This window comes from Numenius arquata, chromosome 19, assembly GCF_964106895.1.
Source record: "Numenius arquata chromosome 19, bNumArq3.hap1.1, whole genome shotgun sequence".
Classification (NCBI taxonomy): Eukaryota; Metazoa; Chordata; class Aves; order Charadriiformes; family Scolopacidae; genus Numenius; species Numenius arquata.
In genome coordinates, this window is record NC_133594.1 from 1,756,160 (window position 1) to 1,817,107 (window position 60,948).

General features: G+C 48.1%; 1 protein-coding gene across 1 annotated transcript; it reads left to right on the forward strand.

Moving 5' to 3' along the window:
- Positions 1–27,366: 27,366 nt before the first annotated feature.
- On the forward strand, positions 27,367–60,556 carry LOC141473551 (discoidin domain-containing receptor 2-like). Its single transcript, XM_074161105.1, has 16 exons — positions 27,367–27,430; positions 31,723–31,825; positions 34,027–34,255; positions 37,510–37,657; positions 37,867–37,972; positions 40,654–40,840; positions 44,904–45,150; positions 46,158–46,250; positions 46,779–46,936; positions 47,176–47,371; positions 48,673–48,917; positions 51,508–51,629; positions 51,999–52,196; positions 54,972–55,206; positions 56,607–56,756; positions 57,965–60,556. The coding sequence occupies exons 1-16, from the start codon at positions 27,367–27,369 to the stop codon at positions 58,103–58,105; spliced, it is 2,622 nt and encodes an 873-aa protein (XP_074017206.1). The 3' UTR covers positions 58,106–60,556.
- Positions 60,557–60,948: the final 392 nt, after the last annotated feature.

Consider the following 60,948-nt stretch of genomic DNA (forward strand, 5'->3'; position numbering starts at 1 on the left):
GTCCAAAAGCTGGGGAGTTATCTTGGCTGGAGTCCAAAGCTGAAATGGCAGCAGAACTCTGGGTGGCTTTTCTTCAGATGTAATACTTGCTGTTGAAGTTCTCCACCATCTGATGTAGTTGCTGGTTGCTGTTCTTCTCCTGAAGATGTCCTAGAGTGGCTTCTAAATGGTTGAAATACTCAAGAACTGGTTCCTTGGAATGCTCTGCTTTTTCTGGGTTTCATGCCCTTCCCTTTGAGGTGGCTGTTTCCTGGGGAGCGTGGCTGCAGTGGGGGGTCTGTGCTCTGGAGGGACAGTCCCTTGAGAAGGCTTTTGGGTAACAGAGCAATGTTTTAGAACTCTGGCTGATGGGAGACCAGAGCAGAGAGCAGGTTGCCCACCTAGGTGATGTATCTGGGGAATGGTGCATCTGTGCTCTGAATCTCCCAGGGCCAAGCTGGGTGCACTGGGATGCTCTGGGCTGGGCTGAGACAGCGTGGGGTGGTTTGGGGCACGGGAGAGGCCTGGGCATCCAGAGGGGAGAGAGGAATTTGGGAGAGAGACAGATCTATCAGGGAGCAAACGCTCACCGCAGTGGTAAACTGCACAGAATAGCTGCTTCTGCCCAGCACGCCCTGGCTGGATCAACTTTAGGCAGTTTCTCTATGAGCCCGTGGGTGAAATTCACTGTTTCATTCCCCAAACGTCCTGCCGTCCCCTAGGGCTGCTTGTATCTGCTGGGGTTTGCCAGATGTTCCCTGAGTTGCTCTTAAAGTGCAGCTGTTTTTGCAGGTTCCCAGTTACTGCACAGTTGTTCTTATGTGTTTATTTTAGTGGTTATAAACTGATTTTTAAAAAGGAGTTGGAACTTGAGCCGGAAAGTCTCCTTTTTCTTCTTCCCCTTCACGATTTGGTTGAGAAGCTGCACCATAGGAGGTAACAGCTGAGCCCTTCAATATTGTCCCCCCTTTAGGGGGGGGACTGAATTTTCTGAGATGTGGTTTTCCAGGGACTCAGGGGCGGTTGTCCTGTACCTTGAATTTAGTAGCTGACATATGTTTGGGGGGGGCGTCTGCTCTTAATCTTGTAAAATTAGGAACTTGGCTAGGGAGTAAAAAGCTTGAAGGAGGCTCTTTTCTCATAACATTTTGTTTAGCCTGAATGCTTGCAGTCAGAGCTATGTGTTTCTTGTGTTAAAGACACAGAGAGCAAAATGCTTCTTTAGGGCGCTATTTCCAGTTGCTGTGAGGTTCGGAGTGGCATTTGGAGCTAGAAGGTGCCACCGTCGACCAAAACAGTTTCAACATGACTCTGTCATTCTGCATTGTACAGGGCATAGTCCCTCATGGTGATTCTCACAGTGGTTTCAAGTACAGAGGGTTGAGGTGGAGGTGACGTTTTTAGAAAGTAGTAAGTAGCTTTAGTAAAGAGGCAAACGGAGGGAGAACCCATTGCGGTTAACTTGATCTCTGCTCTCCTGGTAATAAATGTGTGTTGCCTTTCCACTCTGATCTCTGCTTCCCTCTGTTTGTTTCCTAAGAGTTACTTTGGAAGTTGAACTGAAAATAGGTGTTGGAAGTGGTGAATAATCACTTCGCTGGGAATAATCTGTGGCTGGGAAGAGCCAAGGGGTCAGTCCTCCTGATCTCTTTTCTTAGAGACAGACTAGCTTTTTTTTTTTCTTTTCTTTTTTTTTTTCCCTCCCTGCTCTACGCTGTACTGAACAGCCATTTCTATGCAAGAATTTTAAGCAGAGTCTTTCAAAGTACTTGAATGACCAACTTGGGGCAGCGAAGAAAGGGTTGCCAGGGTGATGCTGCTGAGAGCAGCTGAGGCATGGTGTGACAGCATTCATGGGAGACAGTGGAGGAAGGTAGGATTGGGGTCTGATCTTCCCCTCCTCCCCTTTGGGGTGCCAGAGTGGTGGTCCTTCTGACACCTCAGGGGAGGCAGATGTGACGGAATTTGTGGGGACAAGAATCACGCTGCTTGTTCTACTCGCCACACTGCTCCTTCTAAAGGAAGACTTTGTGGCCCTGCAAAGACAAACTGAGAGTGTGGTCTGGGAATCAAACACTGCTTTTCATTTCCTACACTCTCTGCAGTGCTCGTGCTTCCCCAAGGTTTTCACTGGGAAGGAAAAGATGGTGTCTCGTGGGGATGTAGTGCAGGGAGGAGCGCAGGGCTTCTGGATACTCCTGCGGCATTGTCAGGAATTTGGAGAAAATTCTGTTACATCACTTTAAGCAATGTCAGGATAAAGCTGGCTTTCCAGGGAGCTTATTGTCTGTTCCTTACTCCTCTTCAGAGCTCCCACTGTACTGGTTATTCCGCTCTTTGGGTGCCTGTCTATAGCCCAGGTGATAATTGTGGGGAAAAGCTGACATACGTATCCAGAAATGAAGAAATCTGTCTTATGCGTTCAGGTCACCACCGTTGCGTGTTTAATGGATTGCTTCTCCGGATGCATCCAGGTCACCACCGTTGCATGTTTAATGGATTGCTTTTCCGGATGCTACTCAACTTGCAGCTCTGAGTTTATTCTTGCGCTTTTCCAGCGCCTGCTTAAAATGAGTTTGCGTGAAAATGTGAGTGCTTTCAGGCTGTGGAGAATGAAAATGGGATGCTCCAGTTAGGTGTTGGCAAACTGTCCTGCTGTCTGGAATTGTGTAGGAGGAGAATTGGTTTCTTGGTTGTGTGACCCCAATGGGGAGAAGAGCAGCTGGGGTTTAACAGACTGGTTAAAATCATATAGGCCCCCAAATTCTCCAGAGACATCTCTCCTTTCCTCGAAGCTTCCTCTAACAAGCTGATTTCTCAGGCTGATTGCTTGCAGATGAGATCATGCAGTGTGTTTTGCAGGGAAAGAATCTGAACTTAGGCCGGTGAGCCAGAAAGTTTTAACACACAAGTCACATGCCCAGTGTCCTCATGGCACATACAAAACACAAGAGACTGGAAAGCATCCGTCTTTGGAGCAGCTTTGTGCTCCAGCAAGAGCTTTCTGAATATAAAGAATGCCAAGGGATGCTCTCAAGTGCTGGGTCCTGTTGCTTGGACAGCAACAGGAGATAGCAAGGAAGTATTTCATCTTTCCTTAGCTCTGTTTCTCTCTTTAGTGTGTGTGGTGTTGGGATAAGCCCAAGCGAGGGAAGGCTCTCATCTGCCTTAATTCCACAGACGTTTTTCTGCTGGCTTCAGCGAAGGAATTTATGTAGAATTGATGATATTTTTGCTGTTAATGCATGAGAACATTCTGAGCAGGGAAGACTTGATGCTAATGTTCTGCTGCAGAGGAAAGATCCCGGTCTCTAGTAGCTCTCAGAAGGGATGCTGTTCTCCATGTCCCTTGATGGCAGATGGGTTAAGGTGTCCTTAATAGAAAGGCCTCTTCTTCCAAAATAATCACAGCTGTCATTTAAAAATGCTGAAATTAAGCAAAGCTGTTCTAAGGTGAGATTGGGTGGTGTTCCCAGTGTGGGGGAGCAAGCTAAATGGTTTTGTTGCCAGTAGCTTTAAAGTACAATCCGTTCTCATGGACAAGGTGGAAATTCGCCTTCCGGGTGCCAGGGCCTCTCTGTGCCTAAAATTACATCTTCCAAATCAAGAAGGCATTAGTTATGCAAAAAGAGATTGGGGAGGGGGAGTTTTGCTAATATTGATTATGGAAATAGGAGCCACTTGTTCCCAGTCTCTCTTTAAAAACAATAAGAATTGGAGTCAGGCAGGGCAGGGAGAATTTCAAATCCCAAACCTGAGATCTGCCAACATTTTATGCAACTTGAAGACAGGAATGTATAAAGCAAGATGTGTTAAAATCTCCTATCGCTCCACATCGATGTTCTATCTGTAGGGGTGTCTCGTTCTATGGGTTGCTCCTGTGACCTTGGTGGTATTTTTTTTTTTCCTGTCACTACCCTGGCTGTGACTTACACACGTCTGCTCCATGGGATTTCATCAGGAGCTCTTCACAATGCATAACTTCACACAGGTATTTTATAGAGGTGGAAAGTCAACCTCACAGAAGGGGAAAACACCTATATGGAGGCTCGTCAAACTTCGTTTGGCATCCTTGTGAGTCTGTAGCACAACACCAGTTAAAATATCTTTCTATGTTGTATTATGTTATTCCCTAAATAAAATAGTTGTAAACATAAGTTGCTTTGTTTCCACGTCCTTACTCACTGGCTGATAAACCCAGGGTCCTCCTTTTAATGGAAAGGACTGGTAAGACACTTGTTGCTCTGACTGATTGCACTGAGGTTCTATATTTTTTTTGTAGCAGCTGTAGCAGCTCAACTGTTTTAATTCTTCATGCTGCTTCTGGATGGGATCCTACTGGGTCTGCTCATGGGCTGTCTCTCCGCCTGGAGACTGGCTGATGGTCGTCCTGGGGCCACCACACATGGGAGGTGATGATCTGTACCCTGAAGAGTGCTGCTTAAACCTTGTTTTGTCCGTGAAGCTTCGACTATGGAGCTGTTAAAACCCCAGCCCACTCGGAACTAATGCTTGCAGAATGCATGAGCAAGGAATTAAACTGGGTGGAGTTGTTCCAAAATTTGGATTTGGGGCCTGTCTGCTCCGAAGGCAGCAGCTCTCTGGGTGTTTGCTTGGAAGGGCTCCCAGCGTGGATGATGCTCTCCTGACCTGATTTGACTTTCCTTTCTTGATGCTTGATGCTTGGGTACTGTGCCCAAATCTGTCTGCAAAGCCCTGCCGTGCAGAGCCCTGGTGCCTGATGAACCTGAAACAAGTCAGCTCCTGTCGGGAGGTGGCAGGGAGATGATCGGCTCCCCTGTGCCGTGGGGGATGGAGGAGAGGGCCAGAACAGGGCCAGACAAACAAAGTAAACAGTTGTGTTTCTTCCCTGGGACTGTCGTAGGTCCTGAGTCTGCCAGCTGCAATTTGGAGGCCAGAAGAATAGGGTGGAGTATTTTCTTCCAACCAGATGAATTTATGCAGTGAAAATGAGAAGTTGGTTCAGTTTCTCTGGGAATAGCATTTAAGGTGTAAAAAAGTCCCACCCATCAATAACGAAGAGCTGCTGAAGGACGAGCAAATACAGAGACAGAGCCTGCAGAGCTCGCTGCGTTTGCAGCTCTTCTTGCTTGGAGGATGGGAATGTAGGCATGTTTTTGTTGCATGTAGCATTCGTTAGCTGTATCAGGCATTCATGTTGCCTTCTTACAGAGAGCTAAATTAGCCAAGCATCAGGTTTTGTTGTCCATCTGTATTACTGCTGTGTTATTTCACTTGTGCTCGTTTGTTTCTGCCTGTCAAAAAGAAAAAACAACAAAACCCCAACCCACCAAACCTGTAGCAGAAATAGCTGGAGTACTAGCGTTCTCCAGTATGAAAATGTCAGCCTTTAACGAGTGCTTTTCGCTAAGCTCAGGGCTGTTTCTCCTGTTCTTGACAAGCTGTCACATCTTCGTGCTGGGTAATGTGATCTTCCAGGAATGTTTATCTTTCATTTCTGCATTTACAGTGGAGCTGAGCTGGGGGTGCCAGTAAGAACATGTGCAGCAGAGCCTCCTGTGCCATGGTGTTGTTTGGGATGAGGTGTTGGCCATGTGCACTATGATTCAGCTGCTGAAGAGAACAGATCAGCCTAGCAGAGCTGGCCATGCAGTGAGCTCCCTCGCTGTTTCCCTGGACAAGGGTCCCAACGCTGTAAATTCATCTCCTGAACTTTGTTTTTAAGTGCACGTGTTTTGCATTTGTCTGGATTGTGATGGGTGTTACTCAAATAACCCAGCTTCTCAAAGTGTCCTTCCTCTTTGCATCAGTTTGATGTCATCTGTCTATATGCTTATCTAGCAGCAATCTTACATTTTTCTTTCATGTTTTGGGACAACCTGGATGGGGCTTTACCCTGAGAAGATGAGCTTTGCTGGCCAGTGCCGTGTGGAGATTCCATGGCACAATCCTGGCAGCACCATGGACACACAGCTGGGAAGAACAGCACCGATGGCAGTCTCTCTGGTGGCCAGTGACCCTGTTTCACCTCAGAGCCTGCTGCTGCTTCCCCATCCCACTGGAGGCAGAGCACCTCCTGTGGACATGCTGCCTTCTTCCCGAGGACTGAACCCACCAGTGATTAGATGTGGTTCACTCTCTGTACGGCATTTTTTGGCCTCATCCCAGCACTGGAAGGACACCAAATAGCAGCAGTGCTTCTGAGACCTCCCTAGAGTAAAGACTTACAGTGGGAAATGATTTTTCTAGTTGCTTCTAATGTCTTGAGAGCTATTGGCTGTCTTGCCTTTAACCTGTATTCTTGGAATTATTGCAAGCTCTTGTGTTTGAACACATAGCTGAAGTGAAATGCTAAAAAGAAATCTCTCATGGCAGGTGTTAATTTGTGCAAGGACAGTCTGACTCAGTGTACTGACCCCGTTTCAGACCCGTACAATACATCAAGGCACGGATACTGGTACTCCAGTATCCCTGCCAGTACAGAATTAGCCCTGACTGTGTCAGTGCCGACATCTTCATTAGCCAAGCTTTTAATATAATCTAGAAAGATCTCTTCAGAGAAACTCAATGCGAGTCTTTCGTAAAACTGTTGGCAATAATTACTCTGCCTCTTCTCATTCGCTATCAGAGAAGTACTGGTTGGAAAGGACATCTGGAGGTCTTCAGCCTGACCTCCTGCCTGAAGCGAGACTGTCTCCAGCGTGTGATCGCCTCAGCCGTGGCTTTGTCTGGCCAAGTCTTGGAAACATCCAGGGATGGAGCAGTGTACCACGTTGGATCAGCTTTTGTTTGCTTTTGCTTGAGAGCTGTACCTAGTGAACCACCTTATAGTGTGGGTTATGCATTTAGGTTTGAATTACCTCATCCTGCAGGTTTAAAAACATTTAAGTGTACTGTTAGGAAATGTCCCAGTAGGGCTAATAATGTAATGTGTAATATAGCTGAATCCTTCTGTCTTTTCCGTGCTAGTATGGGAAATATGAGCAGCCCCTAGTGCTGTTTCTGCAGGAAAGGGCAGGGATCCTGTTAAAGTGGTTTTCTCATGTTTGCACGGGGTGTTACAGGTGAAGCAGCGCTTGTAGGACGTGTACCGTTGTTGGAATGAGCACATGGGTGTTTTCTCCTTGGTGTTAGCCATGGAGTTTGCCCAGATAGGAGCTGGGCTTGTCGGGAGGCGCAGGAAGAGCACTGCGAGCATCCCTCGCCCTGGGGCTGTGTGTGGGATGGGTGCCGGCCAGCTGTGTGCCAGGCTGAGCCCACACATACACAAGGCATGCAATTGCCTTTTATCTACCCTCCTCAGCCCCTCGTGATGGGAGGAGAGGGTTTTCCCCAGAGCCTGCTGCAATTCGTTCAGAAAAAAAATACCAGGTCATCAGATGAGTGTGCCTCTTGGAGCACACATCTAAGCTGCCTGCCATGGTCCTGAGCGCTAATGGGAGCGGAACAGCTCTCTACATCTGAGAAGTAAACTCGCCTTCAGAAATGCCACCAGCTTCTGGACGCGGTGGGTGTCCGCGAATGGCACGTAGTCGGGCCAGACCAGAGGCCTGCTGCTGCGTCTGGGCTGGGCTGGATTTCTTCAGACAAAGCTGCCGATTGCAACACCCTTCTGCTTCCTTAGGCCAGGAGGCCTTGCTTGGAAGGGAAATGGCTGAGATGCGAGGAGCTGCTGAGGAGGTGGAAGTGTCCCTAGCCAAGGAAGCTGCTAGGCTCAAATCTGGTCACATCCCTGGACTCGGCATCCCCTCGTGTAACAGGGAGATTCAGGAATGGTGTGAGTGCTTCACTGGCACTAAAGATGAGAGCTCCCACGGGCTGGTCATGATCTTGCTTGGTGTTGCCTTCTGCTGTGGAGATCTGTGTTGTGTTCCTGTTGCAGTGCAAACCAGCCCTTGGGGCAGATGAACCTGGTGGCCTGGAACGAGCAGCAGTGTCCTTGGGTGGGTTAGGAGTTCTCACTCACGATGTGAGAGGGGTCCTTTGGTGTCCCACCCGAGAGCACCCTCCTGCCGTTTGTTTCCATACCAGAGCCAGCGAAAAGGGCTGGGAGCCTGGGCTTCTGCAGTCTTTGGGCTATTTGAAGGCGATAGTCCTTGCTGAGGAATGGCAGAAATGTGGTGACTACCGTTGTCAGCTGCTCCCTGCCTGCTGGGGTGGGCCAAAAGTGCAGAGGTCAGGTTTTGGGGTTGTGTGGCCAGAGGGTCCTGGAGCAGCAGCTGTATGGGGCTTCAGGGCTGTCAGTGAGGGGCTGGCTCAGGCTCACAAATCCTGTTTTCCCACCAGTTCTTCCATGCACCACTTATTTTTCGTAGGGGTCTGTGTTTGTGCATCACAGAACTGTAATGACATCGCTGCCACGAGCTGAGCTCTGCCTGTTGGGTGTCCCTTGCTGGGGAAGCAAAAGGCTGGTGCCGAGTCTCTCCATTCCCACGTGCTGCTCCTCCTTGCTGAAGCTTAGAGCCAGTGCTCGTGGCTTGCTTTGGCTTTCTGCTCATATTCTGCATGTCTCTGGAAAAAAATCTCCTGTGGATGAAGCTGATTAGCTTCTGTCTGAGCTGGATTTGGAATGAATACTCAGACATTGGTCTTCTCAGATCCTCACAGCTTGTAGTTCCTGAGGTGAAACATGCTCAACACAGATTCACCTGGGAAACTTCTGGGAGAGAGGATCAGGCTTGGAGATGTATCACCACAGGTGAGATAGCAGTGCTTGTCCCCAGCAATCCGGGGACCTGGGCAGCTCTGCTTGTCAGAGCTCTCCTCATGCCGTCTCCAGACTCCATCGTTACAGGGATGGAGGGCAGGAAGAGCTGCCCTGCTGCGGTGGTGGGGGATGAACACGGACAACGTTCGGAACATTAGATACTGTCTAGTGCTTCAAGAAGAAAGGTCAGCTTTGAAAGAGGCCTTGTGCCTGCTGAATATGTCAACTGCTTCTAGGGAGTAGATGTCAGAAGCTCAGAGCAGGGGCTGGTGGGAGTTGAGCCCTTCCTTGGGGTGGATTCTCATCTGCAGCGCTTGCTGTTGCAGGACACCAACGGGTACTTGGCTCATCATGCAGACGAGAGCAAGGCAGGGAGGCTGGAGAGGTCCTGCTTGGGCTGGTCCCAGTGTCCAGGGACAGGGAGGGATGTCTGTTTGCAGATAATGCTTTTCTCTGCCTCTTTCTCACAGTTGCGTCAGCAAGGATGGCCAGGGAGAGTGTTTACAAGCATGTCCTTGCTGAGCACTGTTCTATGCCGGGAGTTCACTCCTCTTCTGGGTGACGTGTTCACTGGGGCTTTGTCATTACCACAACTAAAGGTAAATTGATTTTGTTCCACTTGTTCTGGCCCGGGAGTAAAAGTACTGCTTTCTCTACTCTCATCCCCATCTTTGAGGCGGCCCACGATGTGGCAGCTGGGGACCGTGGTGGTGAAAAGATGGGGCAAATGGGAGGCCACTGCTGTTTGGATCTTTCCTGGTAGTATTAAAGCTCCGAGTGAGATTTTAGGGGCTGGGGAGGAGTCGTTGTTCCTCTGTTGGAGCCTTCCAAGCCATTCTCATCCCTGGGTGAGGGAGCTGTAGTGGCAAGGTGGTGCCGAGGCCACCTCTGCTCCCATGTCCCAGCATGGGACTTCACTGAGCGGCTGCCTGGGTGCCCAGAAACAAGCAGCTTAGCTCAACTGCAGAACTTTATCTGTTGGGGGCACGAGGATGTCTCTGTCCCATGGCTGGAGCAGAGGCTGTGCTTGTTTTGGTGATTGAAGAAGTCACTGAGGGGCAGAGGAGACAATGTACTGCTGTGATGTTTGTCCTCTTGGGGACTTTCCATCTCTCTTCAGAGCAGAAAAGACTTCCTCGGGATGGGGTGGGAGGTGTGTGGTGGAGGGTGAGTGCTCCCCTTGTGCCTTACACTGCTTGGGGAGGGTCTGTCCCACAGCAGGTGTCCGTATGTGTCACCATATCCCCTGTTGTGTCACCTCTGAGCCTTCTGTTATCCTGCACTACAGCTCTAGTCAACACTTTGTATGTAAGGGTCAGTATTTCTCGAAGGATGTCACACAGGCATCCCAGCCTTGCCTTCCCCGCCATACCAAGCTCTGCCCTGCTTCCCTCTTTTCCCAGATTTATGCCTGGAAGTGGATTTCCTCGCAGCAGAAGGAGGATACCTGTAGAGCTAGGCTGAGTGGAGGTTTCAGCTGGGGTAGGGTGGGAGTGAAGGTGCTCTCACACTATGGGTAAGGACAGAAGAGGGCTGTGGGGTGTAAACAAAGCACTTTCACAGCAGGCTTCTGTGTTGCATCAGAAGTTGCTGGAAGGGTGAATGGTGGGAGCTGGCGTTCACAGCCTCGCTGGAAGAATAAAAAAGTCTGAACGTGTTCAGGTCCAGCCTCCTTAGTGGGACTGCCCCATGCTCTTCACCTCCTTTGTCCCTGTTTTGCTGCAGACTCCCCAGGTGAGGTCCTGGTCCTGTCTGAGGCACTGGCGCTTACTGGGGTCACTGGGCCCTGCTGTGGCCTTCTCGGATAAAGGCACAGAGGTCCTGAGCTGGGCTAGGTGGGTGACTGGGAGGGAAGGAGTATAAGGACCATGAGCAGAGCTGCTGTGGATGGCGGTCTGGCAATATCACTGGAGCAGCCTGTTGGGATGCTGCTCCAGGAGGGGCCTGTCAGAAAAAGCTTTTAGGTGGTGTCCTGATTAGTGTTTTCCTCCTCCTTACTCGGATATATATTCCTGTATTGCTGTTGGTGACACTGGCAGCTCCGTGGCCACAAGTCCCAGGTCTGGTCCATGTCTACCTTGACATTCATTTCTACAATGTGATTATGTAGCTTGTCTGCGGCAAGAAATTTGTGCTCAGGGCAGAGGAGGGATCTGCTCAGAAGTTCAAGGCCGTCAGTCTGTCTTTAGCTGTTTGTGTGGTTATCTTCACCTTAGCATCAACGTGCTCATCAGCGTGCGTTCATTTATTTCTCCCAGTGGCACCTGATCACGCAGAGGCTCTGGGACAGCAAAAGGCAACTTCCTGATCTCAATGCAAACAGCTCACCAGTTCATCACTCACAAATTTCAACTTGTGCTCTGCCGCTCAGCATAGCAGGTTATTTTTAAGCACTGGAAGAAGAAACCCCTGCTTTTAAGCCTGTTGAAACACTTCCAAGGTGTTGTTTTCTATTTTGTGAGACCACCTCTTATATCTCTTTAGAATGCTTTTGAAATACTTCTAAGATTCATGATACCATATAGACACCTTAGAAACAGTCCTGCGTCAGGATAAACAAGCTTTTGTGTCTAAATTTATATATGAAATTTAGTATCTGCTAATGGGTCTTCATCTTCATGTTAATTGGACTGATTTTTTCCGAAGCCGAACACAATCTGTGGGAGAAACGATAAAAATGCCAGCCCTGGCCTGAGCGGGTTCTGCTCCCTCGCCGTTTGGAAACCTGCTCGTGCTGCAGAAAGCTGTTCTGTGCAAAACCAAAACAGGGTCTGTTGATGTTATTTCTAGTCCTTTGAGAAGATGACTTACTGGTCACATGTGCTGCTATGAGGTCATTAGGAAGTCTCTCAAATACACAATTTGAGAAGCGATGATGCGATTGCAGAAGTATGCTCCCTCTGCGATGTGAGATGCAAAACTCTCTGAAGTACTTGAGTTTGTAATAGTTCTGAGTGGGATCTGTTATTGTGCATATTTGGGCTCATTCCAGCAAAAAAAAAAGGCCTGTTTTCTGCTTTGCTTTATCCCTAGATTGATTAGTGAATGTATACCGCGGGCTCAAGTTACATTTCAGAGGGCATCCAGCAGAGACCCTGTTTCTGCGTCGAAGTGCTGAAGGCAACAGTGAGTCTAACTGCAAGATCAGCAGTTTTCTAGCAGAGATTTTTGCATCCATGGCACTGTCCTTCCCCGGGGAAAGGAGCTCCTCAAAGCTGTTTGCGAGTTGGGCCCTTGCTCTTCCCGGTGCTGCAGGTGGAGTGGGGAGCTTTCTCTAGACCCTTGACGTTGCTTCTCTGATGTGCACCTGCTTTGATGCTATTATTGATGTCCTTCCTGGACTCCCTGTTCGTGGATGTCCGGAGCTACTTTCTGCCACAGACTGCCCTGTGTCCTCCAGAGAGAATTGGTTTGGTCCCAGATTACCCTAGGGGCCTGTATCCAGCTTGGTCCCTGTGCTATGTTGATCCTTATTTTGGCAGGAGAGTACGTGTGTTGTCTGAATCAGTAACCATGTGTGAGCCTTAGGTATTGTCCCATCCCTCTGAGCTGATGTACACACTCAAACATGGAAAAATTCCCCAAAGGCGGAGAAAAAAGTAAATAGTTTTCTGTTCTTGGTAAAGAGGAGGGTTGCGTGGCTGAGATGGGGTAAGGAGATAGGGAGGAAGATGGGAGCAAGGTGGCATCTGACTCCATATATGACCATGTCTTACAGCTCACACCTGTATTTTCCAGTTGGGCATAGTGTAGTTCATGTCTGCTTTGTTTTTCTTCCTTTGAATACCCAAAATACCTGCTTCTTCTGGTGATGCTTTGCTGTGATTCCTGCTTGAGGCTGGTGTGGCATATGGGAGTCTTTGAATGGGCTGAATGGCTGCTGTCCCCACTTCTCAGCCTTTGGCTGTAGAGTCTCCATGGGTGTCACTCCTGTACAACACCAGCATCCACTTCCCACCCCTGGAATGTGGTGTCTGAACGGGACGTGGCAGCACATCTCTTGCCAAGCAGCTTCCTTGCAAGTGGCAGGCCAGAATCTGCATTTTCCAACAGGCAAGTCAACAAAGTTCTTCTGCTCTTCAGTCTCCTCCTGCTGTTGTGGTCCTTGCTGCTGGTCACCTAATTGAAACCTAATGGCCCCTGTGGGTGCCCACAGCCTGCTGGCCCCTGTGGCCACGTCAGTGCCTCCTATGGCTCCATCTGCTGTGGTCCTGCTCGTCCTGCCACTATGGACCCTTAGCAATGTCACCTGCCTTGGGGTTCCCACTGTCACCCTTGGTAACTGTCTCCCCCCCAAGTGCCACGTTCTGCTATTGAGTTTTGTATTTTCCCTCTATTTCTGTATTTTTAAGTGAAAAGGAAAAGGACGTAATGTCGCGCAGCTGTCTGCCAGCTGCATTGGTGATCTTCACTCCCGGGGGACCCCAACCTGAGGAAAGCAATAGGGGTGACCCGTTGTGATGGTGTCACTGTTGGGCTCTCCCTCTTACAGGAAAAGCAAAAGTCCAAATGTCTGAGAAGTGCCCCCGCCCTGCTCTGTGCTTGCAATAATCCTGTTGCCTGGACTTGCTTAATAAATTACTAGTTCTGTCTTTGCTTTTTACCTTTCCCCCATGGATGACAGGGGCGGGTGAAGGATGAATGTGAGGAGCACGGCATGGCGATGCCTTTCCCGGGATTTCTCCTGCCAGCGCAGGCAGCCGTGATGAAGAAGAAGGTGGAAGCGGGCTCTGTGGTGCCGTGCCGGGGCCTGGCTTGCCCCTGGGACTACACGGGCCCTGCTTCCTGAGCAGGAGAGCTGCTTTATGTTGTGGTTTTACTAAATGAATTCAAAGCTTGGCCTTCCTCCAGGCGAAGTCTGGGCCAAGTGCCAGCGGAGCAGCCCCTGGGGAGAGCACTGGAGCAAGGAGGGGCCAACAGCAGGGAAGAGCGGAGGAATCCAAGAAGGCAGATTTGCCTAGAAAACAGCTCTGTTTCCATCTGCTGGGTCAGGAGTTGCTATAGGAACTGGGATGATAGAGGCAGGGCCATCTCCTGGGCCTGTCTGTGTGTGCGGAGGGAGGGAGGAGTTACTCAAGTTTGAACATATCATGTGTGCTGGTGGAAAGTTGCAAGGAATGTCGAAACTACAGCCTGGCTCAACCTATGGAGTTCAAAAGAGACATGGCAGTTGTTCCCCGTGCTCAGCAGGCCCTGGGCAAGGCAGGTAGGGTCCTTCTTTCCAGCTTAACTCGGCTCTCGGCTTCCGATCAGCTCTCTCCCCCCTGCGCGTTTCTGTCATTGGCTAAAGCACAGACGCCTCTGGAGACTTGCTGGCAATGGAGGGGGGTTTGGAGAGGTGGCAGCGCTGGGAGGTGAAGGTTTTCCTCCCTGGGCTGGTAGGGAAATGGTGGCTCTTTGCACCCTGTTTTTCCTCCCGCAGGGTTCACGGATCAGAGGTGTTCCCACGGCGTTACATGCCCAGGGCCCTCTGGGACCCGCGGGATCTTTTGTTGGGTAGGAATGGGAGGCTGGATGGTGGTTTCTGGGGCTGTGGCTCTCCGGGAAAGCCCGTGGTGTTTGAGCTCTCAGACATGCTCGCCTGAAATGTTTCAGGGCTGGGGCTGAGTCAGATATGCAGAAATTGGGGCTGGCAGCGAGTCGCTTGTGGATGGTGGGAAAGTGGGGGGTGGGGGGACACACACACACGCTCTGGGCCTCTGAGCCCCTATGGCTCCTGCCCCGTGTGAATTTTGTGGCTGTGTCTTGCCTGTGTTCGCTCGTCTCTTCTCCCAAGGGAGATGCAGACCTCCCAGTCACCTCCTGATGCACCTACTGCGATTTTTGTCACTGTCAAACTTTCTCAGAGCCACATTTTAGCCTAAAACAGAGGAGTGTGAATATGTAGGAAGCTGCTCCTGAGAATCTTTGCTGTTAGGGTTAACCATGGGGCTCTCTAGTAGCAGTCCTTCTAGATAAAATCTTATTATTTCCCCAGTAAACCCATTTTTTCAGGTGCTGAGAACTTTCCAAAATAGCCATGTTTCCACCAGAGCCTTCCAGGGTCGCTCACTGCTCCGCAGATATTTATTTAATAGGTTTGGCTGAAATTTCATCTGCCCTTTTTGTGTCACAGAGGATAATCCCTGCTAAAAAAAAATAAATAAATGAAGGTGGGTAGTGTTGTTTCTCTTTTTGAGAAACTGCACAATAAGCTGCTGAAAACTGAAATCTGATCTCTATCCACAGACCCGAGCTTGCCAAACTGGATTAGATCACAGCCCACCTACTCAAGCACCCTCTTATCTCGGGCAGCGGCTGCTGGGCACGTTGCGCTTGAAAACCCAGGAGCCTGAATGCAGACAAATGCAGAATAACCTGCCTGAGCAGGAGATAACTTTCTGGTTACATTAATTACTGGTTTGCTTATGCCAGGGTGGATGAAAATTTATATCCAGTGTACTCGTTCTTTTACACTGCTAATGGAATCGCAGATGTTCTTATTATGTAGATCCACTTCCAATATTTTATTGAATTACTCCCACATTGCTCTGTGGCAATATTTCCCAGAGGCTTAATGCTCATGGTATGCTGTGGAATTTCATTTCCTCAGTTTTAATTTGTTGTTTTTTAATTTCAGTTCATTTTCAGTATGGAAAAAGAGGTAAATGGGATGCTTTTTTTTTGGTCTAGGCATCATTATTTTACATACTTCTTTTTTTCCCTCCTCATCTCTCCTGTTTCTCTTGTATTTGCCTCAAACAATCCCAGGTTTTTCTGCAGCTACCTGCCTTCTGTGTAAGTGCTAAATGTTAGTACTTCTCTGTGGACTCCTGTTTTCTGGTCTGCCTTGAGAAAATTTGATCAGAATTGGCCACTCTGGCTTTCCATAGCTGTGAAATGCTGCTGGAGCTTTTCCTTTTGTTTATAAGCAAAACATTTGGTTTGATTGAAACCCATCGTGGTAAGCAAAGATCCACTTTGAACTGCCTATAGTCCTGCTAAGTATTTTGCCGGAACGTTTAGTTAATTGAAATTTCATCTCTCTACACGAGAAGTTAAATTTTATCTTGTAGAGTTGGACTAGGAAATACTGAACAAGGTTAGACCTGCCTGGAAAGTCCTCACTGGAGTCTCCAGGCTTGATGCAGCAATTTCAGCTGATCCCTAAGTGTTGCCACTCACTGCTCCCATCTTTGCCAGGCACTTCATAAATTAAACTTTAAAACCACTCTGTGTAGTAAACAAAGTTTGCTGCAGCAGAACGTAGCAGCTGTGTGTACCCAGACGTGGCTTTCTTGGTCGGGTGCTCTGGTGTGTGCTCTGCCCGGGCTCTGAAGAAGTGGTACCCACTGAGGGGACAACCTGCCTTGTCCCCTCGCCTTCAGGCCCGTGCGCTATGGGAGGGCACTAACGCTTTCCACTTGCTGCATCTTGGTAGTTGGAGTTATTTTAATCTGTGGAATGTGGTGAGTGGTGATGATGATTTTTGCTTCTTTCTAATACTGGAAAAGCTTCTTCAAGTTTGGTAGCTTTTTGGAGATGCATGGCGTGGCTTTCCACATTTATAAACATTTTATTGGTAAGACTCCAGCAGAGCCAGTGGTGCTCCTCAAGGAAAGGGCAAGGTCTGTGTGCTGGGGACAGGTGCACTGAATTTTTGCTTTATCGACACGAAGAAACATTGTACGAAACTCATAAAACGTAGCTTTTGGTAGTATCAGCATTTCTGTGGTGGTTTGATGGAAACTCGATGGCCAGCTAAATTAGTAGATGTTCCAAAATAGTGTTTCTGGTTTGATTTTTCACTGAACCATCTCTTTGAGTTTGGCTTCCACCCTCGCAAAAAACAGCAGCTTCTCAGCTTGGTGCTGGGTACTATGGGCTGCCGTAAGCGACTTTGTTTGCTTCACTTCAGGTTTTGCACAGTCTGCCCCAGTAATCGTGTTTTATCTTTTAAAAAGAACCCACTAGGAGCAATTTGGGGGAAAAAAAAAAAAAAGTTGTAGATAAGTAGCTGCTACTGTAAAGTAGGTATTTTGGAAGGTAGGCAATTAATAAGGAAAGCTCAAGATAACTGAAAAAAAAAGCATAGCAAATGTATCTCGGGGCAGTGAGAAATTTTTAGTATCAGTAAAACAAAATAAATTTCATCAATGGTGTTTATATTGTTGGGAAAGGTTAAAAAAACCAACTGATTGCTAATAACAATAGTGAGAAGTAAAACGTTTCCTGTGTTTGGGGAGAAGCTGGATGATGTGCTCTCCTTTACGAGAATATGGAAATACCTTCCGTTGCACTGGTAATGAGGGAGGGTGCTAAACACAAGATAACATTTTAAAGTCTTTGAAACTCGAGCAAGATTGGAACCTGTTTGTTTAAAACAAATTGGCAGAGCAGCTTTCTGAATCCTGGCTGCCCATGTGTAATAAATCTGGGAAGACCGAAGGAGTTCCAGAAGTTTGGGAAAACATAAATGTTGTAGCAGTGTTTTAAAATAGAGTGGGAGCAGGTAACCAAGAGGTGGTTGAGACGAACCCCCATCCAGAGTGAGAGCTGGGGAAGCTGGTGCGTTTGTGTAACAATGTCCAATTAAAGAAAGAACATGCTCAGTGATCCGTGTGCTCTGATGGAAAGCAGATCACGTCCGAAAAGTCTTCAGATTGTGGTTTTTAATGAGATTCCTGTACCGGTTGCCAAAAGTAACTGTGTTGACATCACATACCTGGATCCTGACTGGGTTCCCTGCTGTTGACCAAATGCTGCTGCTCCTGGGAGGCAGAAGAGGCTCAGCTTTGGGAGCAGGACCGTGTTGGGTCCCCATGGCTGCTCCTGGGCAGAGCGGTGATGGCAGGTCCCCCTCGTCCTGGGCAGGGTCACATCTCTGGCATATCCTTCATGTTCTACTTGGGTGTCTCACCATTGGGAGCTGGTGGGCTCTGGGCTGAGAAACACACTCCTGAGTTGTTGTCACAGAATCACAGAATTGTAGGGGTTGGAAGGGACCTCTGGAGATCGTCTCTTCCAACCCCCTGCCAGAGCAGGGTCACCCAGAGCAGGTTGTACAGGAACATGTCCAGGTGGATTTGAATGCCTTCAGAGAGGGAGACCCCACAACCTCTCTCGGCAGCCTGGTCCAGGGCTCTGCCACCCTCACAGGAAAGAACTTTTTCAACATATTCAGATGGAACTACCCGTGTTCCAGCTTCTGTCCGTTGCCCCTTGTCCTGTCACCGGGCACCACTGAAAAAAGCCCAGCCCCATCCTCTTACCACCCGCCCTTTAGATATTGCTCAGCATCGATGAGGTCCCCTCTCAGTCTTCTCTTCTCCAGGCTGAACAGCTCCAGGTCCCTCAGCCTTTCCTCAGCAGAGAGATGCTCCAGTCCCTTGATCATCTTTGTAGCCCTCTGCTGTACTCTCTCCATCAGTTCTCTGTCCTTCTTGAATTGGGGAGCCCAGAACTGGACCCAGTGCTCCAGCTGTGGCCTCACCAGGGCAGAGCAGAGGGGGGAGGATGACCTCCCTCCACCTGCTGGCCACGCTCTTTTTAATGCACCCCACGAGACCATTGGACTTCCTGGCCACAAGGGCACATTGCTGGCTCATGGGCAGCTTGTTGTCTACCAGGACTCCAAGTTGGTCTCTCTCCACAGAGCTGTTTTCCAGCAGGTCAACTGCTTTCCAGTGGGTCAGTGGTATCTGGTCTTTATTTGCTGTCAGTGTACCCTGTCCCTGTCTTCTCACTGTGCTAAGGTGGCAGGATCTCCGTTTCCATTTCACCGATCCGTACTATTTTGAATAAGTTGATTTAGAAAGCGCCACCTGATACCTTTCAAAAATAGTTACCAGTGGGAATGTGATCCACGCAGTCCCTAAACACAGGGCCATGGAGTAGCGCTCCAACATCGGTGTGGGGCAAACTCAGTTATTCCACAGTTTGCCCATGAGGAAACCGGTGGGAGTTATAGCAAAATCCAACCAGAGCTGTCCCACTGCCTGGATGGAGCCTGTGTCTCGTGAGTGGTGACTTGGGAGAAAATATTAAGTAATGTAATAGTGAAGTTTGGCTTCACTGAGGAGGCTGATGGAGCCAGGGTGGTTTAGTCAGGACAAGAGAAGGCTTTGGGATACCTAAGAGCAGATTATCAAGAAGACAGAAACAGGGTCTTCACTGAGGTGGGTGGCAGGAGGGTTGACAGTGCTATCAACTGAAAATAAGAGGTGGTTCTGCATTGACATAAGGAATGGTGACGTTTTCCCTCTGCGGACAGTCAAGCAGTGGAAGGAGTTGCCCAGAGAGGTGGGGGAGCCTCCATCCTCGGAGGTTTTTAAGACCCAGCTGGACAAAGTCCTGTACAGGCTGCTCTGAAATTGGTGCTAACCCTGCTTTGGGCAGGAGGTGGGATTAGATGCTCTCCTGAGGATCTCCTTCAGCCTGAATAATTCTGCGACTCGGTAACCTGATCTCCTCCTGAATGCGAGTTGGAGTACAGTTAAGTAAAAGGTTATGGTGGAGCCCCTTGAGAACGGGGAGGGAGGAAGGTGGTTTAGATTGAGTGCTCTTAATACTCCATCTGTCATCTCTGTGGTTAACATGTCATATATATGGTTGCTATGTGAGACTCTCGCAGTGGAAGATTGTAGGTCTTGAGAGGACTATTGCTAACTTGTAGTTGATATGTTTTAAGGATAGCTAAAAAAAGTAAGCTATCTCCTCCAAAAAAAACCCCAACAAAACCAAATCCCAAACAAAAAACCACCCCCAAAAAAGGCTTCAGAGAGATGCCAGTGTCAGGACTGGAGTGGAAATGTCAGTGTGCCAGGTGCTCTCTGGTGCCCGTTCTGCGTGGGAAGGAAGCTCTGGTGAAGGATGGTGATTGCTGCTGCTTTGGGGCAAGGAGAAAGGAGGGAATCGGAACTTTTTGTGTACGTCTTCTGTTTTCCTGCCTCTTCTGTCATACAGGAACAGTGGGAATGGAGCCTGGAGGCTGCCCCTTGGTTGAGGGGATATGTATTTTGGGGTGCAGGAGGCTCCCCCTGCCCTTGGGTTTAGGGTTCCTGGGGGACCGTGTGTGTTCATTTAGAGCCACAGGGTGTCTGGCAGCTCTGCCTGGTCGGTGGGAAGCACCTTCAGGTTCCTTATTTGAGATAAGCACAGAGGACCCTCGCCCCCGGGTCAGAGGGGAAGGGTAAGTTCTTGGAGTAGCTGAGCTAAGAACCACCCGTTATTAGTACAATGAATTGCATTTCCTTATCTTTGGCTTTGTCTGTCTAAGGGTTTCTAATTTTGGCCTGGTTCCTTTGATGGATTAAATTGCTTTTGTTCATTTATCTCTAAATCTGGCTTTGTGACAAAAGTGCTCTGTGCAGTGTCACAAACCAAGGACACCCCACTCCCATGGGACTGGCCAACAGGCAATGGGAAAATGCCAGAGGATTTGTGGGTCTCCAACTCCTGTTCAAAAGCACCCACAGCTCTGTGGGCTGTAGTTAAGGCCCTTCTTCAGGCTTGGGTCCATGGGCTGAACCTTCTCCCGGTGTTAAATGGGTGCCATGAATAACTGGAATGCTGTTTTTGTCCTAAACTTTAGCAAGGGTGAGGTGGCTACAACATGGAAAACGAGATTCAGACCCTCCTCAGCCTCGAGGCAGTCCTGTCGCCCACCCCTCAAGAGGGCGACCACAAAGTACACCCAGACCTTGATTTTCCTGTTGTTCTGCCACTGCCTCAGACCCAGCTCTGTGGTGTCCCTGTCCCCACCTCATGTGCCACTCCCACGTGCTGTGGTCCCTTTCCTAGCTCCATGTGTTCTTTTGTGTCTCTTGTGGTGACAGTTCTCCTAATGCCACCTCAAAGATCACACTGGAGACCATTCTGGTCTCACTTTTCCCATTGCTATGTCTTTCTTCTCACATGCATCCTGGTTACCCAGCCCTTTCACCTAAAATCTGGTTGCTTATTTGTCCAGCCTTGTTGCTGCTCTGGATATCACCTTGTGGGGTCACTGCTCCTGCCTTGTGTCCCCAACCGCATTCCTAACATTGCCATGGGTTTTTGCGTTTCCTGACCATCTCTGTTGGTGCTTGTATCTAGGATCTCCTGTTGCAGCCTCACGCTTCGTGCTGGGATCTTGCTGGGCCAGCCCAGCTCCCCTGTTACTGTCTGGCGTGTTGATTTTTGGTGTCAATGTCCACATGCCACCCATGTGTCATGCAGAGACCTCTCCCCATGCTGCCTGGTTGATCGAATCTAGGGATGGTCAGAGAGACCATGGTCCAAGGTCACCTAAGGGAAACCTTCTTGTGGGGCTCCTGCACATGTGTGGCATGGCTGTCCTGGTACTGGTCCCATCCATTCACCCTCCAGCAGCTCTACTGGGGTGGTTGGCCATCTTCTCAGGCCAGCAGCCCTGCTCTGCTTTTTCCAATCTTATGGCAGTTGGTTTCATGTGAAGACATTGCCTTTCCCCACGTGTGTTGTCCGCACACACTCTTAGCGTGATGCTAGCAGAGTTGCAAAGGCAGGATCATTGTTAATGGTAAAGAGGAACGTATAGGGAGGAGATGACTGGGGCTTAAAAGCTCTCCTAAAACCCCAAAACTGATAGCAGCAGCATGAAGTATTTGAATTGTAAACAAAGCAAAAACCTTTTAAGAAGTGATCAGAGTCCTTTCTGCTGAGCATTTTAATCAGCGAATTCTGTTTGGTCCAAACTGGAGCTCCATGTGTTGTGTGTGCTTCAGAGGAAGACTGCTGTGTTTGGGGTGTCTCAGGTGCAGAGAGGTGCAGAGAAATGTTCCACCATCATTCTGGAGCCAGAAAAATGGAAACCACACTTTCCAGCCTCTGTTTCTTCAGGCTTCAGATATTGTCCCAATTAGGAGTTTTGCTGTTTCCTCCTCGAATTCCTTGAGGAATGCTAGGAGGTACCATCCAGTCCTCCTGGCTGTTTCTGAACAACTTCTGAGGGTACTTTTGCTTTAGGATAAATCCCCTTGTAGTACATAGAGAGTGCATCATACACACAGCTATGAGTCTTGATTGTGACCGTGGAGTTTCTTGGCGCGGTGCTGGGCATCTGTAACGGGATTCCTGCAGCAAACCCAAAGGTCCCACTCCGAGGTAATGATCTGCGAAGGAACCAGTTAAAACAAATGCTTGTTTCAGTTGGGATCTAGAGAGGCTTGCAAACATGCCAGGCTTCCATAATGGATCTCTGGAGGGAGAACAGTACCTGGAGGAGCTCCAAGTCCCACCTTCTTCATGCACATCACTAAAGAATAGCTCCCTCCTGTGCCCACTGTGCTTTTCTCGTAGGCCCCGTGCTGGGGCTGCGGACAGTGCGGGGTCACCATGAGCCATTCCTCCGCAGAGAGATGGATTGGCTTTTTAGACATGGCATCTGCTGGGTATATTGGGGAAAAAACTGCCCTCTTTAGCATTTCTTAGTGAATTTTTCAGCAAGTAGATTTTTTCTTTTTTTTCCACTCTCACAATGATTGTAACAGGATTTTATTCTCCTGCAGCCAGCTGTTAGCAATTAGCAACTTGATCCATTCAGTCCTGAGAACAGAGTTTAACGCTTTCTTGCCTCTGTGAGGATGTTGCTAATCCTGTTCTTGCTGGTTTGGGGCTTGTGCTGGAGTTTTGGCACTTTCTGTGTATGTGTGGGCAGGTCAGGAAGAAAGGCGTGAGTACAGCAAGGGACTCTAATGCCGCTGAAAGAGCTACGAAGAGAACTATAGAGTTGTCTACCCAGAAAAAAAATCATTAGGAAGATGATTTTCAAGCAGTTTGTCCAGAGGCTTGTATTTAGTAGTGTATTTCAGTGTGTTCTAGCGCTGGGAAGCGTGCAGTTTGGGAATCCAACCTACTGTTAGCTGAGATTTAGACTCGGCAGAAACCAACATCAGTAGTTCTTCAAACTGCGGTTTCCGGCAGCACGAGCTCCTGAGGGGAGCTGAGGCTCCTCTAAATTATGAGGCAGGGGTGAGAAACACTCTTGGTGACCTTGCTCAGGGAAACAGCAGCTGCTATAGAGCACTAGAAGATGAGAAATTAGTGTTTGCTCCCTGTGTGCAGCACCTCTCGTGGGACTCCCAAACATGAGCTTTGGTGGTCCAGGACTGGGAGCCAAGTGTGGTGGGAAGAGCAAACCCAGCACAGCCTGAGCCCAGCTGCTGGAATCCCTGCGTAGGGCTGAACTGCTGGAAATAGTGTGTCACTGCCATGTAGAAAGGTGAGAATTTATCTCCCCAAACTGTGGCCACCTGGGAATGATAAGGCTAGTCCAGGCCAGCCATTTAGGTTCCCTTTGTCATCCATGGAGATATACACATCCCAAGAGGATGCATCCTGCTCATCTTGGACACTCTTTAGGCAAGGGCCAAATTCAAAGCCAGCTTTCATAGGCACAGAGCTGCAGACAGGTGAGCTCTAGAACCAGTTTTGAAGGTTTCCTTGTCTTTCCTGGAGGCCAGGCTGGTCTCTATGGCCACACCTTCCAGTTTTGGCTTGCAGTTCCCTCAAGCCACACCATTTTTAGCTTGACCCGCTGACCTCCATGTGCCCATCAAGTCCTGAGAAGCCCCTGGTTCACAGGGTGCTGGCTGCGGCAGGGTGACAGAGGACTGCTGGAGAGGGTACAGCAAAGGGCTATGAAGATGATGAGGGGCCTAGAACATCTCTCTGATGAGGAAAGGCTGAGGGACTTGGGTCTGTTTAGTCTGGAGAAGACAAGACTGAGGGGGGATCTGATCAACGCCTATAAATACTTAAAGGGTGGGTGTCAGGAGGATGGGGCCAGTTTTTTTTCAGTGGTGCCCAGTGACAGGACAAGAGGTAACGGCCACAAACTGGAACATGGGAAGCTCCACCTAAAGATGAGGAGGAACTTCTTTCCTGTGAGGGTGGCAGAGCCCTGGAACAGGCTGCCCAGAGAGGTGGTGGAGTCTCCTTCTCTGGAGATATTCCAAACCTGCCCGGAAATGTTCCTGTGGGACCTGCTCTGGGTGACCCTGCACTGGCAGGGAGTTGGACTGGATGATCTCCAGAGGTCCCTTCCAACCCCATATCATTCTGTGATTGTGTGTGCCAGCTGTCTGTGGTGCCCCAGTCCATACCTGTCCTCCAGCACTGGTCGATGGCTCAGTGGCAGGAGCTGGTGTGGTGCTTGGGCATCTCTGTGTGACTTTTCCTGTCCCCAGCCCATTCCCTCTTCCCTCCTGTTATCTTTTACCTTCTGATCGCTGTATTCAAGCGGTTCAATGATGTGGCAGTACAATAGGTGTGATTTAAAACATGGCCTGAACTTTGCATAAAGCAATTGGGCACTTAAATTGTGGTGTTTGGGCTGTACCTGGTCGAATGAGATAATGTTGCTCTTTGTGCTACACATCACAATATTATATTGCTGCGATATTGGTGGCCATTGTCATGACTTGTTCCACGTCGTTTTGAGAGGATGACAAACTTTGCACAACTGCTGTTTTTTCAAAAGACAAAATCCTTATGCTAAGACTCATCTCAGTCCTTTTTACTCAGGGCAGTAGCCGATCCTGACTGTGAGCTCTTTGCTGGTGGCAGAGGATGGGGGCTCCTTCATGTGCTGGTGGTAGAGGATGGGTGCTCCTTCATCCCCGGGCTCTGCTGCAGCATCTGCCTCCCTGCTCTTGACCCTTCTTTGCTGGGCTTCTGGACCCAATGCAATGCCAAGGCATTAGAACACTTAGTGATGTCTGGAGTTGCTCTCATATTTATTTTCTTCAGCTCAACGGTGGGCTCTGGTCATCTCCTAGTGATGTACGATTGCTGTTTCAGTGCTCCCTAGCCACCCTTAACCCTGGCCGAGTCAGAGGGAAACCTGAGGGTGGTTTTTGGTAGGAGCCAAACTGTGCCTTTACAGATGCCTGACCCTCTCCCTGTTTGCCAGGCTGTTTCTGGCCTGTGAAGGGGTCATGAGGTCATGAGATGAGTGCATGGAGTCTATGTGGACTTGTCCTCTGCCATCTGAGGACTCCAGCTGAGAAGTCACCTGGGAGAGGTCTCCAAGCTCCTGTTCTTCTGCCAGGGTCTCCTCAGTGACTTGCAGCTCAGTTCAGTGGCTGGTGCAGAATGGAGACCCAGGGGAAAGATCTTCTCTAGCCCAGACTGCACCCATGATAGCCCAGCTGATCTGGGCAGACAACTGAAAGTCTGAGAGCTGGGACTCTTTAGCCTGGAGAAGAGAAGGCTGAGGGGAGATCTTATTCATGTTTATAAGTATCTAAAGGGTGGGTTGAAGGAGGATGGAGCCGGACTCTTTTCAGTGGTTCCCAGCAACAGGACGAGGGGCAACGGGCACAGGCTGGAACGTAGGAAGTTCCATTCAAATATGAGGAAAAAAGCCTCTTTCTGGTGAGGGTGACAGAGCCCTGGAACAGGCTGCCCAGGGAGGGTGTGGAGTCCCCTTCTCTGGAGATCTTCAAGACCCACCTGGATGCAGTCCTGAGTGATGTGCTCTGGGCAACTCTGCTTTAGCAGGGGAGTTGGACTGGATGATCTCTAGAGGTCCCTTCCAGCTCTGACAATTCTGTGATTCCATGAACGGGGGCATGGTCAGGGCACCCCATGTACCACCAAACAGCTCTCTGCTGTTTTCCATCGCTTTCTCCAGGAACGTGCTTATAGGTAAAGCCTTAATGTTCATGACTCTTTCCTTTCTCGCATCCTGTGGGAGAAGAGTCTCCTCTGGTGCTGAACTCTCTGGAGTTCCCTTTGCGAATCCTGCTCTGGGGGCCTCCAGGGCACCCCCGCAAATTACCTGCATGGATTAACATCCACCAGGTCTGTCTTCAAGCTCTTTACAAAATCTCTCTCTGCGTGGCTACAAGAAGTTTCTGCTCTGTTGTACGTGCAGTCTGTCACGGGCTGGTGGGAATTGGTGTGTTTGCATCGGAGATCACCCCTCTCCATTTCATGGGGGGGGAAAACCAACCTTGGATGCACACGCAGCTTGAGAGTGCTTGGGCAAAACCTCTTCTCCGATTGCCAGACCCTCCTGCTGAGATATGGGCTGCCTTTTCTCTCCCGTGCTTTGCTTTTGCACGCTCACCACCCAAGATGCGGCAAAATCGCAGAACCTTGTGGTCACCCTGCTCCCAGCCTTGGCCAGGGGGCTCACATGGAGCGCACGAGGTGACTGAAGCAGGAGGGGTCCTGGCAATTTTAAGGTCTTTTTTTGAGTTTTCTTGCGTTGTTGCATGGCTTGGCACAGCATCCACCCATCATTAGTTTCCCCTCCTGCATGAGCATTTGGCTCTTTTCCCAAGAAGGCCCTTAGTTGTTTTTCAGGCTCAGAGCCATCTTTTCTGACGGAATCCAGCAGGGACAATGGCCAGTAGCAAATCCTTAGGAAAGAGAATAAAAACAGGGCAAGCCTCAGTGATTCTAACCCTGATTTAGCTTCTGGGCGTCTAGCAATCTGTGGCTGGGGGTTTTCCTGAGCCAAAGGTTTTACCTTCGGATTTAAGAAGCCGTGGTGTATCTTTCTGTTGTGAATATATCCAATTGTTTTGGTATCCACGGCAACTCACAGCTGTGACTTGTACAGTTTAATTATGTTGGGTGGAAAAAACACAGCCTTTTGTTACAAATCTTTGAGCTAATGGCATCTGATGCTCTGTCATTCCTTTATGTGTGTACGCACTGGCATAGTGATGGTCCCTTTTTTATCCTCTCATCCTTTACTAACAAACCCTAACATTCAATTTTGTCTTTTTACTACCACTCTGAGGATTCTCAAGCAAACACCCTCTGGTTCTGGCAACTTTTCATTTATTGATTCTGTTTTCTTTTCGCCTGACACTTCAATATGAGACGGAGCCTCTAACCTGCCTTCTGTAAAGCTGTCCTCCAGGATGGGAACCTCCCGAGGCTCTTTGTAGTGAATGTGAACACAGAGAATTCACATAACTTTGCTGATGTGACCTTGTGTTCCTGTAGGTGTTATCATGGCTTTCCACTAAAATTGCCAGCGTTTAAGCCTTTTGCTATTTTCCTTGTTTCCAAACAGGAAATTAAGTGTGCTTGCATGTGTGAGTGCACATGCTCTTTTGGCAGCAATGGGGACATGTTGGGAGAGATTATTTTTGCCCTGTTTTAGACATTTATCTCCAGGTTGTGTGACAAGTTCCAGAGGACCCACTTGGCTACTTGGAATAGGCAGCTAGTGCAGTTAGAGGTGGATAAACCCCACTTGGGGAGCCTGGTTGGACTCTCCAGGTTTGGTGTAGATGCTGCTTCAGTTCTTGTTAATATAATAAGGAAAGTGAAGAATCGATGGGGGGAGAGATTACTTCGCACTGGAGTTCTTTAAGAGCAGTTAAAGAGAGTATGTTTGCACAGCAGTCATGGCAGCTGAGCTCCTAGAAGCTGAACTGAATGAATAGCCTTCGAGATGGTATAGGTAGTCGGGCAATCATTAGTTCCTCACTAAGCCTCTGATCAGGTGATGGGTCAGAGTAGGGCTGAGGTTAAGGTGCTCTTGAGGGCATGGAAGATTGCCCAGCCTGTCCTGAGGCAACCACAACAGAGCAAGTCTGCAGCACAGAGAAGTCCTTTCTTTGGAGGACTCTCATCTTCTCTCTTCGCTTTGTCTTTCAGAAATGTAGATGGCAGCTGCTGGCTTTGAAGGACTCGCACCCGTCTGACCCTGTGCAGCACCTCCGATTGCTACCATGATCTTCTGCATGCTACTGTTGGCCACACTGCCTGAGCCATCTGGCACCGAAGTCAACCCTGGTAGGGAGCTGCCAGGCTGGGAGAGGACTCTAATCTCCCACCTTTCTTATGGTTATTCTCAGCCTTTCTTTGCCCTCTCATGGTGAATGCATATAAATGTAACGAATGCATGTAAAAGTCCTAGTTAACATAGTTCTTGAATGTCCTCCTCTGGACTGAGTTGGCCAGTCTGCCTTGACATCTGTGCTGGAGTGAAACACTTCTCCTGACTGTCCCAGGAGGGCTGAGGCACATGGATATACTCCTTTCTCTGCCGACCCAGGGGGGCCGTGCTCTCACCAGGCCTGTCTTGAGCTCTGGTTATCTCTTCATGAGATTGACCGTGTGGCCTGCAGAGCAAACTTGGCTATAGACTGGCTCAGAGATACTGTGCTCACTGTGGAAAGTAAATTACCAGTTAGCAAAGCGTAAGCCACAGCTCTCCAGCTGGCAAGAGGGATTGTGGAGAGAGAAGTGTGGAAGGAAAGGTAGAAAACCCTACCTGGCCCAGAGCTAGGGGGGGAGACAGGGACATGAGCCTGTAAGTCCCTGTGGAGGGCATGACCTCTTATCCTACAGGATTTGGCAAGTTATAATCATGATGGAGATAAGCAAGATAATGGTCTGCAATATATTGCAAAAATCTCTGCAATGAGATGGTTTGAGCTGGAGACAGTCTGTGAAATAAATGAATCTAATCCTTTTCCAGCTTGGCTGAAGAAGTGGTGAGGCAGCAGCGCTCCCCTGAAGACCTTCCTTGGCTCAGCTGGGTCTGGCTCTCTTTGGAGCCCTTTGGCTGGCTATGACCCTGCTCTGGCCTGTAGATACCTGCAGAGGTTTGATGTTGGGCTGCAACCAGCCAGAAATGAAATGAGATTTGGGGGGACCTCAGCAGGCACCCCGGGGCTCCCTGTTATGCAGCCGTGCCCTGCACTGTACCCCCCTCTCATGTCCAACTTTGAACTGGGGTTGCCATCTGGATCTTATGGTTAAAACCTAGTGGAAGAAGAGGGGAGATGGCAGCTAGAGAGTCAGGCACAGGCAGGTTCCCTTTGGTGGTGGTAAGCACAGGAGGTGGCACACCCAAAGGTGCTGGAATAGCTCCCCCCCCATCAGATGCTGAGAGGTGGGGTGGGCTCTGAGCACAGGGCTGTGATCCCACCCTCCTGTGGTTATCTTTTTCACCAAGAAATAAGCTTGGAGCTTTGCTCACACTGCTCAGTTCTGCCTGTGACTTCCTCAAGCAGCTCTGCATTCTCAGCTCCCTCTCTGTCCCAAGGGGCCATGCCCTGGTGTTCCCCCCCAGACTCCAGCACACCCATAGCCCCACTGATGCTCCCTGGCTGTGATGCCCACAGGCTCCATTGATTATCTTGATCTGATCTGCTCCAGGAGGGTCTGAAGCACCTCCTGCGTTGGCTTCTAAACCAAAGGGACTGCTTTGTGGGTGATTTCAGACCTGTGTAGGAAGGATCCTGTGGAGTCCTTTTGCCCAGCATCAGTTGTTTCATTTCACTGAGAAGTCAGCTGTGACATTTTTCTGAGCCTCAGTGCAGGTGAGTATGTCCCTGAGTGCATAGTAAAGGGTCAGGGATGTCTGAGCAGAAGTCCTGGTGGCACCTAAACAGAACCCACGGATGGTTTTGTTCGAGAGGATGTGCATTTTGGTGAGAGCCTCATGCTGCTTGTTTTGATGAGAGCCACAGCCACCCACAGAGTGCATCCCTCGATGCCAGGGCCACTCTGGCTTCCCTCTGCTGGCCCTGGGTTTGTGAACTAATGAGTTTTGTTCAGGACTACAGTAAGTCCCGGCCCCCAGGGTCCTTCCCAGCAAGGTAGCTCTCTGTCTGGCATTGCTTGACCTTCAGATAAGGTGTGACCAGACAGGGCTCCCACTGCAGAAAGACAAAATCATTTTCTGCTTTCAGATGACAACTCAACCCTTTTGGAGAATCTTCAGATATTTGCCCATAGTTCAGCAACATACTAGCTTTCCAGCCATCGATCAGATTGTACTGGTCTGTGGTGGGACAGGTAAGAGTGAAGACAGTTGAGGCTAGTTTGGTTTACTGAACTTACTGGTCAGTATCAGAGCAAGGTTAGAGCTCTTGGTTGGCTTCTAACAACCACAGTCATCGTGCTTGATCCCAGCCAGACACCAGTTGCCTCCCAGTGAATTCTCCTGTAAAGAAGCCTCTTAAGAAACCTCAGACGTATGCATGAACGTTCTGGGTGAGACCAGAGGCCCAGCCAGCTTGGTGTCCTGGTTCAGGAAGAGGGCACAGATGGGCAACCACACAGCAGGGCTTTACCCCATGCGTGCTCTCGGCTCACTGCAGCCGGCTGCTCAGGAGCTTTCTGAGCTGGCACTGGTGTATTTCTCCATGGTAGCTCTGAGTTTCTCTAGCTGATTGTTGAACCCATGTGAACCTTTGCCATTTGGAGCGTTTAATAGATTTAGGATGCATATGTTTTTTTTGAACTCTGCTACTTGATCTTTTGATGCCTCCTGGTTCTGTTTTTTTTTTAGAGACAGTAATTGTTGAGGATATAAATTATTTTTGTCATACTTCTGTAATCTCTTTTGTCATGATGAGGCTGCTGATATTTTCCTTTTGCATCATCTGTGTTGCCTTCTCTGCCTTTTGATGGGAGAAGGAAGAAGTAAGAGCTCTATTCCATATCCAACTGGCATCTCACCATGCACACCAATACAGATAGTGGTGTAATGGTATTTTCTAGTTTGTTTTGTATTTATTCCCATAACTTGCTTTTTTTTCTGGTATCATCAGCAAACACTGTCATAGAATCATAAAATCATAGAATCATAGAATCATCTAGGTTGGAAGGGACCTTTAAGATCATCTAGTCCGACAACCTCACCAGTCATCTCCTTTACAAGGTTATTTAGAAATATATAGAACATCATGCTTCCATTGACACTGTGCCTGGCAGCAGCTGCAGCCAAACCCTGCAGACGTTTCTACGCTGAAATCTGGCAGGTAGTTGTTCAACCTGCGGTGGCTTATTCTGTGTGGTGGTAACAATGAGGTGGGTTTCATGCCCCTGTCTTCTCTTGTAGCCTCTGAAGCTGGTGAAGAGCTTTATCCAGGTTTGATACAGGGGCAGCAGTCCTGAGAGAGAGAAAGGAGGGGACCCCCAGGCAGTGCCCTGGCTGAGGGAAGGGCAGGCAGAGCTGCTGGCACGGCGATGTGCCAGTGAAGATGCCAGCTGCCACGCGTGCCACCCTGGAGTGACTGGAGCATGTGCTGGCACTTGGCTGTGTCACTGCAGACAGGGGAGGAGCTGGGACTGCTGCGAGCTCAGAGGACAAAGGCCAAAAATCTATAGGAAGGACCATTTCCTTTTTTGTGGGACTTGCCATTGACTGTGTTTATGTCTTTTAATTGTTTCATGATTTAATCCTATATAACTTTCTTCTTAATCTGTTGTTGATGTCAGTCTGGCAAAAATATCTTGCTTGCCTGTTTTGAATACCGAGCCTTAATGAATACATTAACATTTTGAGTTTTCTGAAACATCTCTCATATTCCAAGATGCGCTTAAGAACTTGTGTCAGGGGAGAGAGCTTGGCCAGCTTGGATTTGTGAGCCACATCTGCACCCTCTTTGGTGTATTGAGCTTGTCGAGCTCTGTTGTGTCTGTACTCCCTGGAGGCACCAAGTTTGAGAGTCTGGAGAAGAACTGGAGAGAAAAGCTTGCTCCGCTTGGGGCTGGAGGCAGGGACCAGAGCAGGATGGGGCTTGGGCTCAAGTGGAAGCTCTAACCTGCAGAGACGCGACAGAGCAGATATTTCCATAGGCTATCTAGTCCTCTGTAATAGAAGCTGTTTAACTTCTCACTTGCTACTGGACCATTGAAAATAATAATAGTTCCTGTTTGAATGCAGGTCAAGCATCCAGTTTATTCCAGGAGAGGAAGAAAAAGCTTTAACAAATTCTTCCTTTTTATGTCACATCATTATTGATAAATAATTTTTCATTGTAAAATAGGTCATGCAACCAGTAACAGTATGGTTTTGGATTTCATGTTCGTAAGATGTTCCTTTGTAAAGTTTTTGCCTTGCCAGGACTCTGCTGAATGATACTAACTCTGAGTGTATTTCATTGCTTATAATTGGAGTTTATGGTAACTATGAAGTATTTGATGCATTTTATTTGCATTCTCTGTTTTATCGCTACCATGTTTATTCCCTAGGCATGATAGCCTTTTAATTAAATTTGTCTGGCAATTTAGAGAGAATTGGTACTGATATATTTTTTTTTTTTCCTTGCTTGTGTTCCTGTTTGCAGCTATATGCCGTTACCCCTTGGGTATGCACGAAGGGACGATACAAGATGAAGACATCACTGCTTCTAGCCAGTGGTATGATTCCACAGGACCCCAGTATGCACGGTAGGTTAGTCTCTGGCAAAGAAATGTAATACTTTTTCTTGTCTAGATATCCAGGATGTTATGAAGGAAGAAGTTCCCTCACCCTTAAAGAAGCCTATTTGCTTTGCTTGTTCACTGCTTCCACATTAAATCTAATTAGTGCTCAGTGAAGGATGAAGAGGCAATGGTCATGGTCACCAGCTGTGATAGAGGAAATTCTGATTTGACATTAAGGAAAAAACAGTCTTTCCCTATCAGAATGAAGCGGTGGGACAGGTACCCAGAGAGGAGCTAAGTCTCAGAGTTTGAAGGTTTTCAGGACTTGGCTGTACGAGGCCTTGAACAATTCACTGTTGCTGTGGAGTTGGCCCTGCTGTGAGCAGGAGATTGGACCAGAGATGGCTTCTGACCCTTGTCTTCCGTGAATAAATCTCTAATGGATTTGTGGCTTACAGGTCAGATAGGGACAGTGTCCCTGGGATTCTTGTAGAGCGCTTTAAACTAAATCATAGGAAATCATTTACGAGGATGAACTTTTCAACAGCATCCTATTGAGGAAATGGGCTGTGTCCACTTTGACTCAAAAACCCGGAAACTGCAGGGTTAAGGAAATGTTAAAAAGCAGCTAAAGGATTTTCTTTCCGTGTCAAGCAGTACTACAGTCTTTCTCGGAAGCTTGGCTTTTCATTTCTTGGTCATTTCATTTCTCTCGAAGCTATGAACTGAGGATTTGCAAATACTTATAATGGTAAGTTTCCTTAGAATTGTTTCTAATGATGGTATCAAACAGTTTTGGTGCAAACCATATGAATTTCGGGTTAGCTATGACACTTATGTTTTTATGATTAATTTGGGCAATCCCAAATCATAGAATTCTCCTAGTGGTTGATTTATTTTTTTTTCTTAGTCTGTGGTAGACCAAAGGTTCTAAGTGTCATGTGTCAATGGAGTTTGAAGCCTGTGGGTCTGAAAGCTGGAAGACTTGTTTTAGTCTCCGGGGTATGGCTTATCTCCAGCTCTTCAGGCATCGTTTGCCATCTGTTCCCATCGTCTCAGTGCCAGGGCAGCTGGATGTCCACAGGGCGAAGACATGAAGGCACCCTCCAGCTGACTGCGTTTTGTTAGAGGTCATAGTTGTCCTATGGGGATGTCTGTCCCTGTCATTTCACCGTCACCCTTCCTGCCTTTCTTATATCTTCTCTTACTTGCCACTTCACTGTAAGAAAGTCTTGCGCCAACAGCTGACCATCCCGAGACAAAAACTTTCTCTAGCTTGTGCCTTGACCTTCGGTGTCTCCTGGGTACTGCCTGCCTTGATGCTCGGGCTGAGCACTCACCGATTCATCAGAGATGGGATAGCTGTCCCAAAGACAAGGGCACCTCAAGGGCTTGTTCTTTGCTAAGAAATCACTGCTGCTAAAAAGCCCACATGGTCTTTTTGTGTCTGGGTAAATTTTTCATCTTTCAAACTCTCACCACCTTGTGGCTTGCACAGTTGAGCCCACAGCAGCCAAGGTAAGGCAGTGTTTCCTGTAGTGGCTCCACCTGCTGATGGCTGCAGCACTCTGCTCGGCACCCCATCTCCAAGGATAAAAGCATTAATCTTTGCAGCTGGTGCCACGATGTTCAATTTTGAAGCAGAGACCTTCACATCATACACCTAGCGGTCTCCTGCATGAGCAGCTCTGCTGAACGAAGTAAAGATGAAAGTTGTGTTGAGATGACCCAGAGTAATTTGTAGATGGGCAAGAGCTTTTCTTTCTGAAATGTATTTTTAAGATAGCTCCTCTTTGTGCTTGTTAGAGCTGTAGGAGGCGGTCAGACCTTACTGTATGGGGTTTAGGAGAAGTGAGTATGCACTTCACCAGCAAGGTGCTAAAAAGCATTCAGTGTGCAATTACCTACTGAAAAGAGCATCGTTGTTTCCAATCAACATGAAAGTCTGGGTCTGGGAAAGTCATTACTCCAACAGTTTGTGTTGGAGTAATATTTGAAACGGAGAGAGTTGTTGTGAACAGAGAAAAACTGCCTACAGGACTCTGATAAGTCTCAATTGATCATCACCCCAAAGGGGAGAGGTATTTGGTAGCCAGCTATCAGGTCTCACTTGCTGATTTGTTTTTTTCTCTCAATTCTCAAAGTTTCAAGGTGTTCCCTCAGTTACTGGGAAGGCTGGATCCTTAGAAGTGGCATTTTTTTAATGTGTGTGGTTTTTCCCTCAGGTTACAAAGGGAAGAGGGGGACGGAGCCTGGTGCCCGGCTGGCTTGTTGCAGCCGGAAGATGTGCAGTTCCTTCAAATTGACCTGCACAAGCTCTTTTTTATCACCTTGATTGGGACTCAGGGACGACATGCCCGTGCCACAGGCAAGGAATTTGCCCGTGCTTACCGGATTGACTACAGCCGCAACGGAGAGCGCTGGATTTCCTGGAAAGATCGTCAGGGCAGGAAGGTGAGTGCCGTAGGAACCGAACTGTGGAGCACACAGAAGTCAAGTCATTGAGAACTAGACTGTAGAAAGCACATCCTCTATGTACTGCCTAGTGCATCAGACTTTATCCCGACTCTTCTCTGTCAGGTGTTCAGCATCCCCTGCCTTAGTCCTGTGTTTGCTGTGATGATAGACTGTTATTCCCCTGACCTGATCCCCAAAATCCCAGCCACTGCCGTGACTGAAAACTGTGGCTCTTCACTACCTTTCTGTCCATGTTCAGAACATCATGGGAATGTCCCTCTACCGGCCAGACACTTGCTTCTAAATTGGAAGCTGCCAAGCAGATGCCTGCTTTGGGATTAAAAACGAGGGAAGGGGTGGCAGGGAATGGAGATGGGTTTCTGGATGTCCGATGGCAGTGTTTAATGTAGGGAGGAAGCAGTTTAGAGGGTAGGAAACGTGCTGAGAGCGCATGCTCAAAAGAAGCTTCCCCACTTACCACTGTTGTCTCCTGCTGTCCCCAGATCTGAGCACACAGCTCAGCCCTAGCTGGGCTCTGGGTTGTGTTCAAAAGCCTTTATTAAACTTTCCCTGGGCAGGAGTCCCCTTCTCTCACCTGCAGCTCCTCTGACCTGCTCACCCTGCCTCAGGTTGGCTTGTGGAGTCTGAAGACATAAGCCAGGCTAGAAAAGGTACTGGTGTGGTGATGTTTTCTAGCACTGGGGGGTGTCTTGGAAGTCACAGTGGGGTCTATTTATCTAAATAACACTGTATTGCAGTGTTAATTAATAGCTTCTGGCTTGTTCATGAATTATTTGCTCACTCAGACCTTTGACTGGCTATTTGGCCGTTATTGTTATCTTGCCCGTCCCTCTTGTTTTGGTGTGTGCTACAAAGGCTGTGTTTGCAGGATGGGAGGGGAGGTTTAAACTCCATGGGGCTAACTGTTCTTCGTCGGTACTTTCTTAGGTGAAGTCTGTCCATGTCTCGAGTTGTATCAGAATTCAATTGGTTACACATCCACAAGCTGCTAAATGGCTTTTGTCTCCCACCCCAGTCCTGTGCAGAGCAGTGTTCTCGGGCACTAAGGACTGTGTTAGTGTCAGGTGTTATGATTTAGCGTGGGTCAGTTTTTGAAAGATCTCCCTGTTAGGCCATAATAAGGTAATATAGCATCATACACATGCTTCATTTGAGCCATCCTCTCTTCTATTCTGTATATGTGGAAGTCCACATATATTCCGTCGGTGTGTGTACCTGTTCCCCATCACATGAGACCAAAAGGGTTTCCCTCCTGGTATCCTTAGAGAAGATGCTTCTGCTCCTCTGCTGCTGCTGTTCTGGACATGACATACATAATGGGGTGCAATTCCTGCCCTTTCAGCTCCTCTGTAAAATTACCTTCCGCAAAACATATTTTTCAAAATGTGTCACCAGTATCTATTAGCAAATGTGTATTTTAAAAGCGCTGCTGTCTGGCCAAATAATTTGGTTAAAAAGGTCCTATAAAGTCATTTCATTCAAGCCTTGGACTGAGGTGCAGATGAAGATGCAAGATCCTAATCTACTTATTTGTATGCGCTGGGGGTGCTTTTCCAGTCCTGCAGTTGATAGATTCCAAATCACTGAGACTTTTGAGTGTGACTGTGTGAGCTCATCTTGGCATCTCTCTGTCCATGGAGATCACATAAATAGTTTCAGTAAAAAAAAAAAAAAAAAAAAAAAAAACCAAACAAAAACAAAATGCCAAACCAAAACCCAACCCTTTCTCTATGTTGTTAAGTTTTAGATCTCACAGGTTGTTGCTGCATCATTAGATATGTAGCACATGCAGCTCCTCACCAAGAAAGTCACCTCCAGCTCTGATTTGCTCAGTAAAGGCAAAGGCTCAGGTTGCTGTCCCTGTCCCCTCCTCTCTGACACCAGTTAAGGACGGTGTTCTCCACTGGCACTAATGTTCCATGGTGCAGCACTGTCCAGTCTTGGTCTCTTAGTGGCTTCTGGCATCAGCCATCTACAGTTGTTCACCAGCAGCACCATTTCATTCCTGGTGGTGTTGGGACTCTTGACGGGCATCAGCAGTTGCCGGGACTGGAAGCTGGTGCTGAGTTTGTTCCGCACATGTCTGTCACTGGGTTTTTTGTCCCTGAGAAACCGAATGTGCTCAATAGCAGCAACCCCACCTTGTGGAGGTGCTGTGCAAAGTGCGTCTTCATCTCTCGGAAGATGTCCATCCAGGACAAGCAAAAATCTCAGCTCTTCCAATACAGAGCTAGCACAAATCTACTTTTTGCTGAGGGGGACAGCTGAGTAAGTTTTTCCTCTTACTCTGTCTATGTAGGACTTTTTGGCTTGACATACCTGCCACCCCCAAGATTCCCCAACAAATGGGCAGCTCCAGAGAATCTGTTCAACTCCTGTATGAAGATGTGGGATATTCTGCCTTATGTTGCCTCCTCTTGGGTTTTATCTCCTATCAGCAAAGTCTGGTGGAGCTGGCTTAGATGGAGCCCGCACACTTAACAATTCAGACTTTTGATATCAAAAGTGTTCTTATTGTGTTTCCATAGGTCCATATCCTTTAAAAAAAAAATCTCTTAGGCACTTTTGGCCACTGCTGGGGGATTGACAGCTTCAGCTGTTTCCACACACCGACTGTCAAAATAAATAGCGGGCTGTTCCCAGAGCAGTGGTGAAACTGAGGGGGCAGGAGGGGTGAAAGTCCCTGCCGTGTCAGGCTGTATTTCAGTGGGATGGGGTGACCGAGGCAATGCTGAACACTTCTGTTCTAAACATCTGCTTTGCAGCTACTTGCACCTTCATCCCCCAAACGCCGCAGCACCTCTGGAATTTTGTTGGCTCATAGAAAAAGGGCATCAGGACCCTCTGCCAGGTAACAAGTGATGAGAGCAAGTGCTCAGTTACCTGCTATTAGAGTGTACGTGGAAACTCACTTGAAGAAAGAAGGTTACATACAAGTTACTGGAGCTTTCTGCAGTGTATCATCCACATGTACATTCATCTCCAGCCTGCCTTTCTCCTCTCCCTCAGAATAGTGCCTGGTATGGGCCTGCAGTGGACAGGAGGTGACATGGCAGCACCCTTCACCCCATAAGCCATGTACCAGGTAGGAGGGGAGCAGCAGCAGCTAATCCTCTGCAGGTACTGCATGGGAAAGCTCCCCAGTCTCAAATGATGGGGGACAAGTACACCACTGTACAAATGAACAGCACGACAGGGAGAAGTTGCTGGTAAGGATCTCTCTTCTCCAGGTGATCCAAGGCAACATCGATACTTATGACGTGGTCTTGAAAGATCTTCGGCCTCCCATCATTGCACGTTTTGTGCGGGTGATTCCTGTGACGGAGATGCCAATGACTGTCTGTATGAGGGTGGAGCTCTATGGCTGTGTCTGGTATGGTAAGTAGCCATTCCCATGCCTGTCACTGGAAAGTAGTCCTTAAACAATGCTGACTGGGACTCACCTGCGTCCCCACGTATGCAGAGGGAATCTCAGGCCCACGGAACTGCTTCTGTTGGTCCACATCATAAATAAAAGGATCATATGGACAGAGATGATGGAAGGCTGCTGCTGCTGTATTTCTGAGGTATATGGCCTTCTTTTTTAGATGGTTTGGCATCCTATAGCATCCCTGAAGGAGGGACAATAGCGGCTCCTGGCTTCCCCATCGTTTATCTGAATGACTCGACCTATGATGGCTACCAGGAGCGCAGGTGGGAGAAGTCGTCCTGTTCTCTCTCGGTCACTGTGCAAATTCTCTTCTTTCCTACTTACCTTGTCACTAGTATCTTGTATCCCAAACGCTTCTTTGAGGTCTCTAGAGCTGCAAGCCAGCCTATTAGTTCCCCAGGGCATCGTGGCTTCATTATTCCAGGCCCTTTGACACATTGTTAGTTCCCCTTTTAAAGGAGGGCATGGGCTCAGGATGCATCAGATCCATTTTCCCCGGCTGCCAAAGGCTGGCAGGGAAGAAATGATTTTTTTGTTATTAGAGGTTGTTGTTGCTGTTCTCTTTAAAGAGAAGAATGTGTCCTTATACAACTGAGTGCTTTCTTTGTTCATAGCTTCCATCTTTACATGATGTGATGACACAGTGCTGATGTGTCTGACTGCCTTAAAGCCCTCATTGCTCTTGGTCTCTAATTGTGACCGTATTCATTCCACTGATTTCTTTGTTGGTTCAGGTACAGCCTTAAGCTGTTGTTGGTACTGCAGATTATAAGGTGTTGCTACTCTTCTCTTGCCCCAGATCAGAGTGGGAGAGCTGGCTGGACCTTTACCTCCATCCTAGTGTCCCTGGAGCAGATAAAGGTCCTTCCCCTCTTCGTTGCCTTTGTTCCTTCTGCAGTTTGATATGGGAAATGCATTCTTTAGCAGATTGCATCTTAAACTGTTGTAGGAGGTCTCCAGGGTAAACTGGGCATCCAAGAAAGTGTGCAACACCTGAACTCTAGGCCTGCACTTGGTATCTGTGAGCTTCTGGACAGATTTTGAGATACTGTTTTTGAAAACAAAGCTCTGATGGACTTGAAACAACTTGGAAAACTGCATCACTCCCTGTGAGAAGCTCCAGGTCAGCAGAGGCACCACTACCAATGTGGCCTGAGAGGATGGTGGCTCGTTACTCACTGTAAAGATTTCTTGGGTATGATGCTTTTCCAATTTGGAGTCAAAAAGCCTAAAATACCTGGATTTTGACAGCTCGTTACAAGGTGTGTTAATTTTTCACATCACGGATTAGTTGGGTAGGGTAGCATGTTATTGACATTTTATTGACATTTTGAGGTGTCTCTGTTTTACTCAGTACTTGTCTCTTACAGAAGGAGAGCTCATTAAGAGTCTCTATCTGAAATGTTAAATAACTGCCTGAACTTTCAGACATTTAGTGTGACCACTTTCTTTGCTATAAATACAGATTTGAGTGTGTTTCAGTGTCTTGAAACCTCAGACAGACTTGGGCATGGGTGTCCTCTCGAGACACCGTATCTCTGCCTGTGTGGGAATGTGCCTAATAAGTGACCTGACAGTGTCTCCTAAGTGACCCGGTGTCATCCATTGACTTAAGATGCTTAATTATATGTCCTGTTTCAGTTGATATTCGCTTCCTGAAAATGTTTAACGTTGCCTATAACTTTTTCATGCTTAGAGGTGATTTTTGTAAACTTACTTGTGTTCTATGGTGCTGGAGGTTAAAATAATGGGGTGAAAAGTACATTCTTCACGCTTGTGGGATGTTGCAAGATACTGGGTAACAATGTCTTTATATGTTAATATCTGATGCTTTCAAGCTGCATTGATATAGTAGGGATTGGATATTAAAAAAAAAGGCTTTTGCGTGCAGAAAGGTGTAGGTGCTACACTTGGCTGTCCAGCAGTAACTGAGGGAGCTGGGTCTGCTGGGAGTGTCAGGGAGCTGCAGATGTAGACACAAACCCCAATGTGCTAAGCAAGGACTTTTCAAACTCCTTAACCTCGAGGTCATGTCCCTGACTGGCCTGGGAGCAGGAGTCGGCCTCTTCCAGCTGCTAATCCTGTTCTGGAGTTCAAAGGCACACATACCTGTGCAAATTCTAGTGTCAGGAGAGCTCTCCTGGGATGGACTTGCAGAGCTTCAGTGCACACAGCAGCCCAGCCCAGGTTGCACACACCGCCAGAGGCAGCTGGATGGAACAGGTCCAGGCAGCAAGTTCAGGCACTAATACAGCTGAACTGTTTGCATTTTCCCTGCTGTAGGACAAGGGACATGGCAGGGATGGCACCCAGAAGGGCAGGTGAGTCAGGAGTGTCCCACACCTGACACCCTCTGCTCTGGGACTGTGCTGGGAAGCTGTATAGGGGGCTCTGCATCCTCAGTTAGGAAGCAGAATGAGGCAGGGTCCTGGGCAAAGAGCCTGATCAGCCTTGGAAAAGGAGCCGATAACGCTCCCCTCCGTCAAGAGGAGCTGGGTGAGCTCCCCATGGTCTCGCTGCTTTTTCCTGCTTTTCTGTGCCTGTCTGCAAAACTTTCCCTACTGGTTCCCCCAGGACAGGATGGAGCAGTTCCTCCCATGCAGCTCCGTGCTGAAATGCCGCAATTAAAGCTGTTTGGAGAGCACACAGTGTCATTTTCTGTAGTCTGTTTTTGTTCTCAAGAGGCTCTGCTTGTAGCTTGGCTTTGCTGTCCATGCTTGATATCAATACAAAGACTTCTGCCTTTTCCCAAGCAGGGGAGATTTTAAAAGCCCAGCCTGAACAAAATAAAAGTGATGTGTAATAACAGGGAATGAGTTCTGGTCCAGGATGGGTTAAGATAAATAAATGAATATTATCCTGGTACCCATTGAAGGACCCGTGTGCTTTCCCACTTGAGCTCTACTGGCTGGATTCTGCCTAACTCTTGGTTCTTTCTCACTAGGCACTTGTACGGTGGTCTGGGCCAGCTGACGGATGGTGTGCTGGGACTGGATGATTTCACGCAGAGCCACCAGTACCGTGTGTGGCCAGGCTATGACTATGTTGGCTGGAAGAATGAGAGCTTCAGCACGGGCTGTGTTGAAATGGAGTTCCAGTTTGACCGACCACGAAACTTCACCTCCATGAAGGTAGTCAGCGTCATCCCTCTCCAGCAGCCTGGGTCCAGCTTTGGGTCTGGGTGCTTCCAAATATCCCTTCTGCATCCTCTTTACAAAGCAGGAGGATATGAGGAGCCTTGACAGCAGAGTCCACCACAGGCAGAATTTGAGCAGGAGGTGTCCCAAGTTTGTCAATGTAGAAAGGTGAAGCAGAGGAGCACTCACCTCTCCAGAGCTCAGGGAATCACAGAGTGGTTTGGATTGGAAGGGACCTGTAGAAATCGTTTAGTTCCAACTCCCCTGCCCTGGGCAGGGACACATCCCACCAGACCAGGTTGCTCCAAGCCCCGTCCAACCTGGCCTTGAACCCCTCCAGGGATGGGGCAGCCACAGCTTCTCTGGGCAACCTGGGCCAGGGTCTCACCACCCTCACAGCAAAGAATTTCTTCCCCAGATCTCATCTCAATCTCCCCTCTTCCAGTTTGAAGCCATTCCCCATTGTCCTATGGCTCCCCTCCCTGATCAAGAGTCCCTCCCCAGCTTTCCTGGAGCCCCTTTAGGGACTGGAAGGCTGCTATAAGGTCTCCCTGGAGCCTTGTCTTCTCCAGGCTGAACCCCCCCAACTCTCTCAGCCTGTCTTCACAGCAGAGGGGTTCCAGCCCTCGCAGCATCTTCGTGGCCTCCTCTGGCCCTGCTCCAACAGCTCCATGTCCTTCTGATGTTGGTGGCCCCAGAGCTGGAGGCAGCACTGGGGCGGGGGTCTCCCCAGAGCGGAGCAGAGGGGCAGAATCCCTTCCCTCACCCTGCTGGCCACGCTGCTGGGGATGCAGCCCGGGGTGTGGTGGGCTTTCTGGGCTGCCAGCACACGTTTCTGGCTCATGTTGAGCTTCTCATCCACGAACACCCCCAAGTCCTCTTCAGGGCTGTTCTCAGTCCATCCTCTGCCCAGCCTGGATTTGTGCATGGGATTGCCCTGACCCAGGTGCAGGAACTAGCACTTGGCCTTGCTGAACTTTGAGGTTTGCATAGGCCCAGGTCTCCAGCCTGTCCAGGTCCCTCTGGGTGACATCCCATCCCTCCAGTACGTCGCTCTCCTTTCAGTATTCGGCTTAAAGGGATAACAAGCAGCCGCCTGAAGTGGTTGTTGGGCACCTGACTAGGATTTGGGATGTAGGCTACTTACTGTCCAGGGGCTGCCTGACCCTTGAGGTAAAGCAACGTGCTTCCGTTTTCACCAAAAATTTCTCTGGATGCCTCAATCTTTGCTTGTTCTGTGGGAAATTTCTTAAACACACAGGAAAAGGATGAACTGAACTTTCAGTCTGTAGTAAACAGAAGAATCTTTTAAAAAGGATTGGTGGCTTTTCTTGTAGAGATTTCAAATGAAGGGGAACCCACCACATCCTTAAGTAAATTGTTTTGGTGGTTACTTACCCTAGTTTTATTTTGTCTATTTTTAACTTGCAACCATTGGCTCTTGGCCTGCTTTTGCTGGCAAAAAAAAGAAAGATTCCTGCCTTCTCAGAAACTTTCCTGCTTCTACACTGTGATTAAACCACTCTCAATTTTTGCTTCAGTAAACTAAGTGGGCTGAACTTCTCAGCGCCTTCCCCGTGAGATCCAGGGTCATTCCTGTAGCTATCTTCCAATCCTTTCTTTCTTTGCCACTATTCTTTTGGAGGTATAGAAACCGGAACTGAATGCAGGTTTTCCATCAAACTGCATAAAAGAATGGTACCACTTTCCTCCTTTTGGATGATTTTTCTTTGTTTATGAATTTTGTGATCATATCACTTCTCCTCGCCAACAGAGAGCCGGTGTTCATTAAGGCTTTGGTATCATGCTGAAAGTCAGTTCAAAGTTACTGGTGTCCAGGATAAAAGTCCAGTTTAGAAAGCATCACTTACATTTTGTTCCTGAGTTCACCTGAAATGAGTCAGTCCTGAAAACTTCAGATTATTTTAGGAAACTTTGATTTATTTATTTCCTCATTTAATTTGTCTTATTGCTAGTGATTCTGCTGTCTCTTTCAGATCATTGAAAAAGGTAGCGAATAACCTTGAGCTAGGAATACATTCCTGCTAGAAAAACACCTACAGAGGAATGATTTGTGCCCTAAAATTTGTAAGATTTACTAGTTGACAGATTTTTAATCCAATTAGTGTAATTTGTGAGTTCATACTATGCTAATAGGAGTCACATGTTATAAGGAGTAAATCAAATGCCTTATAAAAAATATTGTAAATCATATAAACACAGCCATCCTGATCAACCAAACACATAAGCTCATAAAAATAGCTGTTCCATTTAGTATTTAATTTTAAAACTGTATTGATTAGCATAAATTATTCTTCATTCTTTATTGAGCGTTGCCTGTTTCAGCTTTGCATGTATTTTGTACAGGCCAGGTGGTTTGTAAATGCTGTTTTGTATCTTCTTACCTGTTAGCTTCATTCCAGTTTTCTGAGCTTGCCCAGTATCCAAGGAAGTATTAAAAATAAACGTTAGCAAATATTGCAGCTGCATTGCGAATGACTTAGGCTTGTGTGTTATAAAATTGGACATCGGTAGGCGGTGTTTGGAATAGACAGTGTCTCTGTAGCAGTCCAAGATGTGAACGTATCCAACTCCTCTCCAAATACGGCACAAATTGTATAGTGCAGGCTTCAGGCTTCCCTGCCTTGTTATGGATGACTATTTCTCCTTATTGAATAACGTTGTCTAAGCTTCATCTGTTCCTAATTATATGCAAATACCCCTCTTTTGTCTTTTTACTGCTCATCAGGCCTGTCGTCCTCATTACTGCTTCGCTGCTATTCACTGCAAGACCTCACAGAGGCCAAGCAATTAATAGGGTTCAAAGCCGCCCTTCGTTTGGAAACTGTTGTCACAGTTGCTAATACTCTACCGTCATTAGGAAATAATTCCTTTAGTCACTAGGGAGGGTCAGACCATCACGGCTATGGAAACGGAGTGGACTGAGGGATACTGAAGACTTTAAGGGATACCTTGTTCCTGGTCATTGGCCCCAGTGCCAAAATAATGTGGTCTAGATCTTCAGGACTGGGTGGCAGGATTTAAACTGTCGTGTTTGTTTGAAAAGGTGCAGGGCAAGATTTGCATTGAAGAAACAGTGGAACAGCATAAGGGATCCTTACAAGCCTTGTCCTTCTTTGCAAAGCCTGCTCCTTGGAAGCACTGGAGGCCTGGGAGAGTGCCAGGACTTTGGTGTTGATGGGTCTGCAGGGCCACAACCCAGGGACACAGAGATGTCACTTCTATGCTGGAGCCTCTCCGTTTGGGTGCAAACCAAAAGCAGGAAGGGAAAAAGTTGCTACCGGCTCTTGGGAGGGTAAAACAAACCTCCCAAATGCAGAGGTGTGAAGTCAGCCTGAAAGCAGTTTGCGAACTGCTTAGTCTGAAGTGGCCTATGAAGAGCTGTAACTCAGAGTTGAGAGAGGACACCTTTGTTTCAGTGAGATGTTAGCTTGGCAGCATCAGCAGGTGATTCCCGATGACGTACTGAGCCATCAGGAGAGGTTGGTGGATGCAGGTTTACACAATGGCGTAAAGAAAATCTAGATCCTCAGTTGTCTTCAAGGAGCAACGACAGCAGAAGAGTTGCTGTGTGTCAGGGGGGGATATCTTCTCCAGCTTGCACATGTTGCTTGGTCATTTTTTTGGAAGAAACTCTCTTAGATTGTGAATGCTGAAGGCTTTCTAGAAGAGGCTAGAGCCCAGGTGTGATTTTTCTTTCTCCTCCTAGGGTGTATGTTCAAGGAGAATTGGTCTGTGAAGCTTTAGATTAGTACAGGGTTTGTTTGTTTGATTTTTATATGGGCCTTTTGAAGAGCCTGCCCATATTTAACCATTAATGTCAATGCACGTAAGGTTAAGAGCTGTTTCAGAATCCCTTTTTACACAAATGTTCTCATTGCACTATGAGTGGATGAAGCTCTGCTGGAACAAGTTACTCGTTCTGGGTTAGGGGTATTCATACAGGGAGATATTAGAAATAGAACAGAAAATCCCTGTGGCTTGATTTAGGTGTCCATAAGCCTTCCTCCTGTCTGATCTGCTCTCTTCTTCCCAGGTGCATTGTAACAACATGTTTTCCAAGGGGGTGAAGATCTTCCAGAAGGTGGAGTGTCTGTTCAAACCACGCCTGATTGCAGACTGGGAGCCTGAACCTGTCGGGGTGGCAACTGTCTTAGATGACAAAAACCCCAGCGCTAGGTTTGTGACTGTCCCCCTCAACCAGCGCGTAGGTAAAGCCATACTTTGCCGCTTCTACTTTGCTGACACCTGGATGATGATGAGCGAGATTTCCTTCCAGTCAGGTGAGGATTCCTCCACGTCGAGTGGGTGGGGAAGCACAGGGAGCAGAAGAGATGGTCTGGAGGTGCGGGACGTGGGGTTAATACGGGTGTAGGGCACTGTGGGGCTACAGGATAGCAAGGAGGAGGTAGAAGCACTGAGAGGGCTGGAAGGGCAATGCAGGGGCAGAAGGGTGCAGTCTATAGTGGGTGCTTTTCAGGCTGATGCACATGTGGAGAAGCACAACCAGCACAACCAAAAATTGGACTACGGAGCGTTTCTTCTTCTTGAGACAGCTGCCTGCTGCTTATGGGGTTGATTTTTACTCCTCTTTACTGAGTATTCTGTTATAAATAATTTAATTGTATGTGCAGCTGATGATCAAGTTAGCAGATCATGAAAAATAAGTGGCTGACTACTTTTTATCCCCAAGTCTTAACTGTGATGCTTAAGTCGGTGCTGTGAGGTGCTTTAAAAGGCTCTAGAAGGGAGTGGACAAAGTCTTGGAGAAAACCACCAGCACTGACAGTGAACTGATCTGGCTGTAGCTTCCTAATAGAAGGTCCCTAATCAGCTATAGTGAGAGGAGGTTCCTGGGGAAGGAGTGTTCTGATCGCAGCTTGCTCCTTATCTCGCTGATAGCAGCCCCTCCTGGTTCTCCTCCCTGTCATGCATGGGACTAGGCAGGCTCCTGGGCTGGGCTGGGCTGGGCTGACTATTCTTACAATTATGCTAAAATGGGAAAAAGGAAAGCTCTTGGTGCAGCTCCTTCTCTCTGGGTGAGCTCAGGGAAGGCTCCTGCACACACTGGCAGTTTGCTGGGGTCAGGAAGCACACGCTGCGCAGTGGAGAGGCTCATTCCTGCAGGTGCTGAGAAGTGAGCAGGTATCTCTGCTTCTGCTGTTCATGACCCGCTGCGGGGTCTCAGCCCGGTACTGCTCGGGAAGGCAGGAATGGTGGCTGGGATTGCACTGACCCCTGGCAGGAGCCTGGAGGTTGTTGAACCGACGCCTTCCCTTCCCTCCCACAGACATGGAGAGTGTGAATCCTAATTTTGTTACGGCAGCCACCAGCACAACGGATCTCCTGGAAACAGAGTGCAACGTTACCGAGGGGACTTGGGGTAAGGACTTCTGTCACTTAGCCATGCCAAGGGCTCAAGTGTCAGGGGATTTCACAGTAACATCCTACTTGGCAGGGCCTCTCCATTTCTGGAGATGTGGGGTATGGCCTGGTTGTTGCCCTCATGCACAGGGCTGCGTTTTACAGTCCTCTGAACCTCAGCTATTTTTTCTTCCCTCAGCTGGCTGAAGCTGCCTCACAGCAAGCGGGCTGGAGGCATACATGCAGCCAGTGAAACTCTGAAAACTGCCTGATCTATTATGGATCCATCACAGGAACCTGTTCCACTGCTAAGAACAGTCTTTGACTGCAGAAGTTCTCTGCACAATTCTTAGCTATGAGCCTCCAAAATGAGAATTTCTGATGAGAGCAAAATGTGAACACAGCTAATGTTGGTGCTCAGAAGGCTGCTTGAGATGTTTTCTGTACTGGGGACATGTAGGAAGGGATGTGGTGGCAGTTAGCCAGCACAGGTAACAACCTGGGCTTTGTTAACTCCAGATTCTTCTTCATACCTCTGTGATTGCAGAAACCACTTCTTCTGTAACCAGCACCTGGATAGGAGAGAAAGCAGATGACTCCAATACTTCCATCCTCGTGGGCTGCCTTGTGGCTATTATTCTTCTGCTCCTGATGATAATAATCATTATTCTTTGGAAGCAGTATGTTCAAAAAAGGTTGGAAAAGGTAATACAATGGGGCTATTCTGCAGACACAAGTTCAGTATTAAGTATTAACCCCAATGATCTCGGAGTGGAAGGCGCAGGGTTTCCCCAGCTCCATAGAGCAGCCAAAACTCTGTTCCCGCAGCAGGGGAGGATGCCAGCCCTGTCCAAGATATTACTGGAAATTGCTGCGGTTGCAGCCAATACATTACTTAACAACTGAGCATCGCCTCAGCATTTTTTTTTCTTTCTCTTTTGCAGGCCCCACGTCGAATCCTGGAGGAGGATGCCACGGTTCGCCTCTCCTTCTACAGCTACACCATTGCCAACAACCAGACCCAGATCCACCAGTCCAATCCCACCTATGAACGTGCTTTTCCACTGGATTTGGAATATCACCAGCCAGCTACGCTGCTCCAAAAGCTTCCAGAGCTCTCCCAAAGTGCAGAGGATTCAGGTAATGTAATCATCAGTCTCCAAAAGTTATGCATTTATTCTTAGAATCATAGAATTGTCTACGTTGGAAGGGACTTTTCAGATCTAGTTCAACCATCAACCTAACTCTGATAAATTTGTTTATTTATCAGTTTATCTGCATTTATTATTTTATTATTTCCCTCAAGTTTTAAAATGTGCCGCTTCTTAGTGTCTAAGTAACCTTCCCTGACTCCTGTGCAATGCAACACTAACCCAAGGACCTGAGAGAGTATTCTGGAGCTCTGAAACTTTTAGCACTTAGCTTTGGCAGATGGAGCACCAGCCCCACTAGAGGGTGGTGGCCTCTAATTGTTCTCTTTGAAGACTGCATTTACACGTTAGACAGGTCATCTTTTAGGAGCTGGTTTTAGCAATCACTCATCGTTGGTCTCGTCAGCCCCTGCAGCGCTCCTGGGCTGTCCAGGCTGGCTGGTGAAGAAGACCTTTAGTACCTGTTCCTGCAACAAGGGCTCTGTGAAATTTCCTTGGAAAAAGCTGGGGGAAACACAGCAGAGAATTGTCAGTGGTGCTGGCTTCCAGCCCCTGGGGAGCTTTTGGACGCTCGCAGAAGGGAACGTTTCCAGCAGCGTTTTTCACTCGGTGCTGGCAGTGCTGATTAGTGAATGGAAGGGCAGTGCCGCATTCCCCAAGCACTGACAAGCTGCTAAGATCCAGCATTATACTACACCGGAAGATTGATTTGGATTGAGTCAGGATAGGAATTTGAAGCAGAACAAATGCTGTGTAATTCTGACCTTACAGGGAGTTAATTGTAAAGAGTTATCCCATGATATTTATGTGAATACGCTGTAGGAGGTAGCATGGCATGCTAAAATGTACATGGGAAATGGAAACCTCCATCAGTTTTATTGCAGAAGGGAATCCAGAGCAAGTCTGATGTTGCAGACAACACCCCTGCGTCAGGTCAGGGAAACGGATCGTATTTAGGATGAATCAGAAACAGGAAATCACTTCAGACTCATGTTTCCGTGTCTGGGCAAGAACTGTAGCTCTCATAACTGGGTAGAGCAGGCAGCTGTTTAACAGGAATTCACTGGCACCTCATTGGTTTTCTGGTGGCCGCAGAAGTGTGGCTTCGTCTGGTTTAAGCCCCAAAAAAGCAAAGCAGTGTCTTCCATCTGCGTGTACCTTGGTACAAGGACATAGGTGTGCAGTTAGACTAAATTCCCAGAGGTGTGCAGGATGGAGAGGAGTGGAACCCAGGCCATACTGGTTTTATGGGAGTGTGTCTGACTCCATGTGTCTCTGGTTTCCCGGTAGTGTGCAGTGGGGACTATGCTGAGCCCGACCTGACCAAGTCCACCCCTCACCAAGGCTTTCAGAACAACGTTCCTCACTACGCCGAGACAGATATCGTCCACCTGCAAGGTGTGACCGGCAACAACATGTATGCGGTCCCGGCCCTCACTGTGGACTCGCTTACCAAGAAGGACATCTCGGTGGGGGAATTCCCTCGGCAGCAGCTACGACTCAAGGAGAAGCTGGGAGAAGGACAGTTTGGAGAGGTACAGCCATTCTCAACAGAAAGAACGTGCTTGGCACAGTGAAGCTTCTGAGCTGCCTCTCTGGCTCTGCTTCACATCTGGGGGCTGAGGGACCTGCATACCAGTATTTTATTTAAGACCTGTCTTTGCTGTTGGGGAAAGCTGATGTCCCTTGGCGTAGGCTTCAGAGAACCCCATTCTGCACCTGTGAGGCTGCTGCTGGTACCACATGAGTCTTTCTCAACAGATGAGCTTTGCAGACTTCTGTTCACTGTTTTTATCCCCATTTATGATCCTACAGAAAAGGCCTAGGGATGAGAACTCAGGCTGTTTCATGGTTGTCCACGGATATCTCAAACATGTGGTGGCTGTCACCCACCTTTAGGCACGAGTTTGAAAACTAGCAGTGACTCCAGCCAAGACAGATTGATCCTAGCTGTAAAAACAGCTTTCGCGTTAACAAGTGGAGGTTCTGGTGCAGGTCTGGTGCTGGCCCAAGCAGGGACAGACATTTCCCAGGCACTGTGGTGCCCTCGCACACTCTCTAGCACTGCTGCTCACTTAAGCCCCAGTTTGTGTCAGAAGCCTCAGGCAGCATGATACATATATCTGCTAAGCTTTCTCTGTACTCCTTGAGCTGCTTTCAAGCTGTGAGAGTTTTCACCTCGCCTTTTCTGCCCTCCCTGCTTTGTTTCCACACCATCCCTAGTTCCAGTCTTCTCCTCACCCACTCCCACTCTTCTGCTGTCTCTTTCCTGCCCAGCTTTTGCTCACTGACAGCCTTAAATTCTACCTGTCTGCTACATTTTGGTGAAGGACAGCCCTTAACTGACTGCTTCGTCATCTGTGATGGGCCCATCTTTATAGTTCCTGCCTTCTGACAGCCCACCTTCCCTACCTCAGCCCCTTCCATATCCCCCTCACTTCTTTCTGGATCACTCAGTGTATTGGAAAAGCGCTGACATCCTCCACCTCTTCACCTGGCTGTCGGTGCAGTCCCTTCTGCTGGTGCCTGGATCCTGCCCTGTCTTGGGCTGTGCTCCAAAAGTGAAACAGAGAGGCTTTTTTTTTCCCCTCATTGTTTTGCTTCTGGTTTCTCCTTCCCTCTTGTTTCTGTCTTCATACCTGACAAAGCTTTCTCCTCCTCCTTCTTTGTGTTGTCAAACGGCAGCAGCCAGGCTCTCCATCTCCGTTTTCCTGGGAGATTGATTCAGAGCCTGTTCCTTTCCTCACATCACAGGCCCTTTCCCTCACTTTTGCAAATGTGCTGTGTCACGTTCTTCCTTCTCTCCTCCTTACCTCCTTAGTCTTTACCAAACCGGTTGTCACCACATGCTCTGCTCCGCTTCTCAGGCTTAGTGTGCAGTCTCCCTTCTAGCGACATGGATCATTGCTTTTTTTTTTTTTTTTTTTCCACCTCTCCACTCAGAGCTTTCTTCCCTTTCAAGCTTTTTTTCTTCCTTACTCCTAACCATCCACTCCCAGTGACACATCGCCTGCGCTTGTCATACACGCGCTGAGTACCACGGCTCTTTCCTATTCCTGGTCTCGTGACTCTACTTTCCTCACAGCAGATTTCATCCTCTGTGTAGCCGCAGCAGCATCTTTGTACTTCTGTTTCTGATCTGTGGGTTTGTCCCATTTCTCCATGCTGTCTCCCTTTTTCACCTCACCATGCTTGTCACGTAAGTTCTTGTGCTTTCTTCATATAGAATTCATTAAACTCCCATTACATTCCCCTCACTGCTCCAAGGCTTTGGCTGACACATGCAGTCTTCTCCCCTCCTCTGGTCCTTTTTCCTGTCCCACACGCTCAGGTCTGTCTGCTTTCCCCACCCAGTTCTCCATCAGAATATGCATTCTGGTAGATTCTTAAGCCAAATGTCTTGTCACCTCCTTTCTTACACAACAGTAATTTTATGGCAGTAATTTTATGTCTTTAATCATTTATTTATCTGAAGAAACTTGGCATTTTGTGTATTCATTAGAGGATTCATCTCTGGGTATATTCACAGGTGAGGTGTTCACATCACATACACATGGACGGACACGCACTTTTCTCTTTTTTTCTTTCTTTTTCCCCTGAAATTAGAGGACTGTGGATAGCTGTGTAATTGCTAGATGCTCCTCGGTTACGTTTGAGCGATGACTGAAGCTGGTTGCAGGACAGTTGTGTACGTGTATGGCTGGGGTGAGCTGTACATGCCAAACCTCTACAGCCCAGCTGTTGGCATGCACAGGCAGAGTAAAGCAGACAACTCCAGCACAATGGCCTTTCTGAACATTCCCAGTACTTGCTGGGAAAACTGCCCCAGTAATCTACTGCACCAGTCTGCACAAGTGCAGTAAATTCAGTGCCTTGGGGACCTATGAGGCTGCAATCCACATCCACTCCTACAGCAAGGGCTATATAATGTATGTACACGTTTTGTCCAGGATCTAGGGCCAACCTATGGGCTATTTCCGATCAGAGCAGAGTCACCTTCATTAGATCATTCACTTGGTCCTTCTGCCAGTGGTGACCCAATTGATGACCTCAGTGTGACAGTGTTTTCCTCCAGTTTTTGGCCTGTGCATACTCTCATAGCTGCCTCTGCCTCCTGCCCCACAGGTGCACCTTTGCGAAGCCGATGGCCTGCTGGAATTCCTGGGAGTGTCCTCTACAGAATTCACCCACCAGCCAGTCCTCGTAGCGGTGAAAATGCTGAGATCAGATGTCAACAAAACAGCCAGGTGAATGCATCCGCAGGGCTGACAGGGGAAGCAAATACTCCCCCAGCAACAGTTTCACGCAGGTTAACCCTGGTGACTTTTGTGAGCGAGTGTCGTATGTCTTTAGTGTGTTCTGCGTGTTTGTGTAAGGAACGGAACACGCACAGGGAGGGGAGGACAAGAACAGATGTAATGTCAAGCTGAAATGCTGCGTTAATCCTGTTTGCTGGGGAAGGGGTCAGTGGGAACGCAAGCACAGAACCGGCTTTCAAACCACTGTGTGGAGATGTGTAAATGTCTCTGAATGGAGATTTTTCTTACATGCTACTTCTGCTTTCCTTAGACAAAGGAATAGTTTAGGATTCGAACCTGTGTTTTCTGTTTTACAAGAAATGACTTCCTGAAGGAGATCAAGATCATGTCACGGCTGAAGAACCCAAATATCATCCGGCTTCTGGGGGTGTGTGTGCGCGATGACCCGCTGTGCATGATAACGGAGTACATGGAAAACGGAGACCTCAACCAGTTCCTGTCGCAGAGGGAGATCTACAGCAAATTTGCCATTTCAAACAATATTCCCTGCGTCAGGTAAGAGGAGCTGCCCGTGTTTGGGACGAAGCAGTATTACAGAGCTGCCAGCTTAACCTCCTGTGCCCTCCTGATGGTGAGACGGTGACCTTCCTCTTGCCATGGCCACGGCACGTGCTGTGGACACTAGTCCTGCTTTGTGTGGGAGGTTGTTCTTCAGGCCTCTGGGGGTCTGTGTTCCCGTGAAGCATCCGCAACTGCGGGATGTTCTGGTCATGGTGACCATCTGAGATGTATTGTTTACTGAAGTGACCATCTGTTTGTTACTGGGTTTGCACCAAATATTTCGTTAATATGGGAAGCCAGTGGCGTTACAGCAAGAATTTTGGGATGCCAGTCAAAAATGTCTTTTAGGCTTTTAAGAAGGTTCGTATGTTCTCTGGACGTCTGAAAAATAATACATGAGTGGATCTGAGTGCAGGAAAGATCTCATCAGCCAACAGAAAGGGAATATTTGGCAAAAAAACCCATTGTCTGTCAGTGGTGGCACTTAGATCCCTCCTCTGTGGAAGGATTAAATCTAGTGTAAAAGCATCTCTACTATTGCAGAAATCCTCTCCTCAGAGGAGAGTTGTGTAGGACTAATGTGTGTTCTGCTCCATAAACCTGCACTGATCAGAAATCACTGCACCCCTTAGCCTCTGGCACGTACCTCCCAAAGGATTAGGTTTATTTATAGTTCAGGAAGGCAGGTAGGCAGGGAGAGTTCCACTGATGGACTGAATGGGAGATCACTTGGTCTTACCATGTGGAGACACCACCAGCAGTACTGTTGGTGGCTGGCAGTGGTCGGGGGTCCTGCCGGGGAGTGTTAAATTGGTGTCCTTCAGTCATGACACAGCAGAAACTGTAGGATGGGAGAGTGTTTGCATCTGAGTAGAAACACATTCCAGCTCTCTCCAGTCTCCTGCCCTTTCTGAAACAGCTTTCACCTTTAGACTTGTGACTTTTTTCCTGGCCAAAGCCTCAAACTGTCCTTTTTTCTTTATCTCCTCCTTGTCTCTCATCTGACTTCAGCACTGTCCCTCACATTATTCTTCCTCGGTTTCCATTACTTGGCTCTACCTCTAGTTTTTCTTCCTCTCTGGCTGATCCTTCAGCCTCTCCCTTTGTCCCTTCCAGCCAGATAGAGTTTCATGTTAAAGGCAGCCGGAATGACTCGCTCAGATATCTGTCTGTACAGGAGGTGTTTGCTGACAGTGAAATGAATCCCCTGCTAAAGGGTGCAGCTTGTCTCTGTGGGCGTCTGATTGACGGGACAAGGTCCAACCATCCCACCCATCTGTCAAACTCAATATTTTGTGCACCAAATGTGGTGACCAGCCCTTTCCTGCAGAGAGGTCACACATTTTTAAATCCTTATGGCTCTTTAGTATTTGAAACGCATCTCCCTGCCGCCTCTCTGGCTGTTTAGCAGATGAAGATGAGCGTGCTGAGAGGTGTCTCCTGTCCTGCCCCTCTGTCTGCACAGCCCCACGCATCCAGCCCTGCAGAGGGGCAGCAGGGCAGAAGATAGCTGCTGGTGGGACCCTGCCAGGGTGCAGGTGGGACAGGAGACACTAGGCTTCTTGAATGGGGAGAGAACAGCCCAGGCAGGGGCAAGGGGCAAGGAGAAGGTGGGATCTGGAGGCTGTGCCCACTCCTGTGTGAAGAGCCCACAACCAGGTGAACAGGGTACGAGGGGGTGGCAGAGTTCCGGATGTGTGGGCACAACGGGTCTGCCCAGGTTGAGCATCGAGCCGATTGAAGGACTGAGCCAGTGTCACCTGGTGAGTTGTGGGGGTCACCACGATGAAGGGCTGGGAGCGAAGTGGTGCCCAGACTCTCCTCCAGCCCCTCCAGTCAGGGGCTGCCTCTGAATCTGTGGAGCAATAGCTTAGCCATTGGTTACATCAGATAGATGGATATGTTATCATCAGATGCATTTCAGTATTATTTAGATAATCTAGATAATGCGGTAGTGCCTTTCTCATTGCCATCAGAACACAAAGAGGAGGAGACTTAGGCTTTCTTTTTCTGAGCTTTAGCAGAGAAATACTAACTGTGAACATTTTATTAGGTTTGTTGTGACAAATGCTTGGTGATGGGAAGCGTTTGAGCACACACGGTGGGAAACAAGCCCAGCATCACAGAATAGCGTGTGAAGAACGATGAAAGTCAGGTGGTCCAAATTCTATGTATCGTGCAACTTAATATTATCTCCATTTTGCTAATGGGGGAATTAAAATTATATTAGATGGAAAATGCATCTGTTTATATTCTCAGTAATATTAAACATATTTAAAAAACCAAAGCTCTCTAATGTTAAGTGACACGCTTATATTAATGTAAGCACACAGCGGTGGCAGTGTGTGAAATACCGAGCTAAGCAGTTGTTTAGATAGGAGATCCTGAGATTGTACACCTGAATTTTTCATGTGTCTCTGCAAAAAGTTAGTGCTTTGATGCATAAACTCTTTGAAAATCTTGAGATTAATGCTTGATATTAAAAAAAAAAACACAATTATCTAAGGGATGTCAAATTCTAAGGGCCCTGAATTTCAGGGACAGCTTGTCTGTTCTTGCTGAGTCAGCTCAGGAACTTGGCTGTCTGGCAGGTGGGGGCATTAATGCCCTGAAACGAGACAGTTTAGTTTCACTGTTATGGCACAAAATAAACGCTGGGTCGCTGCAGTACATCAAACACAGCAAATGTCAAGGAAGAGTTGAGTTTGGGGAACTCTATTGATTTTTATTTCTATTTTTTTCTTTCTGTTTTGTTTTCTTTCAATGCAGCTACTCTAACCTGCTGTACATGGCTACCCAGATCGCCTCTGGAATGAAGTATTTAGCCTCGCTGAATTTCGTGCACAGAGATCTGGCAACTCGCAACTGCCTGGTGGGGAACAACTACACCATCAAGATTGCGGACTTTGGCATGAGCAGGAATCTTTACAGCGGGGATTACTACCGTATCCAGGGAAGAGCCGTACTGCCCATACGTTGGATGGCCTGGGAGAGCATCCTCCTGGTAGGGACTGCACGAAGCCCTTCTCTCTCCCTTACTCCGAGTTTTCACTGTGCCCCTGAAATAGCAACACGTGTGTGTGTCACGGTCCTTAGAGCATCAAAACGTGTGCTCCCAATGGCCCTGAGCGAGATGTCCATTAGGTCACGTTGGACATAACTCAGATCCTGGAAAAGGATCATGTCCTTGCAAATACAGGGCGTAATTTCAGATCATCTGGGGGCGTAATTTCTGTTCTGTACCTGGCATTCAGGATTCCTGCTGGAATCGTAAGGAAATTGCGTTTCTGTGTTTGTTTCCCCAGCTGTGAAGCTGAGAGGGACAGGGACAGAACTTCCTGAGTTCAAGAGCCAAGTCCAATTTTAAGGTTGGGGCTTTGTTTCGTGTTTGAGGGTCCTGCTGTCTCCCCTCAGGAGATTGTTCAATAGCCCAAACGCATCCAGTCTGGAGGCAGTTCCTTAATATTCAACCTCATATTTCTTTTTCAGAGTAGTTGATGAGATCATGTGGTTGTACTTTCTCACAACACCATCTCCAAGTACCCAGAAAAATTGTAATTACCTCTGCTATAAAGGCTGATAGGTCTAAGCTTTTCTAAATTCACCCTATTTTCCTGGTGACAGCTCCATCTAAACCATTAATGACTCCCATCTTCCCTGTGTGAACAGCTTCCAGACATTTACAGACTGCTGGGGTTGCCAGATAAGTCTGGGCAATCCGGGTCTTGGATGTTTTCTGCCCAAACAGGCCCTTCAGCCCCCAACTGTTTTCTGTTACTTTCTGAGCACTCTTTAGCTTTTTTTTTTTTACTTCTTCAGAAACACATTGTTCCAAACGTGGCGCGTTTGGGCACATTTTTTCGAAGACAGAAAACAGGGACAGCGAGCAGACTGTCACCGACTTCTAACATGTGCAAAGAGCAAAATTATCTTGGCCTTTCTCTAAGAGTCTGGAGTCTGCTTTGCCTCTGCTTTCACCCCGAGGGCTTTGCCTCCTGTTCAAAAGCTTTTCTGCGCTGCGGTGCTGGGTTTGGGGTGGAGGTAGGCAGCAGCCATCCACCTTCCATCCCTTTTCCTACTGCTGCCAGTACTTTCTCAGGAGGGACAGGAGTCTCTAGCTCTCTCTGAGACTTGCTTCTTGTTTCAAGAGAGAAAACAGTGACAGTTGCCCCCTCTTAGAGCTGTCCTGGGGGTCCCACAGATGTGCTGCTCCTGCCCCACGAAGCAGAAATGTCCCTTTGAGCATTGCTGAGAGCAGGTCCCCTGTTCTGCTGTCCCTTTTTTCGAGAGCATTTTCCCAGGTACCAATTCTGCATTCTCGTGTTCAGCTGCAGGGAACGTAGAGTGAAATATTTTTTGCTGAATGTGAGCAGCCCGGGCTTACAGCATCCTCTCTGGTCACAGGGCAAGTTCACCACAGCCAGTGATGTCTGGGCGTTTGGGGTCACCCTCTGGGAGATGTTCATACTGTGTAAGGAGCAGCCGTACAGCCTCCTCTCAGATGAGCAAGTCATCGAGAACACAGGAGAATTCTTCCGGAGCCAGGGCAGGCAGGTAAGAAAGCAAACGGGACCTTTCCTTCCTCCACTCGACCTGGTTGCACCCACCCAAGTGGATCTTCATGGAGCCTTTCTGCTGGCCTTGTGTCAAGAGAAATCTCTGCTTCTATTACCTTTTCAAGCGTGTCCTGCCTCTCTTACCCTCCCTTCAGCCTCATTGCACTGGTTTTCCTCTCTTGGAGTCCCACTGGAAGAACCTCTTGGCCCTGTCCAGTGCCTCTTCCTTAAAAGCCACTTCTGTTCCAATCTGCCCTGGGTGCACTGTCCTCCTCAGCTTTTCTGGGCTCTCCTGCACAATCCTTTTGCTCTTTTCCTTTTGTCAGACCTCTCTCCCACTAGTGTTTCCTCTGAAAGATGAGGAAGCCAGTACTGAGGTGGGGAAGGAGGAGTTGTTGATGCCCAGGGGTTGGATACTGTGACATCTCCACGTGGCTGAGAAGCCTTTGGCCATCTCTAGTTGCTGAAGGGCTTTTCTGTGTCATTGTCTTTTCTTACTGACTCCACTGCGGGTACCTCCAGTAGATACCAGTGATGATGCAGGACAACCCAGACCCTCAGTACTGAGAGTTACCCTACACCAGGAGGTGGAGTGTCAGTTGTTTGCTGTTCCCCCAAAATTCACCTTTAGCACCAAGCAAGTTAAAGAATTAAGGGGAAAAAATAACGGAAAGTTTTACTCACTGTCTGTGGAATACTAAGGATTTTGTGAAGAGCCTGGAAAATGTGTATTGAAATGAGAGGGGGGAAAAAAGAATTCTGCCGAGCTGTGCTTTAGATAAGCTCTAAAAGGTGTTTTTTCTGTCTCTGCTAACAAGCTGTCACGATGCTTAGAAAGCCTCATGGGTTGTCTACGGTGAGTGAAAGTATTTGGATTTTATTGTGGTAAATTTGGGTTTGCTTTGTGTTTTGCTGTCACTTGGAAGACGAATCTCTCTGAAGCATTTGTGTTTCCTGGGGGACAAAGGACTGTTTTGTGACCAGCTCATCAGACAAGTTGGCAAAGTGTCCGCGGTGCCATTTGAGATGGCATCAAAGCTCCATCCAGACTTCCCTGCCAGATTCACGCTTCATGGGTTTCAAACATTGCATGATGGCCGTGTCTTGTAAACCTAGAGTGAAACTGTCCTTTCGGTTTTCATTTAGTAAAGGTTCAATTCTTTTATGAGAAGCCCACTGAAATAGCTGTATTTTCCTTCCTTCCAGATCTATCTCTCCCAGACTCCTCTGTGTCCTAACCCTGTGTTTGACCTGATGCTGAAATGTTGGAGCAGGGATATAAAAGATCGTCCCACTTTTGACATGATTCACCACTTCCTGCTGGAACAAATGGAATCAAACATTTGAGTCCGGAAAGAGAGACAAACTGTTGAGACCAGAGTGACTTTGGGTGTCTCTGCCTGTACCTCACGGAAGGCGGTGGGGCCACCTTGCTCTCCTCCCTTGACTGTTCCGTATTTAAGTTGAGATGTCCATGGCAGCTGCTCATTCTATTGGCCATGGTCTGACACGCAGGACCAGAGGATCTCATTTGGTTGAAAAAAAAAATCATCTCCTCCTCTTCTGAATCATTTTCCTGGGAATACTGTGAGAGGGGTTTTATTAGATACCCGTACACCTTTGGGCAAAAGGAACGAGGAAAACTGAGGGACTCGGAGCTCTCTCCTGGGTGGAATAAAAAGCGGTGGGAGCGCTACCGCTCAAGAACAGATTTCTAGAAGTAAAGACTTCAGTCTTCTAAAATGATTCCATTAAATCAAATGGAAGTCTTGTGCACATTAGCGAGTGTTTCTGAGTGCTCTTGCTACAGACAGTGTGTAGCGGGAGACGAGAAATGCCGAGAGCTAGGGAAGGGTTTAACGGACTTGAGAACTGACGGAGCTGGATTTAGCAACCCTTTGGAAGTGACGCTACCAGGGTCTACAGAGGACGCTGATAGAAGAGTCCAAGATCATGTTCTTTTTTCCTGTGGTTGTTAAGCACTGCTTTTGTTATATATGTGCATTTTCCCCACACTGGATTTTTTTTTTTCTAGAAAAAAAAATAATTTTGAAAATGAATGTTCAAGGTCATAGGAAGGTCACTACGGTAGAAGATCTTCTTTTGATCGACAAATTAAGGCTAGGGTAGGGAGTCTGTATTGAAAAGTAGCTGATACTGTACTACTGTCACTATGTAGATTTATTAGCCTAATGAACTTGTAGCCACAATGGACTGATGTGCAATTAATCCTGTATAAGTACCCATTAATATGAGATCTCGAAGTCAATGCTGTTACCTGTGCAGAGGGCACTTGGGTTTGGTGAAAGCGAGTGGCGGGGAGCAGAACCCGCCGTGTCACTTGTCGTAGTGAGAGGAAGAGGAGGGGAGAACGGGCCGTTCCCAGCACACGCCTGTGCACACGCACTCAGATAAACACTTTTCTGGCAGCGGTGGTTCCTCCTCGGGTCTGCAGCGGGGACGGTGCTGTCACCCAGGCAGAGCACTTCAGCCCAGGCTCCTTTATTGCCGGGATCCAACCTGGCGCTGGGAGACGGGACTGACGCATCCCCTTAGCTTGGGTTTGGGTTTTATTTTGGATGCTTGCTGCACAACGCAAGACAATTTACTCATTGAACTTGGGGTTGGTTGTTTTTTTGTTTGCCGTGTCACAAACGGCTCATTCTCTGGAGGGTTTTAGAGGGCTCTGAAATCCATTTGGAGTGAGTTAGAGATTCAGCTGGTTTCTACAATAAATCCATTGTGGATTTACCAGGTGCCTGGGGAATACTCTGCTATTCCCTCTCTAATCATTTAGCAAGATACTTAGGACCAAACCAAATATTTCCTAAGCTGGGAGAAGATGAAAGTTTTTTTTATTAAACAGCGTCCAGTGTGGCATGTATTTCCAGTAAAGATATCAAGATAATTTTTGTCTTAGCCACAAGCATCGTGTGAACGGCTATCGGTGCTATGAGCTCTGTGAGGGCACTGCTGGGAGAGGGGATGTCAAAACGGTTATAAAACGAGGATAATTCTTATGTTGAAAGAAGAAAAAAATCTGCTTCTAAGTTGGCCAATGGCAGGATGGAGGGTGGCACGGCTGCCTCTGCTCCCCAGGCAGAGCAAACCCCCTCGTGAAGTTTCCCAGTTGCAGCTCACGTGGTAGGACCGTGCCCGGGTTGTCCTGCTGCAGACCCGGCCTGGGATTTCCCTGCCTGCACGAGGTGTCTCTGGAGGGTGTTAGACAGTTCTGAAATCCATTTGGAGCAAGTTAGAGAATTGAGCTCGTTTCTACAAGAAATCCATTACGGATTTACCAGGTGCCTGGTAGGTGTCTCCATCCGAGCTGGTCCTCTAGCCCTCTGAGAAGCTGGAGGTTCCAAGTCATCTCATCTCCCGGCAAAGGTGATACGGGCTCAGGTGAATCTCACCCCTAAATAGGTTATTATTATTTTTTTTTTTCTCGTTTGACTAGAGGGGCCCAGGGTGAGCTGCCGTGACACGTGCGCACCGTCTGTCTGGAGCTGGGCGATGGGGGGCAAAGCCAGCGTGGTCCCTGCTGCAGCCTGTGGGGCGCTGGTGGCTGGCAAACCACGCACCAACTGCATTTCTGGAGTATTTCTTATCCTCTCCCCGAAAACGTACCCCAGTAACACACAGCCGCGTGCGTGGTCTCCTGTGCTTTGGGATGTCAGAGCGCTGTAACACCACCTGGGTGGGCTTTGTACTTCTGTTATGTCAGGACGTGCTGTTCCTCCCTTGACATGTTGACATACGAAGTTTCTCTCATATCAATAAATTCTAATGATAACCTTGACAAAAGTGAATTCCTACTTTTTTTTTTTACCCAGGTGTCTGTACCAAGGACCGATGTTTTGGTCTGATTATTCAGTAGCTCTTTGGTAAGTGTGTGGCCCCCAGGTTTGGAAGGAGCAGTCACTGGCCATTTAAAGGAGTGAGCTTTGAAGGGAATTTCTGGAAATGCTGGCCTGAACGCCCTTGGGCTGGTGGGACCTGGACCAGCCTGGGATCATTGCGTGGTGCCATGAATGCGGTGCTGCATTTCAGTAAGTGATGTTTTTCATCTTTGTGTTAAGCTCAGATCTAGGCTGGGGGGAACCTTTGTAGGTCTCGTATCAAATTGTCCACTAGAAGCTGAGCTGTCTTCTGGGCTCCATTGTGGTGCTCTGGGCCTTGGCCATCTGGGC

Excerpts from the sequence above, each read along its gene's own strand:
- LOC141473551 (XM_074161105.1), top strand. The coding sequence starts at position 27,367 with ATGATCTTCTGCATGCTACTGTTGGCCACACTGCCTGAGCCATCTGGC. Across the intron at positions 46,937-47,175 it reads TTCAAAAAAGGTTGGAAAAG|GCCCCACGTCGAATCCTGGA; the intron begins GTAATACAATGG and ends TCTCTTTTGCAG. Across the intron at positions 47,372-48,672 it reads CCAAAGTGCAGAGGATTCAG|TGTGCAGTGGGGACTATGCT; the intron begins GTAATGTAATCA and ends GTTTCCCGGTAG.